The sequence below is a fragment of the Oncorhynchus mykiss genome, chromosome 28 (assembly GCF_013265735.2).
Source record: "Oncorhynchus mykiss isolate Arlee chromosome 28, USDA_OmykA_1.1, whole genome shotgun sequence".
Classification (NCBI taxonomy): Eukaryota; Metazoa; Chordata; class Actinopteri; order Salmoniformes; family Salmonidae; genus Oncorhynchus; species Oncorhynchus mykiss.
Window position 1 is genome coordinate 14913591 of NC_048592.1, and position 67401 is coordinate 14980991.

The following is a 67401-nucleotide window of genomic DNA, read 5'->3' on the forward strand; positions in this document are numbered from 1 at the left end:
GGTCTTTCATCTGATTCCTGTCTCTGAATACTTTCTTTTAATTACAATGGGTAAAGGCAGAGCGGTGTGGACTTGAAAAAAAAAGAAAGACATTAGGCACAGGAGGCAGAGCTGCAATAAAACGAAAAGCCAGAGACAGTAGACACCTACTGTCATGGTCTGTCTGGTGTCCATTGGAGACAGACTGTACGACTTTTCAGAGAGAAAGAGAGGGGTTGAAAACACTCCTGCAATGTGCTGAGACTAAAATAATGAGAGACAGCCAGTCAGCCATATTGTGACCTTTTGCCTGCACTCTATGATGTTACCAGTGTTTTCTCTGTCAAACACAGCAGCACTAATACACTTTTGGCCTCTCATCTCAAATGACAAAAAAGAGAAAGGTAAAAAAAAAACACACAAAAAACACCTACAACATTCTTACCATTTAAAACTCGGATAATCTGAGTGGTGTTTGTGAAAGGTCAGTCCATAGTCACATCTTGTTTAGTGAAACGTTATGCAGGTTATGCAGGTTATGCAGGTTATGCAGAGGAATGCCAGATCACAATGGCCAGATATCGAGAGCAGAAGCTGAGGCAGTGGTCGTTTTATTTGCTTGGAGTCCGCCACCACACTCCGCCGCACTGACACCACTGAGGGATTCTCCTAGAGTATGCTGAGATCTGGATGTGCTGAGAACTAGGAGACACAAACAGTGGAAAAGCATTATATTCAAACAGTAATTGCAGCTGTCAAAGACTACAATCGTACAAATGAAGGTGCAAGTTGGAACCAAATAAGGTTCTTGAGAACAACGCCATAGGGGAACCATTTTATGGCCTCTGAAGAACCATAAATGGGATGGTTCTTTGAAGAACCATACAAAAATCCCAAACCAGAAACCTAGTCGGCCCTCCAGGACCGGAATTGAATAGCCCTGCTGTAGGATTTTAAGCCTTATTTGCATATTTCCCAGGATGACTTTAGAGTGAATTTTAGAGTTACAGTATACCCCATGACTGTGCTTGCTAGTGACAGAGACATGGCTGTTGCATTCATTCATTTTTAGCCCTGTTGTCGTCACCATTAGATCCTAAGTGAATATGTTGTCATTAAAATTACATTATTTAAAACCATTAAATTCCTGTTGCGTATTTTGAGGGCCTAGTTTTACATTAATACTTTGGCCTGAAACTCATAGTAAACATGCCACATCAGACATGCAAGTCACATTATGTTGGCTTGCAAAGGAATGTGTAATTCCAATTGGAATCCAGCCAGTGGGGATATCCACAACCTGATTCAGAATGACTACTAGGGTTGAGAAGACTAAGATACACTACATGACCAAAAGTATGTAGACACCTGCTTGTCGAATGTCTCATTCCAAAATCATAGGCATTAAAATGGAGTTGGTACCCATTTTGCTGCTCTAACAGCCTCCACTCTTCTGGGAAGGCTTTTCACTAGATGTTGGAACATTGCTACAGGGACTTGCTTCCATTCAGCCATAAGAGCTTTAGTGAGGTCGGGCACGGATGTTATGCCATTAGGCCTGGCTTGCAGTCGGCATTCCAATTCTTCCCAAAGGTGTTCGATGGGGTTGAGGTCAGGGCTCTGTGCAGACAAATCAAGTTTTTCCACACCGATTTCGACAAACAATTTCTGTGTGGACCTCGCTTTGTGCGCTGCATTGTCATGATGAAACAGGAAAGGGCCTTCCCCAAACTGTTTCCACAAAGTTCGAAGCACAGGATCATCTAGATTGTCATTGTATGCTGTAGCGTTAAGATTTCCCTTCACTGGAACTAAGGGGCATAGCCGGAACCATGAAAACCAGCCCAAGACCACTATTCCTACTCCACCAAACTTGACAGTTGGCACTATGCATTGGGGCAGGTAGTGTTCTCCTGGCATCCGCTAAACCCAGATTCGTCCGTCGGTCTGCCAGAAGCGTGATTCATCACTCCAGAGAACACGTTTCCACTGCTCCAGTGTCCAAGCTTTACACCACTCCAGCCGACGCTTGGCATTGCGCATGCTGAACTTAGGCTTGTGTGCAGCTGCCTGGCCATTGAAACCCATATTCTTGAAGATTCTGACGAACAGTTCTTGTGCTGTGTTGCTTCCAGAGGCAGTTTGGTAGTGAGTGTTGCAACCGAGGACAGACAATTTTTATGCACTACGTGCTTCAGCACTTCGCGGCTGAAACGTTGTTGCGCCTAGACGCTTCACAATAACAGCACTTGCATTTTACCTGGACAGCTCATGCAGGGCTGAAATTTGACAAACTGACTTGTTGAAAAGGTGGCATCCTATGAAGGTGCAACACTGAAAGTCAATACAATCTTCAGTATGACCATTCTACTACCGATGCTTGTCTATGGAAATTGCATGGCCCTAGAGTTCTGTGGAGATGGAAAAATCTTCCAGAAGGAAAACCATCTCTGCAGCACTCCACCAATCAGGCCTTTATGGTAGAGTGGCCGGACAGAAGCCACTCCTCAGTAAAAGGCACATGACAGCCCGCTTGGAGTTTGCCAAAAGGCAACTAAAAACTCTCAGACCGTGAGAAACAAGATTCTCTGGTCTGATGAAACCAAGATTCAACTCTTTGGCCTGAATGCCAAGCGTCACATCTGGAGGAAACCTGGAAAAATGTTCTACGGTAAAGCATGGTGGTGGCAGCATCATGCTGTGAGGATGTTTTTCAGCGGCAGGGACTGGGACACTAGTCAGGATTGAGGGAAAGATGAACGGAGCAGGGTAGAGAGAACCTTCATGAAAACCTGCTCCAGAGCACTCAGGACCTCAGACTGGGGCGACGGTTCACCTTCCAACAGGACAACAACCTTAAGCATACAGCCAAGACAACGCAAGAGTGGCTTCGGGACAAGTCTCTGAATGTCCTTGAGTGACCCAGTCAGAGCCCGGACTTGAACCCAATCAAACAACTCTGGAGAGACCTGAAAATAGCTGTGTAGCAACGCTCACCATCCAACCTGACAGAGCTTGAGAGGATCTGCAGAGAAGAATGGGAGAAACTCCCCAAATACAGGTGTGCCAAGCTTGTAACGTCAGACCCAAGAAGATTCAATGCTGTAATTGCTGCCAAAGCTGCTTCGACAATGTGCTGTGTTAAAGGTCTGAATACTTATGTTAATGGGACATTTTTGTTTTTTATTTTTAGATTAGCAAACATTTCTATAAACCTGTTTTTGCTTTGTCATTTTAGGGTATTGTGTGTAGATTCATGAGGGAAAAAACGATTTAATATAATTTAGAATAAGGCTGTAAACTAACAAATTGTGGAAAAAGTCAAGGGGTCTGAATCCTTTCCGAAGGCACCGTATAGTGTAGGAGACTAAAACATCTAAACTGGAACAGCCATTTAATTAAAAGGTGCAATAATTTCAAATAACAGATTGGAATAGTTAAAAAAAATGTTATTTATATTTGAGCAGCATAAGATTAATTAATCAATTCATGTTTAAGCAAAAACATTGAATATAACCATTTTTTAAAAATCTGCCTGCAATAGAGCATACTTGAAAATATGATAATGATGGGCTTGGTTTTGGTTCAACTCTGGATATTAACATCAACACTTTTTTTTTATTTTTACATCAATTAGTGCTCATTTAACTCCTGAATCACCACTAGAAATGTTACACTGAAATTAAACACTAGTTAACACTGGCCATTTTGCCATTTGCTATGAAAGAGACACGTCTGCAGGCTTCCATACGTTTCAAGAACCATTAAGAATTCTAAAAGAACCGTAGATGCTACGTCGAGAACTCTTAACTTAACTCAAAGGTTTTTTTATTGGGCAAAAGTTCTCCAAGGAACCTTAAGAGCTAAGGAATAACTTGTTTTTCCATGTATGAAATAGCTAACTACAGGTGACATTAGGTTACCATGATTGGACAAATGACATTGACCGAAAGAAGGAAGCAATAACTCAGAGAGAGAGAGAGAGAGGGAGAGAGAGAGAGAGAGAGAGAAAAGAGAGAGAGAAAGAGAAAAAAAGAGAGAAAGAAAAAGAAAAAAGAGAAAGAGAGAAAGACAGAATTGAATGGATCTATTAACTCAAGTGTGGTGGGGGTGTTTTTCAATAGAAAACCCTGTACCTTTGTGTGCATATGAAACAGTTCTAGAAAGTCATCAGAAGTATTCCAACCAATTAACATCAACAGTGGTTAAAGAAAGGTAAGCCTACGTTGCTCAAGGACAGCGTATCCTATCTGCCACTTCCACTTGCCTTAGTACAGTAGTATAAGTATGACTTGTACTTTGTGAAGCGTTTACTGTATGTGGCGTTTATGAATACCACCATATCCATACCAGCTTTGCACATTCTTGCACTATTCTAAAACCAGCAGCAAACCAAACACCTTCTAATCCAACAGCATAGATAGAGAGGACAATACAGATTTTTCATAATGAGGTGCTGTTCTATATTCATGTGTATAATTGTCTATAGGGACTACTGAGGACATAATGTAACTGCTATGACTCATACAAACCAAGCACTAGCCCACTGCGAAAGAGAAAGGGGGGGGGGGAGAGAAAGAAAAGCTTCAAAAGGCTTGATGAAATGTAGCATCATCAAAGTGAGGATTCGTCCCCTGAGGAGGTTCATCCTCACTATCTCCACAGACATCATAAGTGCTCGGAGAGCTGCTGTCTGTAGGAAGTGACAAGCGTTGTCGGGTTAGGGGGGGGGGGGGGGGGGTTGATCTCAATCATTATCACACAGGTTTGTTCTGCCGCAGTATGACCGTCCAGAAGTCCAGGCAGTGAAGGCAGCGCTGTGTCTGTGTCTGTTTTTATCTGGTCCTCTCAGGAAGGAGGAGGAAGTGGTGACCACACCTAGAGACTAGTTATACCACTGTACCTGCCCTTCTCACTATGGTCAATGAGGTGAAATCAAAAGCCTGAGACAGGGGTGTCGAACATGTGGCCTGTTAGTCATGATGGCCTCAGGCCCACAATCTGATCCAATCTCCCCCACACAAGACATCCCAACACTAGCCTCAGATTAGTAGGAAAGAAAATGATTGGAGGGAAATGATTCACATAACAGATCATGTAAAGTTAATGCTGTTTAGGGAAATCAATTGCTACACTATGAGCATGTATCTACACAGGTGTCTAAGAGATTTGCCTTCACTTGGATTCAGATGGCCCCTTCAGCAAAATGAGATTGACACCCCTTCACCTAATAACAGAGACAATATGGAACTCAAGAATAGAATTATGGATGACTCAATGGACAACAGAAGGAGAGTCATTTGACAGCTCCCGATAGGCTATTGAAATTCTGTTGAGATTCCACGTGGAGTTCTCAGGCAGGGTAACACTTCTCCAGCTGAACTTCCTGTCAGAGCTGCCCTGTGAGACAACATCTTGCTTAGTTTCTATCTCAACCCCCTGCATGAGTAATGACAAGCCATTTGTCATCATATATATCCCATCATAAATGGTTAGGACCTGTGTCATGTCATATCTATATTAGCATTACATAGGCTTCACGACATTGCCGTTCAGCGGAGCATTTACCGGGGTGTTTGCATTCCTTTTGAAGGATTTATGTCTGAGCCACTTACTGTGCAATGTCCAGTCTTCATGCAAAAGGGGCCTCCAAGAGTATGTGAGCCTCTCTCCGAGAAGTTGATCATTTGGGTATGGAAACAGTTGAAGAGAGTGATGTAACAGTCAGTGTGGGTGGGGTATTGGAGGCAGACATTTAAAAAGGAGCTTACTGGGGCTGGAGCACTCACTCTGGCTTTCATTGTCTCTGCTTTGATCTGGCTCAGACGGCCATGTTGTATGCAGTACTATCCTCCCATAATCTTTGCTCCGTCTCCAAAATGTGGCAGTAGACTGCGTAGCTGAGACTGGGTCTCTCTGCATCTTTGCACTGCCTCTAATGTCAAGCTTGAATGTCCTCCTGTAAACTGTAACTATTTGGAGTTGGTTGTTCAGAGGAGAGTATGATTTCATTTCTTACCAATTGAAAGATATATTCTCCTCTCTCGGTAAAATAAACAAAACGCACTAGAGAAAGCAAGCATTTCGCTACACCCGCAATAACATCTGCGAAACATGTGTATGACCAATAAAATGTGGATTTGATTTGAAACAACATCACAAGTATCATCATCTTTTCCTTCTTTCATTCATTAGGCTACTTAACAACACTGCACATACCAACACAAATGTAATGCTTGGGTGACTTGAGGACAGTCAGTGGTGTCACAAAAAAAGGACTGTAGTATCCTTTTCATGTTCTGTAAGTACCAGGGAAGATTCTGAGCTGTATAACTCTGAAGCAGCACTTCAAAGGCAGATTGGCCATCTATCTCAAATGAGTTGCTTGTTCAACCGTCTGAGCACTCTGGAGCCATCCTCTGTTCTGAAAAGTAAATTAGCTCTATCTCTCTCATAATAGTCTGTGTAGGGGAAATTACAACCATTTATGTTGCAGACACTAGAGAGTCCAGCCATGCAGGGTTCATTCTATAGAAGCATAAAACAGCAGCACAGGCTTTCTCTCTGCAGCCAGACAGCCATAACCCACAATGGGACAAAGAGATCTGGTACAGTGAGTGAAACAAAATAGACACGAACCCTACTACACCTTATGGTTTTCAAATCAACATTCCCAGACAAATACAGACTAAGGGCACCCTGCTCTTCTGGGACAGAGTGCCCAGACCCGACCAGTCGAGAGGTGGCAGAGGGGGCACTAAACGGTAAATCTCCTGGATCAAATCCTTGACACTCAGGAGAGGAGAGAGTTACAAAGGTACAACTGTGTGGCGCTGGGGAAAAAAAATGGAAGAGCTGGAATAAACCTGGTAGAGCTGGAATAAACCTGGTAGAGCTGGAATAAACCTGGTAGAGCTGGAATAAACCTGGTAGAGCTGGGGAAAACCTGGTAGATCTGGGGAAAACCTGGTAGAGCTGGAAAAAACTGGTAGAGCTGGGAAAAAAACTGGTAGAGCTGGAGAAAACCTGGCAGAGCTGGAAAAAAACTGGTAGAGCTGGGGAAAACCTGGTAGAGCTGGGGAAAACCTGGTAGAGCTGGAAAAAAACTGGTGGAGCTGGGGAAAACCTGGTGGATCCCGGGAAAACCTGGTAGAGCTGGAGAAAACCTGGTAGAGCTGGGGAAAACCTGGTAGAGCTGGAAAAAACCTGGTAGAGCTGGAGAAAACCTGGTAGAGCTGGGGAAAACCTGGTAGAGCTGGAAATCCCTATAGACCTGGTAGAGCTGGGGAAAACCTGGTAGAGCTGGAAATCCCTATAGACCTGGTAGAGCTGGAAAAAACCTGGTAGAGCTGGAAAAAAACTGGTGTAACTAAGACATGAAGGCTGCTTGTCAGTTGCCTCTACTGTATAGCCAATCTATGTTGTGTTGCTCAACAGGACTCGATGACATTTTCAAACAAAATAATTAATGCTCTGCTCTTGGAAGAGAAATGGCTGCATCAAAGGAGAAAAGGCTGCATCTTTGCAATAGACTGTATCAAAAACATACACTGCCTTCGGAAAGAATCCAGACCCTTTGACTTTTTACACATTTTGCCTTACTCTAAAATGGATTAAATAAATGCAAATCATCAGCAAGGCACTGTACATAATACACTCGCCCCACGTATACAACACGTTGTTTGAGCTTGTCAGTGCCAAAAGTACATCGTCAGTGGAACGAAGGGGTCAGTGCTCAAGACTACACTGTTGACATGCTATTGGAATGTCTTCTGACGGCAGCACATGGCTTATATCACCTGCACATCATTAGACCATGAACTGTACTTTTCAGCACTCACTCAATGAGTGGCAAACAAAGCCAAGAACTATATCCCAATGAAATACCAGATCAGTCCTCAGCTGATGAGAACAGAAAGAGAAAAAGATCTTTCTTTGGCTCAGATTTTCTCTGTTTTAATTACATAAACAAATGTGTGATTGGGGCTTGCCTGCTGTTGTATTTCGGGCCCGGCACCAGCTGTTTGAGACAGGCAGACACAGCTGTATACATGTGTCTTTGCACACTAAATCAAATGTCCCCTTGTGCTCATCTGGAGTGAATTAGGATGGAGGGGGGGGGGGGGGCTCTGATATACAGGGGAGGAAATGGGTAATGTCCTGGAACCACATGCAACATCCTAATAGGAGCTAGTGATTGATAATAAAGAGATTGCCAGATCATCTCTCTCTGTCTCTCTCTCCCTCTCTGTGTGTCCTCAGTCCTCCCTCTCTCTTCTCCTATCCCTATAACCGTCTCATAACTTCTAAATTAGTCTCACTCTAACCACCTCACAGAACAGTGATAACTTTCCCATGATAAAAAACACAGGAGGATTTTATTTTCAACATGTGGTGACCCCACACATTGGCAAAGCACAAACACAGGTGTTTGGCCATAGACTACAGTACATGACCTGGCCGGCGTACCACCACCACAGTGAAATGAAAGGCAGGTAGGGAATGGACATCCCATGCAAGGGGAGTCTCTCCAATTCAATTCCTTTTTGGAGGTCAGTGAACATGTGCAAGATAAATAATGCAAAACTAAAACTATGGGACAGGGTTACTGTACATTAGTCATAACAGTGATGGGAAAATATGTGGCCTCTCATTCAATCATTTGAGAACATCAATCTGCATTCCCTTTGACCCTGCTTTGCAAAGAACATAAAACGGAAAGCAAGAAAGGCAATATGGAGAGCAGCTGGTTCTTTGGGATGAACATGACATGCTGTTTGTTGGTGAGAGGAATGGGAAAATAGAGGGAATGAAAGAGTGAAAACATACTCACTTTCACATTTAATATCCATGTGTCTTCACATTATTGCACACAGTCTGACTTTAAAATGCGTTCTCTTTGGATTAGAATGATCTAGCTGTACATGCATTTGGTGCAAGAATGACAATCTACTTCTTACTAGAACAAGTTAGTCAAACTCACTTAAATCGTTTCCTGCAAATTTGAGGCTGCTAAAAGTGGTCCTCAAGCAAAGGCTCAATGCTTACAAGTTAGTATACTATATAAGGCTTCATTTTCCGAAGTTGAATCAACAGTTTACTTCACAGAGTAATGCTTCCCCCTGCTGGATGTTGCATGTACTGTTAGGTCAATTTGAAACCATATATGGTATGTGCTTGAGAAAATCTAGGGTAAAAAGTCCATGTTATCTCAATAGGAAAAGATCAGGGTGTCTGTACTTTGAAGACCCTTTAACCAACCTCAAATACTTTGGACTTATAAACAGTGAGATATAGTCAATGTTTACATTATCACAGAATGGGAAATTAATTATTTATTTCTTAATTTCATCACATGAAGTTTGACTGTTAGAATTAATAAAAAATATGTGTAAGGAATCAGATATGAACATTATATACAAAATAAATATCAATGCAATTGTTGAAAGAGCTATATGGCTATTGTATTTGAACTATTGAGGTGAATTAAATCTACAGTATGTCACACATTTCCACTAGATGGAGGCCTAGTCTTACTTAAATATATATAAATATATTTTAAGAGCAGGAAGCTGTTCCTCCTCAAGCACATTAAACGTTTCTCTGTAGCTACAGCAGGCCTACTGTTCATCTACGTGGGCTACATAAGACCAGTTCTGGAGTGTGCTGTCCCTGCCAGGCCTCAAACCCTGACTGCTCAGCTGGAACATGTCCAGAAGAGAGCCTGCAGAATAATTCTGGACAGGTTATACACCTGCTACCAGGAAATCCTCGAAACCCTCGTAATCATGTCCTTGGAGAGCAGGATGGGCATCCTGCAACAGCCAAAAACGTAACACTCCCATGACACGCACAGGCTGTTATCAGAACTCTCCCATCCCATTCCACACTAAACTGATCAATGCTCGCTCCATATAGCCCAGAAGCCTTAGAAATGCCTCCCTAAGGACTCTAAAGATGTATTTTCTAAAGCTGTCATCCAAACCTTGTCGTTGTAATAATGTTGTTTTCTATATATTGCACATTTTAGCATTATATTAAGTGTTTTGTTGGTTTAGGATTTTACTATTTGATAATTATATGTGATCGATGTCATGACTGTAAATTGGTGTACAATTCAGTCTATAACTGCGAGAAACCAATAAAACCTACTACAGCTACTACTACTCTTGCTACTACTACATTTATGACCAAAGGGAAAGAATCACTCAATGACAGTCAGAGATGGGCTGATGAATTGCTCATAACTTCAGCTTTTTCAATGTTTATGTTCAAATCAAATTGTGGAAGGAGCTTGGAATATTGAAATATGAGGTGACAGCTGATCACAAAAAGTGATATATGAGTGACAAATAACAACTTGAATTCAAGGACTTCCCTCCCCATTATGACATTACACATTTGACTGCTCTAGAATGTTCAAATGGATCACTTTCTGCTCTGTGTTCTGTCTGTTATTCTGTCCGAATTTATTTGCAAATTATGGTGGAAAATAGGTATTTTGTCACCTACAAACAAGCAAGATTTCTGGCTCTCTCAGACCAGTAACTTCTTCTTTAAGAGGCTCCTCTGTCCTCCACTCGTTACCTGTATTAATGGCACCTGTTTGAACTTGTTATCAGTATAAAAGACGCCTGTCCACAACCTCAAACAGTCACACTCCAAACTCCACTATGGCCAAGACCAAAGAGCTGTCAAAGGACACCACAAACAAAATTGTAGACCTGCACCAGGCTGGGAAGACTGAATCTACAATAGGTAAGCAGCTTGGTTTGAAGAAATCAACTGTGGGAGCAATTAATCTCCCTCGATCTGGGGCTCCACGCAAGATCTCACCCCGTGGGGTCAAAATGATCACAAGAACGATGAGCAAAAATCCCAGAACCACACGGGGGGACCTAGTGAATGACCTGCAGAGAGCTGGGACCAAAGTAACAAAGCCTACCATCAGTAACACACTACGCTGCCAGGGACTCAAATCCTGCAGTGCCAGACGTGTCCCCCTGCTTAAGCCAGTACATGTCCAGGCCCGTCTGAAGTTTGCTAGAGAGCATTTGGATGATCCAGAAGAAGATTGGGAGAATGTCATTTGGTCAGATAAAACCAAAATATAACTTTTTGGTAAAAACTCAATTCATCGTGTTTGGAGGACAAAGAATGCTGAGTTGCATTCAAAGAACACCATACCTACTGTGAAGCATGGGGGTGGACACATCATGCCTTGGGGCTGTTTTTCTGCAAAGGGACCAGGACGACTGATTCGTGTAAAGGAAAGAATGAATGGGGCCATGTATCGTGAGATTTTGAGTGAAAACCTCCTTCCATCAGCAAGGGCATTGAAGATGAAACGTGGCTGGGTCTTTCAGCATGACAATGATCCCAAACACACCGCCCGGGCAACAAAGGAGTGGCTTCGTAAGAAGCATTTCAAGGTCCTGGAGTGGCCTAGCCAGTCTCTAGATCTCAACCCCATAGAAAATCTTTGGAGGGAGTTGAAAGTCTGTGTTGCCCAGAAACAGCCCCAAAACATCACTGCTCTAGAGGAGATCTGCATGGAGGAATGGGCCAAAATACCAGCAACAGTGTGTGAAAACCTTGTGAAGACGTTTGACCTCTGTCATTGCCAACAAAGGGTATATAACAAAGTATTGAGATAAACTTTTGTTATTGACCAAATACTTATTTTCCACCATAATTTGCAAATAAATTCATAAAAATCTACAATGTGATTTTCTGGATTTTTTTTTCTCAATTTGTCTGTCATAGTTGAAGTGTACCTATGATGAAAATTACAGGCCTCTCTCATCTTTTTAAGTAAGAGAACTTGCACAATTGGAGGCTGACTAAATACTTTTTTGCCCCACTGTATGTATAGTACAATATCAAAATGCGCCACAGCACAAATTCTGTTTTGTGTAAATGCATAAAATTTGGTGTCAACATCGTTCAAGTGTCTAGACAGGTCAAATTGAAATATTAAGATTGCAATGATCTATCATACTTACAGTGTCAATCAAAGTTGGGATTTTGAGAACATTTGAAAGAATCATTCAAATTACTTCACCATCCAGTACCAGTCAAAAGTTTGGACAGACCTATTCATTCAAGGGTTTTTCTTAATTGTTTACTATTTTCTACATTGTAGAATAATAGTGAAGACATCAAAACTATTATATAACACATATGGAATCATATCTAGTAACCCAAAAAGTGTTAAACAAATAAAATATAGCCACCCTTTGCCTTGATGACACACTCTTGGCATTCTCTCAACCAGCTTCACCTGGAATGCTTCACATATGCTGAGCACTTGTTGGCTGAATTTTCGTCACTCTGTGGTCCAACTCATCCCAAAACATCTCAATTGAGTTGAGGTCGGGTGATTGTGGAGGCTAGGTCATCTGATGCAGCACTCCATCACTCTCCTTCTTGGTCAAATAAGCCTTACAAAGCCTGGAACTGTGTTGGGTCATTGTCCTGTTGAAAAACAAATGATAGTCCCACTAAGCGCAAACGAGATGGTATGGCGTATCGCTGCAGAATGCTGTGGTAGCCATGCTGGTTAAGTGTGCCTTGAATTCTAAATAAATCACCAACAGTGTCACCAGCAAAGCACCCCCACACCATTACACCTCCTCCTCCATGCTTCACGGTGGGAACTACACATGCAGAGATTATCCGTTCACCTACTCTGCGTCTCACAAAGACCAAAAATCTCAAATTTGGACTCATCAGACCAAAGGACAGATTTTCACTGGTCTAATATCTTCACTATTATTCTAAAATGTAGAAAATAGTTCAAATAAAGAAAAACCCTTGAATGAGTATGTGTGTACAAACCTTTGACTGGTACCATATCTATTTTGAAATAAAGCTTATTAAAGAGCAGTGATACTATCAAGAGCGGTGTGCAGGTTTCTTCTTTTTTTTTCAGAATTAAATTGTTTAAAATGTATAGTATTGTTACCTATATGATCAACTCAATGTTGTTTGTGAAATACATCCCTTTCTGTATGGTACTATATTTAGTCTTTGGATGCATTTACACATTTAAATACATGTTCAAATGATCAGATCTTAATATTTGTTGGTATGCAGACCAAATTATATATAGACAATATCTAAAGAAATCCACACAGTCTCTCTCACACACTCCCATAGAGTATATGCAGTATAATCAAATCCATTGCAAGTCAATGGAGACTGAAGAGTGAGTTAATTTGCAACATTTTTACTCTTTCTCAGATCTTTATCATGTTCAGATCTTAATACTTTTTGTTATATAGAATGTCTTGCCAATACAGTGAATATTTTCTGTACATGCAAAAATGACCTTACTGAAGAGCTCAGTGACTTTCAAAGTGGCACCGTCATAGGATGCCACCTTTCCAACTGGTCAGTTCGTCAAATTTCTGCCCTGCTAGAGCTGCCCTGTCAACTGTAAGTGCTGTTATTTTCAAGTGACATTAATTAGGAGCCACAACGGCTCACCCGCAAAATGGCAGGCCACACAAGCACACAGAACGGGACCGCCAAGTGAAAATCGTCTGTCCTCGGTTGCAACACTCACTACCGAGTTCTAAGCTGCCTCTGGAAGCAACGTCAGCACAAGAACTGTTCATTGGGAGCTTCATGAAATGGGTTTCCATGGCCCGAGCAGCCGCACACAAGCCTAAAATCACAATGTGCAATGTCAAGCATTGGCTGAAGTGATGTAAAGCTTGTCTCCATTGGAATCTGTAGCAGTGAAAATGCATTCTCTGGAGTGATGAATCACGCTTCACCATCTGGCAATCCGACAGACGGATCTGGGTTTGGTAGATGCCAGGAGATAGCTACCTGCCCCAATGCATAGTGCCAACTGTAAAGTTTGGTGGAGGAGGAATAATGGTCTGGGGCTGTTTTTCATGGTTCGGGCTAGGCCCTTTAGTTCCAGTGAAGGGATATCTTAACGCTATAGCATACAATGACATTTTAGGCAATGCTGTGCTTCCAACTTTGTGGCAACAGTTTGGGGAAGGCCCTTTCCTGTTTTAGCATGACAATGCCCATGTGCACCAAGCAAGGTCCATACAGAAATGGTTTGTTGAGATTGGTGTGGAAGAATTTGGCTGGCCTGCACAGAGCCCTGACCTCAACCCCATCGAACACCTTTGGGATTAATTGGAATGCTGACTGTGAGCCAGGCCTAATTGCCCAACATCAGTGGGCGACCTCACTAAGGCATTTTTTTTAACCTTTATTTAACTAGACAAGTCAGATAAAAACAAATTCTTATTTACAATGACGGCCTATCCTTGCCAAACCTGGACGACGCTGGGCCAATTGTGCGCCGCCCTATTGGACTCCCAATCACGGCCGGATTTGATACGGCCTGGATTCGAACCAGGGACTGTAGTGAATGAATGGAAGCAAGTCCCTGCAGCAATGTTCCAACATCTAGGGGCAAGCCTTCCCAGAAGAGTGGAGGCTGTTATATGAACAAAGGGGGGGACCAATTCCATAATATTGCCCATGATTTTGGAATGAGATGTTCGACGAGTAGGTGTCCACATACTTTTGCCCATGTATTGTAGTTACCACAACTATTTAGCTAAAGGGTTAGCTGTATTTGATCATATGGTGGTCCTTGCTATATGAGCCACGTAACCAAAGGTAATTTAATAATTTAGAAAAGTTACAATTCCCACCAAGTGGGTGGTTAAACCCTTATTATCAGAGCAATGTTGAAGGTGATGTTGAAGTCAGACCAGGGTACTGCAGGCTGCCATTAGCAACTTAATTATCGTTATAACGTCTTCTGTGGGAGATTTCTTTTATAATTAGTTCACGGACTTACATCTGGTGTATGTTTGTATTTACACGAAGATTGACCAAGAAGATTGAGAATGCAATTTTTACATTCACTATAATGGGGGATCCTGTTTCGTGCAAACGATGCCTGCAGTACCGCGTCGGCCTTGAATTTCTGTGGCTTCAGTGAGAGGGGGCAGTCGTTCTCCCCTGGACCAACTCACAAGCCTCTAATTTAAGCCTTTAGTAAAGGCGGAAGCAGATTGAGTGCGATATCCCATCTCTTCACATATAGAAAGTCTTTGACCAAGCAATCAACAGTGAACGCTTGGGTGGGGGTGGGGGGGGGGAAGTGTGAGAGCAGTGACCGCTAGCTGCATGTCAGCGAGATATAGAAGAGCCAGGAAGGGGAGTATCTAAAGAAGGGGGGTGGTGAACAGGGATTTGGGCTCCTTCTTTCATATTTGGCTGTAACGTTATCAATTGAATTTCTCTATATTGTTCCAAATTAACGATTTTGCCTACAAGGGGAACGCCACTCAACAACAGCTGTAGCTAGCTACCGCCATCTCCCGCAGTCTGAGCGATCGCCGTGTCTTCCATAAGATGGGAAACGCTGCTACGGCCAAGAAAGGCAACGAGCTGGAGAGCGGTGAGTTGGGGCGGTCGTGTAGCATTATCTTTACTAGCTAAAGTTAGCTAACTACCCAGTTAGTATGCGAACATTGTCACGTTTGACTTTTTTTTTTAAATGGACAACATCGGGAGGGCGCACACGCAAATGTATCCCTGATGTTGTAAACATTTCCATGAATTACACCCTCGCCCCTATATTTGGCTATCGACGATCATTTATAGTAAATGGTTTGTGCATTAATCCCAGCTAGATCACCAGTACAAGGGATGCGTAACTAAATAGTTACAACCTGGTCCAGAGGCCTAGCTAACCATTAACATTAGCTAGCTAGCGGGTTGTTTTAGCACTTTCGCTATGATGTTGTCTACCTAGCTAACGTCAGTGAGAGCTAGCTGTATATCAGCGTTAGTGAGCCACCGCCAGGCCCGTGAGACATCACCAAGCCAGAGTAATGTTCAATGCCAGCTACGGTACTGTAGCATTGCAAAGTCTAGACTATCTGACGTGTGTTGGTCTCATAGCCTATGAGGCCTGTTGTTTTGACATTGCGTTTGTAGATTCGAGTTGTTTTAGCTAGCTAATTTGTAATCTTACAAGTGTGATAGATCGTTAGCAACCAGAAGTTCACTCTACTCCTAAACTATTTACAATTGTCATGTTAGATTAATCACACCTAAGGATAAGTTGTTTAAGTATGGGGTTTCAATTATCAGACTGCCTCCACATCAGTCTTGAGGCGCTGTATGTGTATATATATATATATATATATATATCTATCTCACACACACACAGCTTTCCCTCTACAGTACTCTCTAGCGCTCCTCTAAACAGTGACCAAATATGGTGAAGAAATGACAAATGCCCACTTGCCATTCATAAAACCAGGCCCGTAATGCAACCTTCCCAAGTGATTTATCTCACAAGTCATTTTGGTTTAGAGTCTGTTTAATCTTAGTGATGTGCAGTTCTACATGCACACACATACAGCACAGTTTGTCATTGACTGGGACAGCTTGTCACCAGACCTTCGTAAGAGGATAAGGGGAATTACAAGCTTTGACGCAACTAGCCCTGGGAGTGTATTAATTTGCAGTGGTACACTTTGACATATGTATGCTGATAATCAATGCACTGCATGACTTGATACATTTTGAAATGTTTCCCCATGAAGTCCTATACAGTCAGGAATATTGACGCATTGGTTTGTGTCCAGATCTGAATGTGTGTGAACTGCTTGCAAACTAATCTTACTCAAGTTAGTCTGGGAAATGCCACTGGCTTGTGAGTGTGCATATATGCTGTTCCATCTACTTCACTTTTGATAAAAATATACGGACAAATTTGAACATTTATGGTAGGTAGTAATGTATCTAGGTCATTTAAAAGCTTTGTCACTTTACAATGCTGTTAATCTGTTCATATGACATTTACTGAAGTGTTGGAAGAGACCAGGCAGAGGCACAGGAACCTGGTCAGCCACAGGTATCTTTCCAGTTTCAGGAAGCAAGCGGTGTTCTTTGATCTGATCAGTGAAACCAAAAGCCTGTGCTGTGCTGTCTGTTTTCCTGTCTGTTTTGACATAACATGAGCCCCAGTCTCTCAACCTTCTGGTGTTAAACCTGTCTAAGCCACAGTGCCCTCAACTGCTGCTGCTACAGATTTGTCTGCCCTGTTGCTGTTTACAGGTCTGGCAACCTGGTTCCTGATAATAGCTCTTTGTTTGGCTCTCAGTTTGACAGGGAGGTAGGGAGGTAGGCTAATTCTGACACTGAATTCTGAGCCTTGTTTCACTGTTCCATATCAACCTTCCATGTTGTTAAACATGTTAGGCACATTTAAAAAAATAAAAAAATAAAAAACCAACCATGTTCTAAAAATATGAACTTAGTGGTGCTCATCTCTAAAAACTGTACTGAGGTGAACATTGTTCTACTGTACAATGGACACCTAGCTTATGTCTTTTAAAAGTGATCACATTCAGTACAGTTAACCATAACCAGCTCTGATTATGTAAACATTTACATTAGCTAGGTGGTCATACAGTGCATTCGGAAAGTATTGAGACCCCTTGACTTTTTCCACATTTTGTTACGTTACAGCCTTATTCTAAAATGTATTAAACAAATAAAAAAATCCTCAATTCAAACACACCTCATAATGACAAAGTTAAAACAGGTATATTAAAAATAAAAAAAACATATCTTATTTACACAAGTATTCAGACCCATTGCTATGAGACTTGAAATTGAGCTCAGGTGCATCCAGTTTCCATTGGTCATCCTTGAGATGTTTCTACAACTTGATTGGAGTCCACCTGTGGAAAATTCAATTGATTGGACATTATTTGGAAAAGCGCACACCTGTCTATATAGGGTTCCACAGTTGACAGTGCATGTCAGAGCAAAAACCAAGCCATGAGGTCGAAGGAATTGTCCGTAGAGCTCAGAGACAGGATTATGTCGAGCCACAGATCTGGGGAAGGGTACCAAAAGTTTTTCAGCGGAAGTGACTGGGAGACAAGTCAGGATCGAGGGAATGATGTACAGAGAGGTCCTTGATGAAAACCTGCTCCAGAGCGCTCAGGACCTCCGACTGGGGTGGCAAACGTTCACCTTCCAACAGGACAAAGACGCTAAGCACACAGCCAAGACAACTCAGGAGTGGCTTTGGGACAAGTCTCTGGAGAGACCTGAAAATAGCTGTGCAGCAACGCTCCCCATCCAATCTGACAGAGCTTGAGAGGAACTGCAGAGAAGAATGGGGGAAACTCCCCGGGTACAGGTGTGCCAAGAAGACTTGAGGCTGTAACCGTTGCCAAAGGTGCTTCAACAATGTACTGAGTAAAGGGTCTGAATACTTATGTAAATGTGTTAATTTTTTTAATATATATTTTATCATATACAGCATAGTCTACTTGTCAGGCCAGGGTAATGTGGGATTTTTAGTGGTTCAACACACTGTAGCCTATATAAAGAACTGCACGATTATTGAAGCCTTTTTCTGTTTGCTACATCTTTGTATTTGTACATAATTTGCCATCCTAGTCATGTCTGTTTAAACTTTCTTACCCACAGGAGTCATTAACAAACATTGTAATTAGTCATCTTGTGTTTTTCTTTGCCAAACTGAATTCCAGAAGAAGAATGACAACTCTTTCTCTCTCTGTAATAGTGTCTTTTTCTTTCCTTCGTTGTCATCTTCTATTGTTCTTCACTGCATGTGGTCCATGTTTGTTGATCTGATATACTTGTTAGATTTATGCATTCTCTTTCTCTTTTTCTTCCACATCATCCCTTCCACATTGTTCCTGCAAATCCTTGGGTGATCTATAGAGACATTTGGTATGCCCATTCTTCCACTAGATTCCCAAAATGACAGAAGTCCGAAACCTTGCACGCGTTGATTCTATTGTAAATGAACCCAAGCTTGGCTTGTAGTAGTGGTTCAGTATATGCTTCCATCTAGGTTCTGCCAAAACCATTACCTAAACCTCTGTGTTTTTGTCATCTGCATTCTGTCATTCTGGATATCTCATGTCTGCTGTGTTCTTCCATGTGTTTTGGTTTGTCCTTGTTCGTCAAAAACAATTCTGAAAATAATACTCTGTGTTAAAGCCTTCCCATGAACAGTATTGGGCCCTAATGCACAGTCGGTGCAGAAAGAAAGTGATGCACAAGAGTTCTGCATGCTTCGAGAGAGCCCAGCCTCTTCACCTGTCTTAGTGAATCCGTACATCCCCCTATCTTATTTAAAGAAAAAATACAAATGGAGCTCTTGGCATCACTTCTTACTTAGACTGCCCGTCTTGGTTGGTGTGTTTTTTTTAATGTATCACTAGAAAAAAACGTTTTGATGTTGTCCCCCCCCCCCCCCCCCCCCCTTCTCCGTACATGCATTTTGTTAATGTAAAATGCAGATAGGAGTTTGGTTAGTTAGACCTTACCAGTCTTTGTCTCCATTGAATTCCATTTCATACTGATTTTGTTACAGTTGATACCCGGTCACTGTTCAAGAATTTCCACATAAGATTCCATTAAGATTTCCTTTGTACTTTGTTGCCCACTCCGTGCAAATCAAATCCCAGGTCAATAAATAGGAATGCATCATGGGTTGACAGACAATTCCTTCCTGTTAGCTAATTGTGCCTGTGTATATCTTTCTTCCATACAGTGAAAGAGTTCCTAGCCAAAGCCAAAGAAGACTTCTTACGGAAATGGGAATGTCCACCACAGGTGAGATGTTTTCAATGCTCTTAAGGTTGGAACTACAAATCCAGGGTTTGGGGACTCTCATTTTATTCTTTCTGTGATTCCTCACATCCTATCTCTTTGCCTTCTTCCCAACCGAATTGGTGAGAAGGTCCAAAGTCCTTCACCAATGTGTATAGAAAAGGAGACGTGGATGTGGGGAATATTTAAGTTGAACTGAGTAAAACCTGGGACTGCTGCTGTGGTATGTCCATTAGGTAATCCACACCCTGTGTTTTGTGTGACCCCATTCTAGAGCACGACGGGCCTAGATGACTTTGACAGGCTAAAGACCCTGGGTACAGGCTCGTTTGGAAGAGTCATGCTGGTCAAACATAAAGGAACAGAGCAGTTCTTCGCCATGAAAATACTGGACAAGCAAAAGGTTGGTTCCCAGTGGAAAACAGCTGGCCTTTCCAAGGACGTGTAGCCCATGTATGAGCTGACAAGGCAATGTATCGCCTTGCTATGGGAAGAGGATGAAGAGATGCTATTTTAGGGCATCAAACGGGGCAACAAGTGCAAAGCCTTGGTCGAGTGGGTATCACTCCAGGCAGCAAGCACATGCATGCCTCCCTTACTCTCATCCCAGCTGTTTGTACCCGTCTAAATAAAGCATCAAAAATACAGTAAAGATAATGTGCAATTCCACTCTCCAATAAAATAATATCAAACAAAAAATGGGGCAAGAATTAAATAACACTGTAGATCAGTCGTATTCAAACTTTTCCAGCGGGACCCCATTTCTTTCCGCCAGAATTTCTGGGGAACCCATTTTTTTCCGCCAGAAGTTCTGGGGAACCCATTTTTTTCCAAATGTAATGACACGACCTTAAAAATCGGTACATTTAAGATTTTTACATCATTACACTTTCATCTCTTATCAAAATTAAAGAAAACAAATACAATTTTTATTGAGTAAATTTATTTATTTTAATTATCTTTCTCAAATGTATGTTGTGACTTGTTCCATACAATAACATGTACTCAAATATTTGTAATTTTTTTATTGTGCAAACTCCACTGCAAGGTTGCGACCCCAACTTTGAATACCACTGCTGTAGATGTTATCTGGTGGCATAACATAAGTATGATTGTGTAATTTTAGTACCGGCCGGCCGGCAGTAATGTCTGCCAGTGGTTCCTCATCACATGCACGGACGGATATGATCGGACCTGTTAGTGTCTGGATTATAATACCTTAGTCTCTTTCCAACCTCTCCCTCAATGTGAGCAAGACAAAGGAGCTGATCGTGGACTACAGGTAAATGAGGGCTGAACATTGACGGGGCTGTAGTGGAGCGGGTCGAGAGTTGGAGCGGGTCGAGAGTTTCAAGCTCCTTGGTGTCCACATCACCCACAAACTATCCTGGTCCAAACATACAAAGACAGTCGTGAAGAGGGCATGACAACACCTTTTCCCCCTCAGGAGACTGAAAAGATTTGGCATGGGTCCCCAGATCATCAAAGTTCTACGGCTGCACCATCGAGAGCATCCTGACCGGTTGCATCACCGCCTGGTATGGCAACTGGTTGGCATCCGACCGCAAGGCGTTACAGAGGCTATTGCGTATGGCCCAGTACATCACTAGGGCCAAGCTTCCTGCCACTCAGGACCTATATACTAGGCGGTGTCAGAGGAAGGGACAAAAAATTGTCAAGCCCCCCTCCCCTTTGTTTTTACACTGCTGCTGCTCGCTGTTTATATATGCATAGTCACTTTACCCCTATGTACAAATTACCTCGACTAACCTGTACCCCCACACGTTGACTCGCTACCGGTACCCCCTGTATATAGCCTCGTTATTGTAACGTATTTTTATTTAGCAAATATTTTCATTACTCTTTTTTTTAACTGCATTGTTGGTTAAGGGCTTGTAAGTAAGCATTTCTACAGCTGTTGTATTTGGCGCAAGTGACAAAAATGTGATTACTGGAATGCAATCTAAAAGCTGTCCTAGCCACACAAGCCTCATGATCTCGCGAGCTAACATAAATGGTCTGCTACCGTAATTACGAGACTAAAGCTGTCCTGCCCCCCCCCCCCCCCCCCCCAAAAAAAAACCTCTACAACCTTGTCATGCCATCATTAAACTGTAATTGAACTGTCGGTCAAGACTGTCTGATGATCACTTCTTTGTCTGGTAGGTGGTGAAACTCAAGCAAATAGAACACACGTTAAATGAGAAGAGAATATTGCAGGCCGTGTCTTTTCCCTTCCTCGTCAGACTTGATTATGCCTTCAAGGTACAGTTCATTTTTTTTTTCCCCCTTCTGCATACAGTGTTTTTAATCTGGACATTGAGATCAGAGGCTATGAATCAAGCGTCTCAAACTAGGAGTGCTGATTTAGGGCTGGTTTCTCCTTTTGATCATAATGAATTTGATTTAAATGGGGGCGGGGGGGGGGCTGATCCCAGCACTATGAGACACTTCATACATATGGCCTTTTTATTATTCAGTTTCCTCAGTATCTGACTGGATTTGTTTATGTCGGTCTGTGTCCCTCCACAGGACAACTCCAATTTGTACATGGTGATGGAGTATGTTCCAGGAGGAGAGATGTTTTCACATCTAAGACGAATCGGAAGGTTCAGGTGAGCGTCTGTCTGAACGTTCTGCTCGTCAATACAATATCTGGTTGATTATAAGTTGTTTATTGATTTTCCATTTGTTGATTGAAAATTATTTTGGGAAACTTTTTTTTTTATACCTACATTCATCTATGTATTATTTTTTTTTGGACAGTGAATTTACAACATTTTAATTTGGCTTTGTTCTCCAGAATTGGATTTCAGATCAAAAGTTCTGAGGTGACAGTACAGAATGTCCCCTTTCATTTGAGGGTATTTTCCCAATTTAGACTTGAATGCACTTTATGTATCTAGTCTCTCCATTTTGAAGGTTGTTGGAAGTGTTTAGAAAATTCAGTTTTAAAAGTTTAAAAGTTGAGTATTTGGTCCCATATTCCCAGCACGCAATGACTACATCACGACTACGTCACGTGAATCAACAATGTTGTTGGATGGCGTTTTCAGTTTGTTTTGGTTGTTTCAGATTATTTTGTACCCAACAGAAATGAATTATAAATAACGTGTTATTTTGGAGTTACGTTAATTTTAAATAAGGCTGAAACGCAATGATTATCCGTAATCATGGTAGCATCCACAGTATTGTAGAAGTGTTCAGAAACATATTCTATTCTTATTTACAATTAAAATGACTCCAAAATGACACTACGTTATTTCTCATTCATTTCTATTGAGAAAGGGAAAGGGGATACCAGTTGTACAACTGAATGTAGTCAACATAAATGTGTCTTCCGCATTTAACCCAACTCCTCTGAGTCAGAGAGGTGCCGGTAGCTTCGATCCAGCAATCTTTTGGTTACCGGCCCAACACTCCTACCCACCAGGCTACCTACCACACGACACAATCCTGCAAATGCATCCAACAAGTTTGTAGAGTCACAACCTTGACGTAGTCATTGCATGCTGGGAATATGGGACCAAATAGTCAACTTTCGTACCTTTTTTTGTAACTTTTGTACCAACAGAATACACTACAACAGAAATCCAAATACTTATGACGCCTTCAAATGGGGGGGACAAGATACAGTGCATTAAATGTTTTCGCTTCACTGTCCAAATAAATACAGAGGGGGGGTATGTGTATTTATTTTAAATTCAGTGCTCATATAGCTGGTAGTTAATTACAACTCCAATTACATTTTTGTGCTTACTATGTGATCAGTTAAACAGATTCTCCTACTTTTCCTTCACAGTGAACCCCACGCACGGTTTTACGCGGCCCAGATAGTACTGACATTTGAGTACCTCCATTCACTAGACCTTATCTACAGAGATCTGAAGCCTGAGAACCTTCTAATCGATCAGCATGGCTACATCCAGGTATGCGTGACCAATGCTTCAAGTGGATCATTTTCATTGTACAGCACCAGGGTTCTTATTTTAGAGCCAATGTTGCATAAAGGATGCCGGTAGGCCTACTGACAGGGATGCAAACCTGTCTCTTTTCGGGAGATATTCACCGTTTTGATTTCAAAATAGCCCATCCAAGTGAATCGTGTAGATCCGAAGAGAAAAAGGGGAAGGGGTCTGTGTCTCATATTGAAATCATTGACTGAGAACAGGAAGTTAAAGGTATTGAACTCATAATTCCTGAAAATAATGCATCAGTGATGTGTATTTCCTGCAACGTCCTGAAGTTGTAAAACTTCTGTGTGTGTTGTGTAGCCAGTTAGTATGCGGAAACATTTCTAAAGGTTTTCCCCCAAAAAACCTTCCCAATTAAATGTTGTCTGCAAAGTAGGCTTACCTGGTATGATAACTTTGTACCAATCAGGTTCACATGAAACACCGCTACAGAAACACTGCTACTAGCCAAACACAATAGGCTCTTGCTGGTGCACAATTGAATTAAAGGGCAACTACACTCTCCCACATAGATTAATAAATTTTTTGACATCAAATGTGGTCTCCTAACTGTGTTTTTAAAGCATTGTTGTGGACTTAGAACATAACATTTAGTTGGTTTTCTATCAGTAAAAGGGGTTGATTTTGACAGAATTCTGAAACCTGGAAAAGCTAAACCAAGAACAGAATTTGGCAAGTAAAACAGATTTTAGATAGCTATCTGGGGAGGCAGATTATCATTATCTGTCATGATCAACCTTAAACTAGACCAAAGAGCCCAACTCCCCCCTACCCCAGGACACAATTTTGTCTGTCTATTGTGGTTTGTAAAGTTAGGAGTGTTGCGATTATTCAAATGTGTATTTATTACTTGTTATTATCTGAAAATAAGCCAATTTTCTTGCTCCTCACACAGATTTTTCATGTATCCAAGTGAATTTTTGTGTTACCATTTTGGGCCCTCGCCAGTTTGCATCCTTGTTCTCAAGCAGTAGAACATTTGAGGTGCCAGTACTGTGTACCGGTGAGCACCGGCCCAACTGGAGCACTGTGCGTGACACATCACTGCCTATGGCGTACACTGCAATGTCAAATCAAATGTATTTCTAAAGCCCTTCTTACATCAGCTGATATCTCAAAGTGCTGTACAGAAATGATGGGTTATGTCTTCTCTGCTAAGTTGCTTTACCGACTGTACGTGTTCTTGGTGGTCAGGTGACAGACTTTGGATTTGCCAAGAGGGTAAAAGGCAGAACCTGGACGTTGTGTGGAACTCCAGAGTACCTGGCGCCCGAGATCATCCTCAGCAAGGTGAGAGTCCTGTCTGACTCTCACTCACTCTCACTCACTCACTCACTCACTCACTCTCACACACACAGTGCATTAAATTACTACATTTGAAGACATGGAACATTAGTTTGTTGCCATGAATTTAGATTACATATGTGTATGTGAACTACATTTGTCATTGTGCTGTGTGTAGGGCTACAACAAAGCAGTGGACTGGTGGGCCCTGGGGGTCCTTATATATGAGATGGCTGCTGGATACCCTCCCTTCTTCGCTGACCAGCCTATTCAGATCTATGAGAAGATTGTGTCTGGAAAGGTATGGACAAGTCCATTTTTACACTAAGCATGTCTGAAATGGCCTACCTATTTAACCTCTAGTTTTAACACATTTTGAACACCTGTCATGTTCTCATGGAGTAAGTTTAACTCAGTAGGTTTTAACTGCCCAATGAATGCTTGGCTTGCTTTTGGCTTAGCCTCTTCTGTCTTTAATCACTTACTATACAGTTCCAACTAGGAGCAAATTGACATTTCTCAATACATTACCATTTAGACAAATCTCTGTGTCCCCCCCTGTAGGTCCGCTTCCCATCCCACTTCAGCTCTGACCTGAAGGACCTGCTGAGGAACCTGCTGCAGGTGGACCTGACCAAACGCTATGGCAACCTGAAGAACGGCGTCAACGACATCAAAGGACACAAGTGGTTCGCTACAACGGACTGGATTGCCATCTACGAGAGGAAGGTACATACAAGGCGGTGTCGGAGGATGAGGACAATCAATGCGAACTTGAATTGCTCTTTATAGCACCTAACTTTTATGAAACACATTGGCCAAATTCTTACCTACTAATTACTAACACGACATACTGTGTATTAATCATACTACATACTATTTCAGCAACAAATATCAACATTACTACTCAGCCATACTGAAAGGCGTAATCTACATGCACAATCTCTCTTGTTCCACGCCATTCGTACATTTCTGCAGAGCATGTCCCCTATTCTGATTATTAGCTGTTGTCATACAGACGTGGGTCTGAAAAGACTTACTCTCTTCCTCAGTAGTGTGCAGTGAATTCTAAATGAAACGCTGAAATGAGTATGACATCCTGGGATTTAAAGTATACTATGTTTTTAAAATGTCACATTCTATAAAACTTTATTTTTTTGCATCACCAAAAATCCTAACACAAGTACAGGTATTCAGACAAGGCCTCTGTATTTTATTAGTTTCCAGTAGTGCTTTTCCTGTGTATTATCATCTTACAACAACAGTCTTTATATGGTGTCATAATGTTTTCTATTTGCCTTACTAGAATGACTTCATAATGCATTTTGCTGACAGGACGTATTGCCTAGGCATCTGGAAATTCTTGCAGTATTAGAATCTCATTGAAGTACTAGCTTGGTCTCCTCTTAAGGCACACTCTAACTCCGCTCCTGGTTATCCTGCTCTCTGTGTTGTCAGGTGGAAGCCCCGTTCATACCAAAGTGTCGAGGCGCTGGCGACACGAGCAACTTCGACGACTACGAGGAGGAGGAGATCCGCGTTTCCGTAACGGAAAAATGCGCAAAGGAGTTTTCCGAGTTTTAGGACGTGCACACGTGGATATATCAGGGCTAAAACACACATGAAAAATAAGGGGATCTTTGCACTCTTCTAAAGACTTGGGGTTGGAGCAGAGACCATTGTTCAACTATTACTACGTAGTTCCTTCATTCCACAAGGCTGAATGAGGTCGCCATGATCCTTGGGTGCCAATGATAACACCTTCACTGTCACACATACCTGCGTATTAAAGCAGACACACCACTTTTTTTTTTTAATCCCCTCTACCCACTCTGTTTTTGAACTTTGAAGCAGTTGTTGTCTTGGATGTTGTGCTCCCCTTTACAGATGTGATATTTTTCGATTTAGGAGGAAAACCAGAGAGGGTAACTATACAAGAGAGGCCAATTTCATATAAGTCCACACAGTGTAACTTCAAACCGACTTGTCTGTGGCAGTATCACACATGGTTGTGTGGTTTTGTAGGGCAGTGCCTCCAGTCGTCAACAGTTTCGATTTTATGGTCTGTTACAAATCTGATGCTTTTCAATAGAAAATGATTCTCACCTTCTACTAGGACCATGTTTTGGCCAGCTTTCAGAAATAGTATTTGTCCTTTTTGTATATTTTGTCACGAAGACGCATTAAACACCATTGAGTGCTAAGAGCATGACCAAAATACAACTAATTGGGTGACCGAGGAAGAGAAGTCCCTTTCTTTGCCTTTGTCTGTAGAACCCTTTAGACCAATTCCAACGGCCCCACAAAGCGTCCATTCTCTGGCCCATTGGTATTCTAGCCCAGTAATGGGGAAGTCATTGCAGGGAATGGCGAACCCAACTACAAACAGAAAATAACAAAACAGTGGTCAGAAAAATTCTAGAAAATGTTGAATTTGTATTCTCCTTTTTATTTAACATTTTAATACATGGTTTTTTGTTCCGTAAGATTTCAGGTCCGCTCATAAAAAAGGACACTTTTAAATGAATTTGTGGAGCTGCGGAGCTCCTGATGCGCTAAAGTGAAATCAAGTCCTTTTGAGGTGCGCTCTTTAAATTGATCAGTTCAGTGTGTATTGTGTTGTGGCTTTTGCCTCAACATTGTTAGTAAAACCAGTATACACTTCATAACAATATATTGATGCTAAGCAGTCTTGCAAACTCCTCAAAAGAAATTGCAAAACACCATTTTTCCCCATGTTTTTCCCTATTGCTGTTCTTGACTTCCCTCCTTTCCTTGTTTGTTTCATTCTTATGACAGAATGTAGTGTTGCAACTTATAGGTATGCATAGTTTGAAATGCTTGATTAAGGTACATTTAGTTTTTTTCTCACAGACATACACTGGCAAAAAAACAAACAAGACTGCTCCTTGACCTTTGTATCACATATAATCCAGTCATTGTTCAGCTCATTACATAAGTATATGCATTGTTTCATATGTTTTTATTTATACACATTAGAGATGCTAATACATTTTATTTTTTAAAGTGTCAACGTTTGGAAAGTTCTTTTTTGTGATCTTGTAAATAACGGCATACTGCTCTAGGAGTGTTCATGTGTGGGCCTTATATTTGTCAAACTATATAAAGCAGGATAACATCTGAGAGACCAGGCTTCATCACACATCATGACTGAAATGTTCATGTACTTGTTAAAAAAAAATGGATCACTTTCGCATATGTCATAGGTTTTGTTTGGCATGTCCACTTCTCTCAGTTAAATCATTTCATCATTTCCCAGTCAAATGAGATGGCTTTGGCATTACAACAGCAATCATTTCAATGAGTTTGGCTGTAATTGAAGTCATTCAGGAAATTCCATCAATATTTGACTGTTTACAATTCACAAATGATTACATTTCCTGAAGAAAATGTGTTTTTCTTCGCTGTCTTAAAATATTTGTATGGCAGTGGAAGATGTGTTAAATGTGGAATCCAAGCTCTTAAGAAGCTGAAGCGGTTCAATATAGTAAGAATAGGTCTGATTTACTAGTAGACTGCTATATATGAAAAAAATGGCAGTTTGCCTCCAAAATGAAATGTGCCTAAAACTCGTCAGGGATGTGATATCCTACTCCTGACACCAATGTAGTTTAATCAGGAGTTACCCTGAACGGACCTTAAACCCTCTTCCCTGTGACTCATTCCAAAATCATTATGTCAAAAGTCTTAAATGGGTGGTTCACTTTTATTTTGTACCAAATCTATGTTTTTATGTAAATGTAATGTTATAAGTGTCCAGACATTTTTTTCCTTTAGATTTCACTTGCTTTTGTGAAACTTACCGCACCAGCAATATACTTCCTCATTGCTCCTTCTGCTTTAGTATGGGAGCCATTAGCCCTCCACCATGACTCTCAGTTCTATTACATTAGTCAATTTATTGAACAAAGGCGTCTTCTGTACGGGGGAGTTTAATTAACGCTCAGTCTGAACATTAACACGCATCGCTTGCGGTACATTTTTTGTTAGCATAATACTTATCTTTCATATCAGCGAGGGGGGGAAAAAAACATTTGATACACACCTTTTAATAGGGTTAGTGTTCCCACACGGCCATATCCATGTTACAGCGCGTGTTTACGGATGACAGAGGGACCACCTGTGCTAATCAGCTATCTAGCATGTTTTCGAACACCTGTACGTAACGGAAGGCCGCCAGAAACGTATTGTCACTGAGGAAAAACACTGCTGCAACTGTGATAAAGCAGGGTAAAACAGTGTAGAGTTAGTGTATATTTAGCGTTTGTAAAATTGTTTTTATGTGATATGAAAGTAAAAGGCTTTACGTTTCTAGAACCGCATTGCAACTGAGGATCTACTCACGTTTGTATGGAGTATTTGGCTGTTTTGGCTGCCATTGCCAGTCTACCTCTGATATAAGGTCCTTGAACCTTAAGTATTAACGTACGGTAACTTTAGGCTCCTTAAAAGCTTTTACTGCGGCGGGCTAAATCAGGGTCACAGTGTTTCTTGGTCTTAAACAAATCTACTTTGAAACAAAACTCTATACGTCACACACATGGTTATGGGCTTAAAAAAAGGAGACTGGTACCATATCAGATACAGAGTTCAAACGTATTCCAATTTGAGTTTGCATCCAAATATGACACTATATACAGCACATACGAATTATAACAAACACAATTTTCTGTAAAAAAAAAATGTACATGATGTTTATTAATTATGAAAAATAATAACATTACACCCATGAGGACACTGGGTATTTTGACTGCAGGAAAGAGCTACAAGTACATATTCGGCTAGAGGGCCATGGATAAACACAAAGACACACAAAAAAATTACTTTTGTAAATAGCAATGCTCTCTGTACAGTGATGCAGGTCTATAGAGGTTGTACACATGAAATGGTGTATTACTTTATCCACAACCTTATTCCATTTTGTTGGACTCAAGCGATACTTATGAGTGGTTGGAGCATATCTCTGGGGCCGCAGAGCCGTAGGAGCGTGTATTAATCCTGCTGTTTGTCTCATTACAACCAGCACTAGTAGGTCAAACGAACGACTGAAATGAACGAGTCACTCAGAAAAACGAAAAATCGAGTCAGTGAAAAGATTCGTTCGCGAACTGTACATCACTATTTCGGTTGCCTAAAGCCACCGTATCTACTCCAGTGGGCGTGTGGGTAATGTAGTGTATAACACACGTGCGTAGTTTTTTTTTTTTAATCGCCAGTTCGTTCAAACGTTGAAATATGGCAGGCCTGGAGTTATTGTCGGATCAAGGATATCGTCTTGATGGAAGAAAAGCTGCTGAACTGCGGAAAGTACAAGCTCGTATGGGTGTATTTGCCCAAGCTGACGGGTCTGCGTACATAGAACAGGGAAATACCAAAGCGCTGGCAGTTGTGTATGGTCCTCATGAAGTAAGTTTCTTGCTAAAATAACGTGTTAGCAAGATACCTTGTTAGCTAACGTTTCATAGATAACACGCTAGCTAACATACAACTGAGATTAATTAGCTATGGAAATTGCTTCAGCTCGGCTAGCATTTCAGATCAGTTTGTTTATCCAACTTGTAATTTTTCCAACATAGCTAACGTTAATGTGTTCAGCCCCCTGGTTCTAGTCTAGAGAGCTAAACTAGCCACCCTGCACACTTCCACCTGTGCCTCGGGTCCAGACCTCTTAGTAGATGTGGTAGTATACATAGGGAGACTACACTTTCCCACCTATGGCCCAAGATAACGTGAGGATGTATTACTGCTGCCACCAATGCAGTGATTGAGAAGGAACAGTTGGCGCAATACTTGAAGAATCAGTGAGACTGCAGTTAGGGGTTTCTAGAGGAGCGCATTTAAAATCAAATGAACTCTGTTCTCCAGGTGCGAGGTTCCCGCAGCAAGACCCTCCATGACCGTGCTGTCATCAACTGCCAATACAGCATGGCTACCTTCAGTACAGCTGAAAGGAAGAGAAGACCCCACGGGGACCGCAAGTCCACAGAGATGAGCCTTCACCTCAAGCAGACTTTCGAGGCAGCAGTGTTGACTAATCTGTACCCACGCTCTCAAATAGACATTTATGTCAAGGTACCACACTATTTCAGATATGAATTAACTATAACATGGGTTGTGGTGGAGTCTGATGCTATTCATAAAATGGTGAAATTAAAGTGGTTGTATATCCTGTCTTTGGGATTTGGAACCAATTAAGTTTTGTTTAGTTAGTTTCATGTTCTCAGGTATAGAGATTTCTTCATCAATTTGAACCCTGAAACATGGGGTTTAATTAAAAAAACAACCTAACTTGAATTGAAACATTTCACACTCCCTCTTCCCTCTCAGATCTTGCAGTCAGATGGAGGAAACTACAGCGCGTGTGTGAACGCCGCTACTCTGGCAGTAGTCGATGCGGGCATCCCCATGCGTGACTATGTGTGCGCCTGCACTGCAGGCTTTGTGGATGAGACCCCATTGGCAGACCTGTGCCATGCTGAAGAGAGTGGAGGGGGCACATCACTGGCCCTGGCATTGTTGCCTCGTGGCGGGCACATTGCCCTGCTACAGATGGACGCCCGACTCCACCAGGACCACCTAGAGACACTGATGGAGGCTGCAATGACGGCCTGTAAGGGCGTCAGCAAAGTGTTGGACGAGGTGGTGAGGCAGCATCTACAGGAGGTGTCTGCGCTGACTGGAGAGTGATGTAGCTTGGACTTTGGGGTAGATTGGTCTGCGTGAAAGGCAGGGGAGGTAAGGGAGCAGATGGAGTGTTTTTGTTTTTTTATTGTACAATCGTGTTATGCTTTTGTATGAAATGCTTTATTAAAAAATTAAATCTAAACCCATTGATGTCTTCTGTCTGTGTTTTGAATGATCCATAAACTTGACTGAGATTGGTTGACAGAGAGCCATAGATACGGGTCTACATCAGATAAATCAATCAGCAAAAATACAACTAATGATTTGTAGCATCACCTGATGCTGTTTTTTGTTTTTTTTGTTAAGGTCATCTTCCAAACCATCAGGGAGAGCCAATCATAAATGGCAATACTGTGATCTATATTTATGTATACTGAACAAAATAAACGTAACATGTAAAGTGTGTTTTTTGCTAAAGCGAGAGTTGAGTTGGTCCGTCACACAATAGTCCAGTAAGAAACGAGGAAAAACATGTTGCGTAGTATGGCCTATCTGCACCTGTCATCTTGGGTGTTACCCTTACTGTGGCCCTAGAGGTAGGCTCTGGTTTACAACTACACATTTGTAAAGGTATTAAGACGCATTGTCTGGTTGAAAATAAACACAGTTTCGGTATTTGCGCGTTCAACGTAGCTGGTTCTATGACGCCAGCTAACACGTCTTCCCAATCAATATTGGGTTAGCAGGTACGTTAGCTAGCTAGTTTAACGATGTTGAGCGCTAAAGCTAACGCAACATTATTGAATATTATTATGTGAGTCTTAGTTTCCTAGGGTCCAGCTGAGCCAGTGTGAGTGGTACAAGGCAACAATATGGGACTGCTGTCTGACCCAAACCAAAGGCGAGCCCTGACCAACCTTCTCACCTGTTTCAATGCACCAATTTGGTGAGTCCTTGTAGAATCCTGAGGGAGAATCCGTTGGGGAATGGAATGGAACTGGGCATCCTCTTGATGTACCCAATCCACTTTGTAGGGTATCATTTAAATTGTTCCCCTATAAAAGTAGGGTGAGTCAGCCTGATAAGCCTTCTTCCTATAGCATATCACTAGTGTAAGGAAAAAAGATCTGCCCTTCCTATCACTAACCCCAATTTTGACATTCAGTCCTTAATTTACCTATCACAATTCCAGCTGTAAGAATGATATAATCCCCCTGTCCTCTCCCATAATATTCCTTCTGCATTTCTCTCCTCTCTTCTTTGTAGTGGGATGCCAGTGGATTGGCTGGTGTATACAATGCAGTCTCAAGGGCTGGAAGTGTTTACTCAGAGCTTCACCTGCAAACTTCCCTTCCCCGATGAAAACAAAGATATGAGAGATATGCGAGTGTGTGCTAAGACAAAGATGTCTAAACATGCATTTAATTTGATCCCAGTGCGCACACACTTTCACACAGACGCATTCTTTCCTCTCAGGCTTTAATTTCTTCTCTTTCTCTCACTCATCCTTTTCTCTGTTTGTCTGTCAGTCTCGGTCAGATGGTGCATGGCACTAACATTTATGGGATCCTGCGGGCCCCCAGAGCCCCTCATACTGATGCCCTGGTGCTGGGCGCCCCCTGTGGTGAGGGAAACAACGACAACCAGTACTTCAGGAGTAAGCATACTACTTACACAGACCATTGGAGAAGCACCACACAAGCATACACTCCTACCTCCTTTCTTTAATGAATCAGTCAATGATTCGGTCTCTTCTCAGGTCAGATCCACTGGGCTAAGGATACCTTTCTGGTGAATGAACATGACCTGATCGGCATGCAGGCCTGGCTCGAGGGATACCACCACACCAACACCAATGGTCAGTACCTGCATCTCTGTAATGATGTAACCCTGTAATGCACCAGTCGTAGAGACACCATTATGGACTCTGTATGTATTCTAAATGTCTCTGTACCATCAACCCCAAACCTGCCACCACTGTGCCTCGCTCTGGGTCCCCCAGGTGGTGACTGGTCTCTGCTGCAGGGGAGAGGTGGCTCCATCCAGGAAGCACTGTCTTTGGAGCAGAGCAGTGACATCATCACCAGTCTGCACCTGGTTCTGGAGGGGCTCAATGGCCAGCTGCCAAACCTGGACCGGGCCAACCTTTTCTAAGCCTTCTGCCAGAAGATAGTGTACCTGTGTACCATCCAGGGCAAGGTAAGGAGGAAGTCCAAATGCCAGCAGTTACTTCAGTGAGTAATTTATTTGATATACTTGCAGAGGTACTTTGATTTAAAAAAAAGTCTAATAATAGCACACCACAAACATTTCAGCTTGTCCCTTCCTCTGTATTTGTGTCAGGTAAGGACGAGCCAGTAGTAACACGTTTAATTATCCGACTGCCCAGCTACAGAGGAATGACTGGGACAGTACGTTGGGCTACATCCACGCGGCCCAGACCATGATGGTGTTGAAGCAGGCCAGCGGGCGGCCCTGGGGGAACCACGGCCCATTCCTTAGATACCATATAGAGACTGCTACCGTCAGGGGCATCAACACCTTCAGACAGTACAAGACCGACACCACCACCATCGGCAGGTCAGCTACTGACGTCCAAGCTTCAATTCAGATGATCAGAAAACATTTAACATTTTTGTATTTTCTATGGGGACATTTTCACTCTTTAAAATTCTATGCAAATAAACCTGTGTGTCCCCCTCATCCTCAGGCTCCTGAAGGGGATATACCGGAAGCTGAACAACCTCCTGGAGCATCTGCACCAGTCCTACTTCTCATGCCCTCACTCTCTCGCTTTGCCTCCAGTGGTTATTACATGCCCGCCTTCGGCCAGCTGGCTGTCATCATGCTGCTGCATGTGTCTATCGACCTCTGGGACCTTGGGGATTCTAGTTTTATTGAATCATTATTTAACCAGGTAGTCCAATTGATGTCAGATTACCTTTTTCCAAAGGGAGACTTGGACAAGAGGGGAGGATGGTTGGAATTGGCCAAGAGGGGAGGATGGGTTGGAATACTTTCTCCCCTGTCCTCCAGCCCAGGGATCCTGTCTATACTGACTCCAGTAGTGATCAGTCATATGACAGGGGTAGCTCTGTACACCCTCCCCATCCTCTCTCAGCAGATGGCTGTGCAACACTTCCCTGTGTCCGAGACTGAAATTGTGGTCCTCACTGCTATTGTCATCTACACAGCTTATTGTTTTTTGGCACATTCATTTATTTTCCTTTGCAATTTGTATACAGCCACGAAGTGCTGGCGCAAAGGCTTACTCTGATTTGATTGAGGAACAGCAAGCTTGACTGGTTTATAAATGGTGTGGAACTGACTGAATAAAGGTGATCTCATATCCTTTACATTCATAAATCATACAATGTAGTTATGTCTATGATATCACATTGGGACAAGTAAACTAAAGTTCTCATTTGTATTTTTGATATGAAGTCCATCAGGACTTGCTAGACAGTGATGTTAAAGTGATTGACTCATCAGTTGCACACTGGTAGACTTTTTGGCTGTTATCTGCAGGAACAATAGGTAGGCTAGTGGAGCGACACTCTCACACTGGTCCAAAATATGATAAAAGAAAATGGATTGAATTGTTGTAAAAGCTAATGATACTTCTATGGTATTTTCAAAGATATTGATACAGGTCTACTGATTTAGTCAACATGTTGACAATGGAGTAGTTAACTGCTGCTTTCTGTGTATCAAAGCCCATGATTAATACTTCCTTCATTCTTCAATCATACCTGTAGTGCAGATAGCTAAGAAAATGCCTCTTTAAAAGGAAGCTTGAAGCCTGTTGAAGTCAGCAGACTTACAAGATTCTTAAATTAATCTGTGGGTCAGATGTTAAAGTATTTTTTTTTTTTTTAATAAATGACATACTGCAATTCACAGAGTTGCAAACACGAATTTAACACGAATTTGTCGTTTTCTCTTCTCTTAACATGTATGGACCCAGAACTTAATTGTGCATCTATTCTGTTTATTTGAGAGACCTATTTTTCCATTTGTAAAAGTGCTCATCACACAATTTGTTTGATCTTAAATTGAACCTTTAATAAAAAAAATAACTATTTGGGCTATTTACTTCCATTTCTGTTTTAATTTGAAGAACAAACATTGTGGCAACATATCTTGCAGTAAAATACTTTAATCTCAAGAGAAGACAGGTTAAATGTTAAAAAATGTTTAATGTTCCCTTACTTTGAAAATACTCCTGATCATATAGGCCTAGACAATATCCCCAAAAACAAACAATACACTGAAAAGTATTCAATAATTTCGCTGTGTGGCTGGCTACTCTTTCTATGTCTGGCTACTCAATGTGCTTGTTGAAAAAAAACTGCACAACCTGCATAGCTATCTTATCTCACACGCTAAAAATATGCATCTATGCCAGGTTTTCCCCAATTATCACACACACCTTGAAGTTACTGTGGCTGCAGTAAATTATTTAATTTCACCATGTCCCTTTTTGTAACTCCAGCCTCAGTAACACCTTGTTCTAACATGAGTATTGTGATATGATCTAATCACTATCTGATCAAGGTTTGTTGCATCCAGGGGTGAAAGTAGATTTCATTTCTTACTGGTGCGGGACTCCCTGTGTGCACACATTTTTTAATAGCCTAGGTGTAATCATAGAATGAAATATAGAAGGGCTTTCTGAGTGGCGCAGCGGTTACTAAACAACTAGATGTGTAACCTAATCACATGTAGTCTGAATTTATGCGTCCACTGCTGTCTGGACGCGTCTCGTTATCGGCCACTAATCTCTGCCTAAACCGATCCGGCAAAATAAATAGTGGGGGTACGCCTTACCAGTAAAAGTTGAGCGTATTACTAATTAACACAATGCCAAAAAAACAATACCGTTATTTAACATTACCACGTGTCAGCCGCATGCTAAATGGGTGAGATATGTTCCAAATTGCGTTGAGGTTCGACGGATAACACTTACATTTTCATTTCACCCTTCTACACATTGTATTAAAATGGATCCCTTATCCCTCCATTGTGTCTGAATTTTCATCAGATTAGCTGGTGCCTCCCTGTATGCACATTTTAAATATATTGTTTAAAAATAAAATGAATTTCTTTATCTTAAGTCAGTATTGTGCTATCTGTCAAGGATTTTAGTGGCTGGTATAATGATTATTTCAATGGTTTGACCATCCAGATCGGTTTACACTTTATTGATAATGTTAGCACCAAGTATAAACAGGGCTTTTGTCTACTCTCTCCCTCTAGGCAAGGACAGGTCACAGAGCAGGGCTGGAGGATGCTGAAGCTGGTAGCTCTACTATACCTGGCCGTTTTACTGGGCTGCACTGCCCTAATCAACTTCTCCCTGGGCTTCATCGTGGCTCTGTCCCTGGTGCCCATCACTGCCTTCATCACACCACACACGCCCAAGTAATACTCTCACCCACAAGTTTCTCCCTGTGCTTCTCAGTATGTGTCTTCTCATTGATGTTGCACTCTAGTTGAATGTCTAAGGGCTTGATTCAATCCGTAGCTCTGTAGATCAGCGTTGTAGCGCTATTGAAATTGAAAGGTTATTTTCCGATTGGGCCGACATATGCAGTGTTTACCCGTGAACTCAGTCTCCGTGAACATTGCCTTTGCATTTATATTGCGCTGTAGTGCAGGTCTTCTGTGCTACGGATTGAATCGAGCCCTAAGGGAACAATGCAGTGTTAGTTCCACTGTTCCTTGAGTGCGAGGATATTGTGTACATGTAATGTTTCACTCCCTCCTTCACTGTCGACAGTCATGGTGCTCCACTGTTAAGTTTCCCTACCAGAGTTCTGTAGTATTGTCTTTACCCTCTCTCCGTCTGCAGCCAACATGGTGCTGCTGAGCCCGGCTGCACTCTGCTCTACTGCGTCTCCCTGCAAGACGGTTGGATGCTCTTTCTGTCCGTCATCTCATAGAGCATTCTGGACCACGCCCTCTACGACTCATTGGTCTATCTGCTCCTGGCTCTACCCCTGCTGGCTGCTGCTCTGGAACATCCTCTTCTGGAAGTAACAGGGGGAAGACTGGTCCCAGACCTGTCTTTATGGGAACTCCACCTATCCTGAAGTATGAAATGGGTTCTAGACCTGCATTTATGGAATGAACTGAGGTGTGCTCAGGTCTGACCTTTCACCAAGGATTAAGACTGACTGACATGCCCCGGAGTGGTTAAGTGCATTAGGTTGGGCTTGTGTGGCAGAATTACAACTATAAGGTTGTATTGGGTTCAGGCTTGTGTGCATGGGATTGTTTTGGTTTATCATACCCAAATATATACCTGCAACTGTTTTGGATGTTTCTTGCTTATGTTAGTGAATATTCTGCTAGTTGATCAAACTGAACAACAGTACCACTGACATTGGAAGGGACAAAAGAGAATGTTAAGGAGGCAGCACCATCCGACTGCCAACCTCATGGTAAATAAAGCCCTCCAGAAAACATCCATAATTGCATCTACTGTATGAACTAAGAATTGTCTTTACTTTCAAATGTTTAGAAAAAAAAGTATTTGAACTCATTTATAAATGCTCAAATAAAAACTTAATTCAAACTTGATTAACTTACGTTTATTCAGTTAACACCATTTTATACAGTCATGTTTCTGACAAAACAAAACATTCACTATCACAGTCCGGACAGAAACTTATTGGAAAGTAGGTGAAACGCATTACACATCAACATTAACATTGCCAAACATTCTGTTAAACACTAAATACAATGTTATAAAAATAAAAGCACTTTAAAACCCTGTCACTTCCACAGCCTCCTAGCAAGCAATTCCTCTCCTATAAAACAATATGGCACCAACCAATGACAGACAAGACCTGGGCCTGTATTCACACTGAGGGTGCCTGATTAAGCTGAACCATGAACAGGCAAAAGCGGTGAGAGAGAAGCGCCAATCTCAAATCAAACAGCAATCTGCGCCGCTCGGTCATGTTGTCAACAAGGCATCCTGATGCATCGTTCAGAAACATCTTTTACATAAAATACCAGTTTGAATTTAACTCGTTTTCATTGTCAGTGTTTTTTATCCACGCAATCATGTTTGCATGTGAAAACACAGAAGCCTACTCATTAACCCACCTGCTTAACCTACATCATGGTTGCTTTGAGCTGACTTCACTGTCAAAAGCAGGGCACCTGGCTCACGCTTGGTTCCAACACGAACGCAATCAACTCTTACCTGGTTCACCGGGGGCATTAATCAAATCCCCTCATTGTCTCAGAGTAGGAGTGCTGATCTAGGATCAGGTCCCCCATGTTGATTTAATTATGATCTAATCTGATTAGGGCTCACCCTAATCAGGCTCACCCCATTTAGTCAACTGGTCGATTGTTTGGGCGACCAAGATTTTAGTCGAGCAGTCAAATGTATTTTTTATGGCAAACAAGACCTGTCTGATTCGCGCCTGTCTCAATGTACAGATCCATTGGAGGCCGCGAGGATGGCACACCCGTATCACCAGTAGTACATTTACCGTTAATTTATTTATGGTAGTTTCTGTGAATGCATTCATTATTATTAGTCTTTTACTGTTCTCATTGTCAAAGTGGACACTGTTTGCAGAGCGCACAACCTATGCTACACTTGTGAGAAACAAGTTTTGGTTTATTTCATTCCATTTTTTAGTTGTCAATTTACTCAGTCTTTTTGTTTGGAGCACTCAATGTTGAGTAAAGACATGCACCTGATTACGCATAGAAGTCGACCAAGGCTACCTGTCAGCGCCATTAAAAGCAGCAGACAAGCTCAGTGAAAATATTTGATTTTATTAAAACACATAGGGTGTGTCTATATATGGATTTTTTTTCTTTTTTTACCAATCGATTGGTTAAAAGAACAGACTACTTTCGGTCAACCAATATTTTTTGGGGGGGTTGGGACAGCCAGCACTCCTACTCTGAGACTGTTTGAATACAGGCCCTGGTTTTAAAAACAGCTTTTTTCAGCTTTCAAAGTATAAACTTTCACAGTTGGCCAACTTCAAATATATATAATATTATCTCATCTGAGATATATCAGGTAGAGGGATGAGAGAAGCACCACCCACCCCTCTAAAATAAATATTGGACTAGTCCCCCCCCCCCCCCCCATCCCTTATGTAAAATAAATAAATGGTAAAGTCTGCCACAAGGCAAAGGATGCTGACTCATGTCCACAGAGTCAAAAGCCAGCTCATTGACTATACAGGTAGTTCCTTTTGTGAGCCTCAGCAAGTGGAGTTCCATGTCTGTGCTGCAGCGTCCAGAGGTTTGTCATCATAGTATGTCAGTAGTGGTGGTGGGTTTGTAGCTCTAAGTTGGTGTGTGAGTGATCAGTCTTCCAGGTTATTGTATAGGTTACGGTTGAGGCAGTTAACTGCTCAATGCACTGATCTGCTCCTCTCTTCTTCCTTTCTCCTTTATCACACATATGAGAATAAAGAAAATACTGTAGTTTACTAAAGGGAGAATAAACAGTGATGTGTGCCATCTGTCTGTAGGCATGCCATAGATACAGTACCTGTTGTATGCGGCTGTGCTTGCGTGAGTCAGGTCTGGCTGTACTGCAGATCTCACAGCCTGGTCGGGTAGGCTTGTTGATGAAGGTGCAGGAGGGACACGCCCATTCGGTCTGCAGATCAGAAGGACAGAGAGGATGTGTGTGAGAGTAGGAACTTTCTATTAGTGTATCACAACCAGTGAAATTCAGCGGTATACCAGCTACATGGAACTATCAAGTAAAGGAAGAGTAGGCGCTCAACTCGATCATCTTGCGTAAAAACCGTCAATCACAAATTTAAACATCGGGGTTGACCTGTGTTTTACTGGCTTTGATGGGCTTATCAGGTTTATCTTTAAGATGCAGCGTCTCCAGGTTGAGGGCGTCTCGGATCTCGCTCGTACCCAACCTCTCGGCCCCACTTCCGGTGCTCCCTACAGCCAAGCACAACAATGAAAAAGGAGTTCAGTCATGCGTGAGCATGTGCGCAAGTGCATGCCAAGAGGTAAACTTACCCTGGGTGTTGTGGCTAAGCCTGGAGGGCAGGGTGCTGTAGCCCCTCCAGTCCTGGGAAAGAGGCCCGTTGCTGGTAGGCGGAGGTGGGGTGAGGTGGGCACCCTCCTGGTCCTGCTGGAATAGCTGGCGGGTGAGGCGGGCATGGCGGGCTGAGACCAAGTAAAGGTAGGCCGTATCCCCATCCCTCTGGACCCCATACGAGGCCAGGGACCTAGGCTCTGTGCACAGGCATTGTCCAATCACCCAGCGCTGCACGCGAGGGTGAAAGCCATACTCCAAAAACACCTGAGAGAGAGCAATGACAGAGGAGAGAAAGATTTGTGGACAGTTTCATTTGCCGGATGTAGCCCAAGTACTCTAGCAAACAGAGACAGAAATGTATCTGACCTGCTGCTTGAGTGCTGCGACAGTCATGTGGGGAAATACTTTCACTGTGACGCAACAGGAAGAGGAGATGTCTTCCACTGCCACAGACAAACTGCAAGAGACATGAAACTTCATTAGCACAAATGATCCATGTTCTTTTGGACTACTCCCAAGCTACTGCCTGTTATTTCTCACCTTATCTCTCCTTCGGCGTAACTCTTCTCAGACAGTTGGATAGTGAGCACTGCCTTCTGACGAGCTAGAGCAGACGCGTGCTGAGCAGCACCCTGGCTGTCACCTGCCTCGATCGCCCGGGCAAGCTCCAAGCACAGCTCCTCTTCAGAGAGAGAACAGGTTCACTCGCACACAGAAAAATGTACCCTGTGTAGTCTTGCAAATGTGGTAGAAAGAGAGAGTGGGGGAATCGTGTGGTGAGGGTACTCACCAGTGAGTGGTAAGGAGGCTGTGCTGCGCTGTTCTAGAGCTGCTGCTTCGTGCTGCTGTCGGTCATCCATAGGATGTGGGGAACTATTTACAGCAACTGCAGTGAGGGAGAGAGTGGTCAATTGTGCTAGCCATAGTATGGTATACTAGGAAGACACTCTTCTAATACACAATGGCATGAATGCATCTAAGCAAGCAGACAAGAGGAAAAAGACTGCCATGCCCTCTGACCTCTGTGTGCCTCTCTTAGTGATGACATCACCACAGTGGCCCACTGCTCAGCCTCCAGGTCACAGCGGAAGTTGAAGCGGATACAGTCATGGGGGGGCGTGGCCAAGCGCATCTCGTGAAGGCATGGGGACTTGACCTCATACTGCACAGAGCGCAGGTCAAACTCAGCAATGAACTGGGAGAAAGAAATGAAGAGAATAATTTGCTTAGATCTCTTATCTTTGTGGACTTCGTGGATATGGACCTACTTCATCTTAGAGGGACAAACTGTAACCCCAGTGGCAATGTGCTAACTTTGATGTTTAGTTGTTTACATGCTGGAATAATCTTCCATAAAGAAAATCTTGTCTTCCCTTGTACAGACAAACACAAGGACAGATAAGTAAACTGTAATCATCACAAGACATCGGTTCCCACCAATGGGATTACTGTAGTATCTGATTAAACAAGATTCCAATTCAGTGACTACTGTATTTTCTGTAAAAAGATATTGCTCCAACAAACAAACAAACGTGTGCAATTTCTCATGTCAACGCATGAAATGTATTGCATGGCATTACATCAGGGGTCGAGATACAGTAGATCTAGACGTTACAGAGCAGTGTATCTTACCACACTACGGCCGCTTCCGCTAATGTCCCTCAGTGCTAGCCGAAACTCTCCAGCTTTGCTGGGGTCCATGCTAAGTTGAAGACGGAGAGCCTCATCGCCAGCTCCAGGGAGGCAAAGCGGTCGAATACCCGAATGGCAAACCGACACCCGTACCGACATCAAAACTGTATTGCAGTTAGCCAGCGCGGGCCCGCCATGTACAGACTGGGACGGGGCTGGTACAGTCGGTTTACCCCAACCGCCAGAACTCAGTGCCATATCCCACAAGCACAAAAACAGTTGGAACCTCCAAAGCACAACGGTAGTTATGTCGGTATCGCTAGTTGTATCAGTCTTGTTTTTTAACAGCCTACATGTTAGTAAAGTGATAGCGTTTCATTGCAGATATCTATCTGGCTTGTATCTATCCTAGCTACGATAGCGAAACGAAACGGCCCCTCCAAAAAAAATATCAAAACAGGAAGTAGCTTGGTTCGTTCTTTATTTACCTCCGATGGAAACCGGTCTTAATAAACATGGTCCGAGATCGAGATGGAAAAAAACAACATATTTTGCACACCGTGTTAATTAATGCAACGTTAATGAATGCTGTATTCGGTATTATAATAATATTTTCAATGACAAATAAGTATATTATTGATAATGAGGAGGAAAACAATCAATTATACTTAAAGTGAGTCTAATACAATAATAACGCGTTCACTAGCGATATTGAGTCGTGTCATCTTACCGTCCAAATGGAATCTATGCAACTGGCTATACACAAGATGGACCACAGCCTGCCGTTTCCAACGGGAACAAATTAGTCATAGTGGGCAGAACAAACAATGGCATTTAAAAAAAGTTTTGCCAAGTTGTAAAGTCTACAAAACTTAGTCCACTCTGTTCATAACATATTCTAGTTTTGAGAACAGAACTGTATTGAGATCAAATGTTTCATCGATGACAACATTTGGGGAATGTCGGCCAAAATCCATCTCGTTCCATCTTCTCCCACTGCTGGCCAGTGGGCTTCCACTCACAACCATATTTGGTAGTGAGGGGAACGCCAAGTGGATGCTTCACATTTATACATCCGGTGAAATATCTGTCTCATTGTTCCATCTGTGCTCATATCCCCCATGGACTGGTTTGTACATAAAATATTCTCCATTCATGCTGCAAAGTGGAGTTCTGCTACCCGACATTAAACTTCACGTTAGGGGTGGGTAAGGCCTGTTTTTAATCCATAACTAAGGTACGGGCAGGGCTCGGGTATCACTAAATTGATCACTAACATTTTGAAGCTGAGCCATTTGCTCATGCTCTGCTGCGCAATACAGTCATATCTGACTACGATCTGAACCAGAATATGGCTTTACAGGATACATGGAATATGGCGATTCTCCTTAAGCCCAGGAAGCAACCGTTCAACTTGCCATTCACCAGCTTTTCAAGCTTAAAGGGGAATTTCACCCTTGCTCTGCCACGGCATATAGTCATTACTATATTAAAAACATGACATTTTTATCTTAAACATTATCCAAACCGCAAGCTAGAACTAGCACATTTTCATTTCACTGGTAGAATCGTGAAGTTTTGACTTCCTGTACATTCGTCTGCTCATAATGAACCACAAAGTCCGGCATTAATAGCAAATGCAAATACTGCCCACTAAGGTAGATGGGGCATGCTCACAAACTTGGACAATGGCATTGTGTACTTCAAACGAACAACATCCAGCAATCTCAGAACTTCTGTGGGACCACAGAGCACCTTTCAGACCGTGTAATCAATTTAATAATCAGGTTATCTGGAGTCATTCCACACAACCTGCTGAAAAATACCCCAAAGCGGCTGCATTTTGGGTACAAAAGCATGAGGGAGCAGGCACACTGCGATTATGGAGCACAAGATTGTGGGACAGAAACCAGCAGGGGACACTGAAAGGTGTAAAATCAAGACTCCAACAGTAATGACAGCACCACATTCTTCTCTCTGCAGATTCTCAAAACACAATAAAAAGACATGTCTACAAAAAGCCCCTGCAAAGGGCTACTATTGACAAGAATGATCTGTCTAAGTCAATGGGCTGGGGGAGGTTTAAAGACAGTACTTTTAACTGAGGCAAGTTTTTTGGGGGTTGTGCTTAGACCAGCATTTCCCAAACTTGGGTACCCCAAGGGATGCACGTTTTGGTTTTTGCCCTAGCACTACACAGCTGATTCAAATAATGAACTCTTCATCAAGCTTTGGTTATTTGAATCAGCTAGGGCATAAAACCAAAATGTGGACCCCTTGGGGTCCCCAGGACTGAGTTTGAGAAACGCTGGGTTAGACAGTAAATGTTGGCTTAGACAGTAAATGTGTTGTTGTATATGAGAGCGATTGAGGTGCCATTTATCCTCAATCTAACAGACACGACAATTCATACTGTGTAAGAACTGCACTCCTAAGACTTTTCACACCTTCAGCCACCCAGCCCATTCACTTTGTTGACTGATCTTTCCTCTCAAAAGCCGCTCCCAATGTCCTTGTCCCTGAACAATACGCTAGCCAATCCCATTTGGTTGACAGCTTACCAACAAAGACGTGTTGCCCTACGTCCCTTCCACAAAATGTGTAAAATACTAACACCACAACCATTTCTTTCCAGGAGACATGCAGTACCAGCAAATCTTCTGCAAGAGGTCCAAAAAAGTTGGTGGTTAAGAAGACCTACACCGCATTCGGTAGAGTGTTATCCAGCTGGCCGTTCACCGCAGACAGGACAAGACCATTCGCCATAAGCACAAAGAGTCTCAGCTTCCCCAGCCCACCATGCCAAACATCATTGCCAGTGTACCGAAGCCGGATAAAGGACTATCGCTGCGTTTACACAAGCAGCCAAATTCTGATATTTTTTTGTGACTAATTGGTATTTTGACCAATTAGATCGGTTCTGAAAAATATCTGATGTGATTAAGACCAATTAGTGGGAAAAAGATCAGAATTAGGCTGCCTGTGTAAACAAAGCCAGTATTGCTCAGCATAAGACCGTGTAGAACCACCATCAAATAAATATGGTATTTTCTATCAATCTTCGAAATTTGTCTGTCTTTATAGATTCACAGAATATATTTCTTTAACCTGTACAGTGCTCTGGAGTATCAAACAAATGTTAGACATTATGATATCTGAATAATGTTTATTTGTCCAAATGTAAAATACAGGGGAGTGTACACTATTTAATGCTAACTCTAGAGAACTGGGTATTTAACAAAGAATGTTATATGGTAAATGAAACATACATTTGTTGTATGAACAGTGTAATACACTTCACTGTGTCTCATGTATTGAGACACACAAGTGCAGAGAACTGTAGCTACAGATTGTTACAACAGATAATGTCATTTACCAATATCTTGTCTATTTCAAGTCTTCTCTCATTGGTCGAGACCGGTGGGTGTCCACCCCAAAGTGCTGTGTCATGATTTAAACATTTTTTCTAGGCAAGTCAGTTAAGAACAAATTCTTATTTATAATGACGGCCTACCCCAGACAACACTGGGCCAATTGTGTGCCGCCCTATGGGACTCCCACTCACAGCTGGTTGTGATACAGCCTGGAATCGAACTAGGGTCTGTAATGGCACCTCTAGCGCTGAGATGCAGTGCCTCAGACTGCTGCGCCACTCGGTGCCCCCATGATGACAGATACCTGTCTCGATCAATGAGAGAAGACTTGAAAGAACAAGATGACATTGTACACATTGTTGGATTACTTAAACGGAGCAGTAAAATAAAGGTTAAATAAAACCTTTTTTTTTATTAAATGGAGCAAAAAGAGTAATGTAGCATTTTCCAAATTCAAACTGACCCCCTGCAACTGGACACGGACATTTTATGTTTACCCGAATCGAGGACGAAGATGGCATCGCCAAGGTTGGTAGAACATTCTCTGTGCTACAGCAAACAGTATTTATCCTGTAATTTCGAGGAATGGATACCAACATTTTTGGTTAAATCACATTATCTGGTGTAACAATCTGTAGCTAAGAGAGCTGTTGGTCATGAACAAAATTACTATTCACAAAGAAACATACAGTATGATCAGGGAATACGTGTAAAGCTGTGGGAGGAGTGTTGTTATGATCAAACTGCCATTCAGCTCCTCATTAGTCATCTGCTTGAAGTCCAGCATAAAGTCTCATCCCTAGAGAGGGATTCAGTTCACGGGATACGGTTCTGCTGCAATGAGACACAGGCAAAGTCATTCTGTTTGTGTCTAGAATCCACCCCAGGAAGAAGCCAGGCACCACGGTATTGTCTAATACAAACAAATTAAATAAATGACTCTGTTGTAGTTTGAACAACAGTTGAACTGTGCCAACATAAAAGTCATAGAGACTACATTTACAACAATATTTCGCCTTAATAGAAATAAATATGGCATAACCTTCAACTTTTGCACAGTGACCAGAACATGTCTGCCTAGGTGCATAGGTAGGCAGACAGTATTCTACCTACAGACATGTCTATCAGGCATGCTAAGGCAAATATTTTTTATAGTAAAACCAACTTCAGTTTGATCAATTGTTGTATTATTGTTAATCCTCACTGTTTGCTAGTAAATCTAGCTTGCTAGATATACAATATGTGTTATTTAATCTGTTTGGCAGTGGTGGAAAAAGTACCCAATTGTCATACTTGAGTAAAAGTAAAGATACCTTGATAGAAAATGACTCAAATAAAAGTGAAAGTCAACCAGGTAACTACTACTTAAATAAAAGTTGATTTTAAATATACTTAAGTATAAAAGTAAAAGTATAAGTCATTTTAAATGTCTTATATTAAGCAAATCAGATGGCACAGTTCTTATTTTGTATTTATTTATAGATAGCCAGGGGCACACTCCAACACGCAGACATAACTTACAAATGAAGCATTTGTGTTTAGTGTGTCCATCAGATCAGAGGCAATAGGGTAGACCTGGGATGTTTTCTTGATAGGTGCGTGAATTGGACCATTTTCCTGTCCTGCTAAGCATTCAAAATGTAACGAGTACTTTTGGGTGTCAAGGAAAGTGTGTGGAGTAAGAAGTACATATTATTTTTTAGGAATGTAGAGTGAAGTAAATAATAAATAATAAAACAAATGTATTTGTTTTATTATTTATTTTATTTATTTTTTACTTCACTACATTCCTAAATAAATATATATATATACATACATACATACATTCAGTTGAAGTCGGAAGTTTACATACACCTTACCCAAATACATTTAAACTCAGTTTTTCATAATTACCGACATTTAATCCTAGTAAAAATTCCCTGTCTTAGGTCAGTTAGGATCACCACTTTATTTTAAGAATGTGAAATGTCAGAATAATAGTAGAGAGAATTATTTATTTCATCTTTTATTTCTTTCATCACAATCCCAGTGGGTCAGAAGTTTACATACACTCAATTAGTATTTGGTAGCATTGCCTTTCAATTGTTTAACTTGGGTCAAATGTTTCAGGTAGCCTTCCACAAGCTTCCCACAACAAGTTGGGTGAATTTTGGCCAATTCCTCCTGACAGAGCTGATGTGATTGGGTCAGGTTTTTAGGCCACCTTGCTCGCACATGCTTTATCAGTTCTGCCCACACATTTTCTATAGGATTGAGGTCAGGGCTTTGTGATGGCCACTCCAATACCTTGACTTTGTTGTCCTTATTAAGCCATTTTGCCACAACTTTGGAAGTATGCTTGGGGTCATTGTCCATTTGGAAGACCCATTTGCGACCAAGCTTTAACTTCCTGACTGATGTCTTGAGATGTTGCTTCAATATATCCACATACTTTTCCTTGCTCATGATGTCATCTATTTTGTGAAGTGCACCAGTCCCTCCTGCAGCAAAACACCCCCACAACATGATGCTGCCACCCCCGTGCTTCACGGTGGTACCTTCAGGTGTTTGGAAATTGCTCCCAAGGATGAACCAGACTTGTGGAGGTCTACAATTTTTTTCTGAGGTCTTGGCTGATTTCTTTTGATTTTCCCATGATTTCAAGGAAAGAGACACTGAGTTTGAAGGTAGCTCTTGAAATACATCCACATGTACACTTCCAATTGACTAAAAATAATGTCAATTATCAGAAACTTCTAAAGCCATTACATCATTTTCTGGAATTTTCCAAGCTGTTTAAAGGCACAGTACACTTCTGACCCACTGGAATTGTGATACAGGGAATTATGAGTGAAATAATCTGTCTGTAAACAATTGTTGTAAAAATGACTTGTGTCATGCACAAAGTAGATGTCCTAACAGACTTGCCAAAACTAGTTTGTTATCAAGAAATTTGCGGAGTGGTTGAAAAACGAGTTAATGACTCCAACCTAAGTGTATGTAAACTTCCGACTTCAACTGTGTTTATTTTATTAAACCTTTATTTAACTAGGCAACTCAGTTAAAGAGAAAAATCCTATTTACAACGATGGCCTATGAAAAGGCAAAAGGCCTCCTGCGGGGACGGGGTCCGGGAATAAAAATGAAAATAAACGTAACAAAAATATAGGACAAAACACACATCACGACAAGAGAGACAAAACAACACTACATAAAGAGAGACCTAAGACCACATAGCATAGCAGCAACACATGACAACACAGCATGGTAGCAACACAACATGGCAGCAGCATAACATGATAGCAGCACAAAACAGGGTACAAACAGTATTTGACACAGACAACAGCACAAAGGGCAAGAAGGTAGAGACAACAATACATCACGCAAAGCACCCACAACTGTCACTAAGAGTGTCTATGATTTAGTCTTTGAAGGAAGAGATTGAGATAAAACTGTCCAGTTTGAGTGTTTCTTGCAGCTCGTTCCAGTCGCTAGCTGCAGCGAAGTGAAAAGATAAGAGAACCAGGGGTGTGTGTGCTTTGGGGACCTTTAACAGAATGTGACTGGCAGAACAGGTGTTATGTGGAGGATGAGGACTGAAGTAGTCATCTCAGATAGGGGGGAGTGAGGCCTAAGGTTTTTTTTTAATAAAGAATCATCAACCAGTGGGTCTTGTGACGGGTATACAGAGATAACCAGTTAACAGAGGAGTATAGAGTGCAGTGATGTGTCCTATGAGCATTGGTGGCAAATCTGATGGCCGAATGGTAAAGAACATCTAGCCATTCGAGAGCACTCTTACCTGCCGATCTATAAATGATGTCTCCGTAATCTAGCATGGGTAGGATGGTCATCTGAATCAGGGTTAGTTTGGCAGCTGGGGTGAAAGAGGAGCGATTATGATAGAGGAAACGAAGTCTAGATTTATCTTTAGCCTGCAGCTTTGATATGCACTGAGAGAAGGACAGTGTACCATCTAGCCATACTCCCAAGTACATGTATGAATGCCTTAAGCTCTAAACCCTCAGAGATAGTAATCACACCTGTGGGGAGAGGGGACTTCTTCTTACCAAACCACATGACCTTTGCTTTGGAGGTGTTCAGAACAAGTTTAAGGGCAGAGAAGGCTTGTTGGACACAAAGAAAGCTTAGAGTGTTTAACACAAAATCCGGGGAGGGGCCAGATGAGTGTAAGACTGTATCATCTGCATATAAATGGATGAGAGAGCTTTCTACTGCCCGAGCTATGTTGTTGATGTAAATTGGGAAGAGCGTGGGGCCTAGGATCAAGCCTTGGAGTACACCCTTGGTGACAGTGGCTGAGACAGCAGATGTTCTGACTTCATACACTGCACTCTTTGAGAGAGGTGTACATATACAGTTGAAGTCGGAAGTTTACATACACTTAGGTTTGAGTCATTAAAACTTGTTTTTCAACCACTCCACCAATTTCTTGTTAACAAACTATAGTTTTGGCAAGTCGGTTAGGACATCTACTTTGTGCATGACAAGTAGTTTTTCCAACAATTGTTTACAGACAGATTATTTCACTTCTAATTCACTGTATCACAATTCCAGTGGGTCAGAAGTTTACATACACTAAGTTTTATCAAAGTTTTTAAACCCAAAGGCGCAACATTGCTAGACTTCTGGGAACGCTTGCGAAATGGACCAAGCAGACCAGACCAGGGTTTGGGGTTTGAGAAGTCAATGAGAGAAGTAAAAAATTCTTCCTTTTAGTTGTACATTTTCTCAAAATCTAAAGGCACAACCTAGATTCGAGCCAATGTCTTAAGTAGTTGAACATGTTATTACGCCAACCGCATGAATGTGACAAACTGACACGTTTTCATTTTTTTCTAAAACAACTTTATTTGGAAGTGGCGCCTTTGATTTGATGGCCTGCACATGCACAGTACTAAGCGAGACGACTATTAGACCCAATGACGTGTTTCTGGGCATGAGCTTAGCTTGCCAGCGTAGCCATGACATCGCCTACAAGTGTGATCAGGGTTATGTTGCACTATATTAGATCTCTCCAATATGGTATCCTTCCACTCGGCACGATACGTTCCGAGTAAGAATTTCAGATTAGTCTCGTGTACCGGGTAGTGCTGCGGCCAGCCTCCGTTAATCAGCTGCCGCCGTACCACTCCTACCTCTTATTTTTCTTGTTTCATTCCAGAGAGGATTCGCTTGGTAAGAGCTCTATGTTAGAGTGCATAAGCACAACTATTCAATAGCTTGGAGCAGCTAGCGAGCCTCTCCATCTGGCTGCTCTGCTGTCGCCCCACTTGGTTTGGCTTGTGCCATCTCGTTTGGGTTTTGTCCTTGTTGTGACAGTATTCCAACCTGGGCGATACTTGGTTTGGTAGACCAGTATTGCGGCACTGAGGGTTTGTCCTAGTTGTCTATGTCTTGTTTATCTACCAGAACCCTCCCAATTAGCCTTCGGGTTCATGGACCGCGCCTACCTTCGCAAGATCGGGAGTCTGTGTATGTTTTGCTCTGGTGGGCTTGCAGCTCTCCCCGGAGAGTGATTCACATGTCGTTAGGCGTGCCACTCTTATCTCACACAGGATACAGCCATCTTACTTAGACTCTTGCGTGTTCCACGGTGAACGAGCTATGCAGTAGCTCGTTTAACGAGAGTAGATCACTGCAGGACTAAGCACACTCCTTACATCCTGCCAACACCCCCACGTATAGTAGAATAAGCTACAAACGTGGCGTGAGTTACAGCCGACCCACACGTATAAGCTAGGATTGCGCTAAACGTGTGTGAGTTTGTGTTCTCTGCCCCTCCCCCATGGTCAGGCAGTTCACACCCCATTCATGTCTCCTTTCTTTCAGATATTGTATGAGACTAAGGCTGGTACTGTCGGTCGGTAGTATTTGAACTATTACAGTATTGCACAGTGTATACTATAGAAGCATAGTAATATTACATAGTGGAGCCCCAAGGTATCTGCATCCATTAGGTGAATAGTGGAGCAAGATTGAAGTGTGCTTCTGTTGCGACAACCAGACCAGGCCACGGACTCTCCTAATGGATGCAGATACCTTGGGGCCAGATCACTATCCAGTAATGGATGACATGGTGGCTGCCGTTATCCTCCCTGACAAGAAGATCGTTTGCAAGGTGCCTCGACTCAAACCAGGACCTGAAAGAGTAAGCGATGAATGGCTGCAAAGTACTTTCGGGACCCTCTCCATTATGGTGAGCCTCGTAAATGCGCCTTTAATGCTGCAATCCTGTCTCGGCCCTACTGATCACTTGCCTCCCAGGGGCTGGTGGGAAGCTTCTTAAATGGGCTACAGAGGTCTCAGGGCTGCTCACTATGCTCCAGACGGACATGGCACGTGTCAACGGAAAGGCTTTGGCTTCAGTGGGGACTTCACGCCACCATCTCTGGCTGACACAGTCTAAACTGCCACCGCCAGTTCAGAAAATATTCTTGGTGCTCCCCTTCACACCAGATTCCACCTTTTGGCCAGGGGTTGACAACATCATACAGCAGACTACAAAACTGCACAAAGACAGAGAGACTTTGCAGGAGTCCTCAGCAACTGTGCGCCTTACCGTCGCTCCTCAGAGGAACTGGAAAACAGGGCAGAATGTCTCGAGGGCGCTCCAGCAACGTATTGGTGCCCCTCCTCCCCCACCAAGACAGCAGGGGAAGAGAAATGGGAACCAGCATTTTACACCTGACAGCACAAGTACAGGCATCGTGACCACCCTTACAAGCAGCAGCACGTGGCTTAGAAGGATGTCCTCCTGAGGTGCTGGCGGTCATCTTTGGCCGTCTCTCCCAGGCCCAAAGGACAAACTGTGAGAGGCAGGTGGATTCTCCCTGGGTACTGGACACACTCCTGGGGGGATACAAATTCCAGTTCCGATGCTGACCACCACCCTAATTGGGCATCTGGGTCACCTCGTGGCAGATGAGGTGAGGAAGGAGGTGAGGAAGGAGGTGCTCCGGTTGAATAAGGACATAATCAGGAAGGTAGAATGCTAGAATGGCTAAGTAGGTTCTACTCTACGTATTTCATGGTTGCGAAAAAGGACTGCAGCTTCTGGCCGATCCTGGACCTGTGAGGCCTCAACAAATGTTTAAAGGAGGTCCAGTTGAAGATGCTCTCGCCAGCATGGGTGTTGCAAGCAATCTCAAGCGGCCAACATTTCACCATGCTCAACCTGAAGGATGCGTACTTCATTATTCCTGTTCATTGAGATCACCTCGCACTCCATTTCGTAAATCTGATCACAATTCTATTCTCCTGATTCCTGCTTACAAGCACAAATTAAAGCAGGAAGCACCAGTGACCCACTCTATAAAAAGGTGGTCAGATGAAGCACATGCTAAACTATAGGACTGTTTTGCTATCACAGACTGGAACATGTTCCGGGATTCTTCCGATGGAATTGAGGAGTACACCACATCAGTCACTGGCTTTATCAATGAGTGCATCGAGGACCTCATTTCCACAGTTACCGTACGTACATACCCCAACCAGAAGCCATGGATTACAGGCAACATTCACACTGAGTTAAAGGGTAGAGCTGCCTCTTTCAAGGTGTGCGGGACTCTAACCTGGAAGCTTATAAGAAATCCTGCTATGCCCTTCGACAAACCATCAAACAGGCAAAACATCAATACAGGGCTAAGATTGAATCGTATTACACCGGCTCCGACGCTCATCTTACGTGGCAGGGCTTGCAAACTATTACAGACTACAAAAGGGAAGCACAGATGCGAGCTGCCCAGTGACACAAGCCAACCAGACAAGCTAAATCACTTCTATGCTCGCTTCGAGGCAAGCAACCCTGAGGCATGCATGAGAGCATCAGCTGTTCCGGACAACTGTGTGATCACGCTCTCCGTAGCTGACGTGAGTAAGACCTTTAAACAGGTCAACATTCACAAGGCCACGGGGCCAGATGGATTACCAGGACGTGTGCTCCGGGTATGTGCTGACCAACTGGCAGGTGTCCTCACTGACATTTCATGTCCCTGATTGAGACTGTAATACCAACATGTTTCAAGCAGACCACCATAGTCCCTGTGCCCAAAAACACGAAGGCAACCTGCCTAAAAGACTACAGACCCGTAGCACTCACATCCATACCATGAAGTGCTTTGAAAGGCTGGTAATGGCTCACATCAACACCATTATCCCAGAAACACAAGACCCACTCTAATTTGCATACTGCCCAAACAGATCCACAGATGATGCAATCTCTATTGCCATCTGGCGCCCTTTGGGCTATGACTTCACTACAGATCCAGCAAAGAAAGAAACAAAAATACAGAAACCTGGACTTTTCCACCAGACTGTGCCCTTAGGGCAGGATGTCACTGTCTCAAATTTCCTGCAGTAACTGACCTTATACTGTTTTACTTATTTATAGACCTGAAATGGTTATGTGTTGGTCTCCATTCACTACTATAGTTTCTAATGCCACTCAGGAACCATAAAGTTGTACTGATGTTGTGGTAATTGAATTGTACCTCTCTGTGATGTCACAGTCGATTAGCAGCAATAGGGCGAGGGGGTGGGCTGCTGAGGAGTCTCTGATGAACATGTTACCGTTGGACTCAATTGCACCGAAGAAGAACTGCTCCTCTCCCCTGGAACAAGACCGGAATGGGTACACACACACACACACACACACACACACACACACACAGAGAACGCATAGAATACAGGGATGGTTAATCGGTTCCCTGACGAAAATGCATTTGACCAGCCATGCTTATCGTTCAATAGGTTAATTAGCTTTTCATTGCTTCAGACCTGGAGAGAGAGTTCTTGCTCGCAACCACCGGCAAAGGTCCAAAGTGGAAACCAACAACAGTGGTCACACAAAAGGGCTCTTTGTCCTTCACATTTCACAGAGCAGAGAACATCATCTGGAAGAGACACTTGGATCAACTGTTGCCAGGAACCGACCTCAGAGATTACTCTTTTCAAATGACAAACCAAGATCAGCTACTGGAGACCTACCATGACTATGAGCCATCACCTGAACATTCACTGCAGCAACCTACACATTTGGAAAGTGCTACAGACTCACCTGAACCAGCCAGAGTGTCTACTCAGGGTACTGTTGCACCCCAGTGTGGGCATACACCATCACCAATCAGACTCAGAGACAATGTGACTGTAGACTCACCTGTACAACGTCATTACCCTTCAAGAGAAAGACGACCCCCTGAAAGGTTGACTATTTCGTTCAGACTAACCTCCGACATTGGGGCAGAATACACCCCAGGGTTAAGTTTGGGAACTCAGGTAGTCTACCGTCTTTCCCTAGCTCAGTAAAGGTTATTCTGAAAACGTCCTTTATTTACATTAAGAGAAAAAAGGAAAATAATATGCAAAACAGTGAATATTTACTTTTACTTTACTTTTTTTTCTTCATCAAAAGTAAAGGGGGAGGAATATGTTGTATTGATATTCTAGTTTGTCCCTTTAGGGCACCTGTAGTACCCCCCCCCTGCTTACGTACATTGGAATGCTTGGAATGTTTTGTCCTGTGAAACGCATTAAACAATGCCTCCATTAGTTTTTACTCCCGTCTCTGCAGCACGCCACCAATCAGAACTTTATGTTACTCTTTGGGCTGTATGCCAAGCGACACATCTGGAGGAAAGGGATGTTTTTCAGTGGCAGGGACTGTGAGAATAGTCAGGATCGAGGGAAAGATGAACGGAGCAAAGTACAGAAAGATCCTTGATGAAAACCTGATTCAGATCGGTCAGGACCTCAGACTGGGGGCGAAGGTTCACCTTCCAATAGGACAACGACCCTAAGCACACAGCCAAGACAAAAGCAGGACTGGCTTCGGGACAAGTCTGAACATCTCTGGAGAGACCTGAAAATGGCTGTGCAGCGACTCTCCCCATCCAGCCTGACAGAGTTTCTGTAAAACTGGGGGAAAACTCCCCAAATACAGGTGTGCCAAGCTGGTAGTGTCATAACCAAGAAGACTCGAGGCTGTAATCACTGCCAAAGGTGCTTCAACAAAGTACAGGGTCTGAATACTCATGTAAATGTCATATTTCAGTGCAAAAAAAACTGTAAGCTGTTTTTGCTTTGTCTTTATGTGGTATTGTGTGTAGATTGATGAGGATTTTTTAAAATTCCATTTTAGAACAAGGCTGTAACTTAACAAAATATGGAAAAAGTCAAGGGGTCTGAATACTTTCCGAATGCACTGTTTAACATGACTTTGTCAGATATTGAGTCAAAAGGACTGACAGTGACTCCTCTGTTTCACCACGCTCCCCACCGGGTCTGCGACACAGCAGACACACCAGAAATCATCACATCACCAGAAATCTTCAACTTCCATTGCTCCACCTCCACACTTAACTCTAACCCAGAAATCACTCCTTTCAATAGTGCCATGTCTCGCACTTCCGTAGTGACAACACAAAATAACGAATGACAGTGCATACACTGACACCTTCTGTCGTGGAGCGATAAGGTACCACTCCACAATTATTGCTACTGTAGGGTGATTTTTTTTTTAGCATGTTGACATTTATTGTCATGAGTCTTGACTCCCGCTTAAGTCAGCTGCAAAATGTTCTATGTAGTAAAAAAGTATGGGAAAAAATGGTCTAAGGTTAGGCGTGGGCATTAGGATTAGCAGTGTGGTTAAGTTTAGATTTCAAATCAGATTGTATGACTTTGTGGCTGTGCCAGCTAGTGACCATTCTGCAGAGCTGTCTCCATGGCAAAAAAACCCCGTTAACCTGCCATTTTTTAGATGAAAAAAAGGTACTTTTAAAGTACAGTTTGTATTCATTAACTGAATGGATTTATTTGACCAGACAAGTTCCTCCAGAAGACCCCTCTATAACTACTACTTGTGCACAATAGTTCATGATTAATGAATAATACATCACAATTGTCTTTAAATCCATAAATGCCTATATGCTATTATTATAATAGTTAGAAAATTACAGTAGGACGTCAATCGTTTTTCAATGCCACCTGTCACAAACTGATCAGCAGGTGGAGAGTGGGTGGTCTGATCCCAGGCAGGTCTAGTGATAAGAGGTTGTCCTGGGTATATAATGGTCTGTGAGCTCATACAGCATGACCTTGGCTTGGGGTGAAGGAGAATTGAGAAGTTATGGAACTGGCATTTGTTTTGGTGCTAGCATGTGAGTGTGCATTAGAATGATCTTTTTCAATTGTTTTTTCTAAAAGCTATGACAGAAAAGTGGGGAAAAAAGGGTCACTGAAATGATAGAATCCTAGGTGGTTTACAAAACATGGATTGTAGCTCATTAAATAGGGCATATGTGGATTTTCTCACTACCCGTAATGAACCTGAGCGGACGCCATTTTGTGATGCTGTTTTTTGAGAGACCACTTACACTGCCAGTCATTATCTCTGCATGTATCCATTAGTCTCAGGTTGTGGCAGGGTTGTGAACGGGGAAGAAGCTCAGCCCTACAGCTGGTCATGGCAGGTAAGACTGGGAATTACAGTATGAATAAGAGTACAGCGTAATGGTAAGCTTACATTGATTGCGTTGTTAATGAGTTATTACAAATAGTTTACAATAAAAAGTGTCATACTGTAAATAGACAAATTGTTGTAACACACGGTTTTGGAGACATACGTAGACACACAGTATTTTAGCATAATTTCACAAATGTCCCCAGTCATGAACTAATTATACCACATATTTTGACCTACAAGTCCCTTTATATGACCTGAATTGCTGATTAGGGACCAATATGCCATGCAACTGGCTGTATGATTCTATCAAATATAGCTAGTATCATAATAGGCATCCAATAAGTAAATAGGGCTGGGGTATGACAGAAACAAACACCTTTATATATAGTCTATCCTGCTGCTCTATGAAACCCTGCCAAAAACTGCTCCCATAATGTTCCCTTACATACTCCTTAGCCATCCCCAAACTAGGGCATAACACGATATAACATGATACTCTTTCTGCCCTGCCAGCATGTGGCACTGTAAGACCAAATGCTGCACTCGTCAGTGGAGTAAAACACTCTTTCACCTGTAGCCTAGTCGCCCAAGGCCTGTTTGTGCTGTATAGAGAACTAAGGCTGTTGGGAGCTGGCTATACAGCACAAACAGATCTGGGCCGACCAGGTTACTTCACCTGTATTGCTGCATATTTTTCACCCGTGTTCTTCCCTCTGATCAGATCCAGGTTCCACACATGCAGAGTGGTCGTGGCAGAGCATGACAAAAATGATGAGTCAGTATGAGCTGCCACAGGCCAAAGTAAGTGTTCCCTGGGATGATACTAAATATATAAATATGCTAGATCATGTTTGTTGAGTCAATTTGGTAAAGTATAACTAAAGTAGTTCTTGACCAACTTGGCTTGTGTCAGCAAAAGTGAGACGTTCTCCATTTCCCCTTGCCTTTTTAAAAGCACATCCTCATCTTATACATTTACATTAATGTGGTTGCTACCATGATTACGGATAATCCTGAATGAATCGTGAATAATGATGAGTGAGAAAGTTAGACGCACAAATATCATACCCCCAAGACATGCTTACTTCTCACCAGTTGTAACAGCTGTTGGAAGGAGAGGACCAAGATGCAGCGTGGTACGTGTTCATGATTTTATTTAAACTGAACACTGAAATAACAAAAATAACAACGAGAAAGAACGAAACAGTTCTGCCTGGTGCAGACACAAAATCAACTACCCACAAAACACAGGTAGGAAAAGGCTACCTAAGTATGATTCTCAATCAGAGACAACGATAGACAGCTGCCTCTGATTGAGAACCATACCCAGCCAAACACACAGAAATAGAAAACACAGAACACAAAGACATAGAATGCCCACCCCAACTCACACCCTGACCAAACCAAAATAGACACATAAAAAGGATCTCTAAGGTCAGGGCGTGACAGCGCCCCCCCCCCCCCCCCCCTATTGGGGAGGGCCTGGGTGGGCATCTATCCGCAGTGGCGGCTCTGGTGCGGGATGTGGACCCCACTCCACCTTAAGCTTGGCCCACTTAGATGGCGCCTCTGGAGCGAGGACCCTCGCCGCCGACCCCGGACAGGAGGGCGACTCTGGCAGCCCCGGACAGGAGGGCGACTCTGGCAGCCCCGGACAGGAGGGCGACTCTGGCAGCCCCGGACAGGAGGGCGACTCTGGCAGCCCCGGACAGGAGGGCGACTCTGGCAGCCCCGGACAGGAGGGCGACTCTGGCAGCCCCGGACAGGAGGGCGACTCTGGCAGCCCCGGACAGGAGGGCGACTCTGGCAGCCCCGGACAGGAGGGCGACTCTGGCAGCCCCGGACAGGAGGGCGACTCTGGCAGCCCCGGACAGGAGGGCGACTCTGGCAGCCCCGGACAGGAGGGCGACTCTGGCAGCCCCGGACAGGAGGGCGACTCTGGCAGCCCCGGACAGGAGGGCGACTCTGGCAGCCCCGGACAGGACTCACCAGGCTGGGGAGACATACAGGCACGCGCCGCCTTGGCAAGGCACCGGACACACTGGGCCATGGAGGCGCACTGGCGGTCTCGATCCACCCGTTCTGGCTGGATGCCAGCTTCCACCCGGCAAATGCGGAACGCTGACACCGAGCACACCGGCCTGTGAATGCTCGGCCGAGACACAGTGCGCATCACCCCATAGCACGGGGCCTGACAAGTGACCTGCTCGCCCCGGATAAGCACGGGGATGTGCTCAGGTCTCCAACCTGACTTCCCTCATACCACTGGTTCCTTTCTCCTGCTGCCTCCACTCTCCTGGCTGCCTCCACCTGTTCCCATGGGAGGCAATCCCTTCCAGCCAGGATCTCCTCCCATGTGTAGGATTCATTGCCGTCCAGAATGTCCTCCCATGTCCAGTCCTCTCTTCCATGCTGCTTGGTCCTTTGGTGGTGGGTAGTTCTGTAACGGCTGCTGGAAGGAGAGGACCAAGATGCAGCGTGGTAAGTGTTCATGATTTTATTTAAACTGAACACTGAACTAACAACGAGAACGACCGAAACAGTTCTGTCTGATGCAGACACAAAAACAGAAAACAACTACCCACAAAACACAGGTGGGAAAAGGCTACCTAAGTATGGTTCTCAATCAGAGACAACGATAGACAGCTGCCTCTGATTGTGAACCACACCTCGGGCCAAACACACAGAAATAGAAAACATAGACCACAAAAACATAGAATGCACACCCCAACTCACACACTGACCTTAGAGATCCTTTTTTTTTCTCTATTTTGGTTTGGTCAGGGCGTGACACCATTACATTAACAGGGGAGGTTAGCATTATGTCAAAGTATTAATGCCTCTGTAACTTTCTCACTCATCATTATTCACGATTCAATAAGTACTATCCATAATCATGGTAGCATCCACATTAATGTAGAAGTGTTTAGAAACATATTCTATTCTTATTTACAATAAAAGTGACTCCTAAATCACAATACATTATTTACCATTTATTTCTATTGGGCATAAAATAATCCGAAACAACCAAACCAAACAGCAAATGCATCCAACAAACGTGTAGTCACAAGCTTGATGTAGTCATTGCATGCTACGTATGAATATGGACCAAATACTTAACTTTTGACTACTTTAATACACATATACTTTTTTCTCTTAAAATGGTGGGAATATGTACAAAAAGTGCAGTAATTTCTACATGGTCACCAATATGTATAAAAATACCCTCAAATTAAAGCTGACAGTCTGCACTTTAACAACATAGTCATTTGTATCATGTCAAATCCAAAGTGCTGGAGTACAGAGCCAAAACAACAACAAAACATGTCCCTGTCCCAATACTTTTGGAGCTCATGGGGTCTCATGGGGTCTAACAATTCAAAATCAAATAGCAAAATTATTCTATGGACAGATCATTCTATATCCTTGGACAGATCATTGTCAAGGTGGCATGTCATCACCATTTTTTTTGTGACACCAAACCCCCTAGGCCAATTCCCGACGTCATCACACACATATCCGTTTCATTAGTCAAGCTGAGGGGAAATTTCATCACCCCTGGTAAAGCCCCATAGAGATGCAGGGTACAGTAAATCTCTGCCCTGCCCCCTGACTGACCAACAGCTGAATCTCATTAAAGGGCCAGTGGAAGGAATGTTAATGTCTTTTAGTTTTATGTTTCTCCCTGGCGTAGTGGACCTTGTTTGAAATAGTATTCCTTTTCTTTGAAAGCAGCGCATTATTGGAGTTTTCCTGGCGCAATGAAGCCGATGGAATAGTTCTAAAAATACAAACTCTACCGGCTGTCAAAGTATCTGAGAGAAAACAATTACTGTTTGAACCCAGGTTTGTTCCCTTGTGATCCATGTGAGGGGGGTGTGTGTTGCCAAGCTGTCCCTACTGTTTTCCATCCATCCCCCTTCAATCCACACCCATTCTTCATCCATCTGAAACACAGAGATAGCCTGTACTCATTGTGACATGAGGCCTAAATTGTCCAGAGCTTCACTGGCGGCTTTCCAAGGCAAAGAGCAATAAACAGAGGTTACTGGCTAACTGTAGAGGGCTTAGAAACAAATGTAGGTTAGTGTTTATTGGGCTGAATCTTGTCCTGGAGGCAAAGCTATTTCTACTAGATCTGCCAGGGGCAAAGTCAAAATTGGAGTAATATCGGGAAAAATCTATGAAAACAAAAATTCACTTTTTCTTCTTAATTTAAGGTTAGGGTTAGGCATAAGGTTAGCATTGCGGTTAAGGTTAGGTTTAAAATAAATCAGATTGTATGTCTTTGTTGCTATGTCAGCTAATGACTACCCTGCAGAGCTGCCTTCGGCACATGAGTCATCCCAATAAATGCCAAACTGCGAAACAAATCCAGACAAAAGCTTGGTTGACCAAAGTCGCTTGTTTTTAGTATCATATTTTAAAAAATAGCTTCATTTAAATATCCTTCACACTAACAACACTTAATAGAGCAGTATCCGATTGTGTTCAGCCATGTTTTTGTCATGACAAAACATTAAATACACTACATTTACCATTAGGGCTATAGATGGTAAAAACATCCTTCCTGCATTGTCTTGCAAGTTGTGAGATAAAAGTCGAGCTGCTGCAGAGCTGGGTCTAGGCTACGTTTGTGTTCCTGTTGTTAAGCTAAGATATTTAAATACTTTCTGGGGCGCCTTCCGAGGAAAGTCTAGCTCTTTTAACTCCATAGGCTAACTTAAGATCTGGATTCTTTTGAGGACCTCAGTCAGTACCCCAGCACCCCCAGCCTAATGAACCCACCGTTGTGATGACGTTCTAGCCTAGTCCCTGGTCTGTTTTTCCTGCCTTATGTTATGGTGTGACAATGACCATATAAGTTGGCAAGACAACACAAAACAGCTCTGGGACCAGGCTAGCAGGGTTGGGGTCCATTTCAATTCGAGTCAGTTCAGAAAGTAAGCCAAATTACAACTTCAATTTCAAAGCATTAAAGATAATTGGAATTTCAATGTACAGGGATGCGAAACCATTCTTCCATGAGAAATTCCATAATTTGGTGTTTTGCTGATTCTGGTGGAAAACGCTGTATCAATTGCCGCTCCAGAATCTCCCATAAGTGTTCAATTGGGTTGAGATCTGGTGACTGAGACACACACGCACACACACGCACACACCCTTTAAACCCCCTTTGAGACCTCTCTTTCAAAGACACTGAGATCTCTCCTTATGGCCATGGTAGACAAAATGATGGGCAATTGGGCATTGTTATACTATACATGAGCCTAAGTATGATGGGATGTTAATTGCTTAATTAACTCAGGAACCACACCTGTGTGGAAGCACCCACTTTCAAAATACTTTGTATCTCTCATTTACTCAAGTGTTTCCTTTATTTTGTCAGTTACCTGTACTTCCTGAATTCACTGGAATGTCATTGGAATTGACCCCAGCCCTGCAGGCAAGTGAGGGTCTATCCCCTGCCTCCAGTCGGCCCCATGCCGTGACAAAATCCCATTATGAGACAGCCGTCCTCTAATCTGGACCAACGCGGCTCATTTGTCACTCAGGGTGCCCCTCTCTCCCATCTGTCCAAGATGGATGACTCCCCCGCCTCACCAACCCTCCATATCCAAGCCCAAATCATAAGGCATTAGTGTGTTGACACAGCTATTTTGGATAGGGCTTCAAAATAGGGGGTGGAGGCATTTTGTAATATCCGCCAGGCCATGGAGGATGATGGATGTCAGGGGCTCTGATAATAAACTCCCATGCCAGCTGGAAAACACTTGTCATGGTGCATGGCAGACAGGGGCATCCCTCTGTCATCAGGATTCCCTCCAAAACTCAATGATCCTTTCTTGTTGTATGCCTTGTTTGTAGTGTTGGATTGACTCACTAAGTGAAATCATGACAGGGTGTTATGCACTGAGAACTAAAATACTAGGAATATTGAGAACAGACACTCGGAATGGTCATCCGACCCCATATCCATCCTCAACTGAGGTTGACAGAAAAAGTAAAGCTGAGAACCAGATCTTAAAAGGATCAAGTCCCCTCACGTTCCCTTTTCAGACACTAATGCATATAATATAAGTGTAATGGCGGGTACCATATACTATAGCCTATGACCACTAGTGATGGGGGGAAAAAAATCGGTCCAGTTACATATCACAATATTATTGTCATGCCCTGACCTTAAAGAGACGTTTAATTTATCTATTTGGTTAGGTCAGGGTGTGATGTGGGTTGGGCATTCTATGTTTTGTTTTCTATGTTTCTTTATTTCTATGTTTTGGCCGGGTATGGTTCTCAATCAGGGACAGCTGTCTATCGTTGTCTCTGATTGGGAATCATACTTAGGTAGCCCTTTTTTTTCCCTCCTTTCAGTATGGGTAGTTGACTTTTGTTAGTGGCACAATAGCCCTGTGAGCTTCACGGTTGTTTCTTTGTTTGTTGTTTTGTTGGTGACATTTAAAATAAAAGGAAAATGTACGCTCACCACTTTGTCACTTCGACGGCCGTGACAATTATTCTTGTTGATATTGTATCAATACCTTAATTCCAAGTATCAATTTGTAAAAAAATATTTTATATACAGTACCAATCAAAAGTTTGGACACACCTAGTCATTCAAGGGTTTTTCTTTATTTTCACTATTTTCTACATTGTAGAGTAATAGTGAAGACATCAAAATGATAAAATAACACATATGGAATCATGTAACCAAAAAATTATTAAACAAATCAAAATACATGTTATATTTGAGACTCTTCAAAGTCGCCACCCTTTGCCTTGACAGCTTTGCACACTCTTGGCATTCTCTCAACCAGCTTCATGAGTTAGTCACCTGGAATGCATTTCAATTAACAAGTGTGCCTTGTTAAAAGTTAATTTGTGAAATTTCTTTCCTTCTTAATGCTTTTGAGCCAATCAGTTGTGTTGTGACAAGAAATGGGTGGTATACAGAAGATAGCCCTATTTGGTAAAAGACCAAGTCCATATTATGGCAACAACAGCTCAAATAAGCAAAGAGAAATGACAGTATATCATCATTTGAAGACATGAAGGTCAGTCATTTCAAGAACTTTGAAAGTTTCTTCAAGTGCTTTCACAACAGCCTCTCATGAGGACCGCCACAGGAAAGGAAGACCCAGAGTTACCTCTGCTGCAGAAGATAAGTTCATTAGAGTTACCAGCCTCAGAAATTGCAGCCCAAATAAATGCTTCACAGAGTTCAAGTAACAGACACATCTCAACATCAACTGTTCAGAGGAGACTGCGTGAATCAGGCCTTCATGGTCGAATTGCAGAAAAGAAACCGGTGGTATGGTGAATGTGCTGTTGGGTCCACAGAAGTAACTTTCCTTTGCTCTGATTCTAAGAGAGTCAGTCAGATCCAGCCAAGGAACACAGTGCATTCTAGCATGTACAGTGGGGGTGGCAGGTAGCATTGTCGTTAGAGCGCTGGGCCAGTAACCGAAAGGTTGCTAGATTGAATCCCCGAGCTGACAAGGTAAAAATCTGTTGTTCTGCCCCTGAACAAGGCAGTTGTTCATTGGCTGTCATTTTAAATAAGAATTTGTTCGTAACTGACTTGCCTAGTTAAAAAAAAACACTATTAAAGGACACCAATAATAAGAAGAGACCTGCTTGGGCCAAGAAACTCAAGTAATGGACATTAGAATGGTGGAAATCTGTCCTTTGGTCTGAGACATGAGATTTTTGGTTTCAACCGCTGTGTCTTTGTGAGATGCAGATTAGGTGAACGGATGATCTTCGCATATGTGGTGGAGGTGTGATGGTGTGGGGGTGCTTTGCTGGTGACACTGTCTGTGATTTATTTAGAATTCAAGGCCCACCGCATTCTGCAGCGATTCGCCATCCTATCGGAATTGCGCCAAGCGGGACTATAGTTAGTTTTTCAACAGGACATTAACCCAACACACCCCCAGGCTGTGTGAAGGCAATTTGACCAAGAAGGAGAGTGATGGAGTGCTGCATCAGATGACCTGGCCTCCACAATCACCCGACCTCAAACCAATTGAGATGGTTTTGGATGAGTTGGACCGCAGAGTGAAGGAAAAGCAGCCAACAAGTGCTCAGCATATGTGGGAACTCCTTCAAGACTGTTGGAAAAGCATTCCAGGTGAAGCTGGTTGAGAGAATTCAAAGAGTGTGCACATCCGTCATCATGGCAAAGGGTGGCTACTTTTAAGAATCTAACAACTAAAATATATTTTGATTTGTTTAAAACTTTTTTGTTACTACATGATTCCATATGTGTTATTTCATAGTTTTGCCATCTTCACTATTATTCTACAATGTAGAAAATAGTAAAAATAAAGAAAAACCTTTGAATGAGTATGTGTGTCCAAACTTTTGACTGGTACTGTATATATATATATATATATGTATACATATCATTAATATTTTTGGTAGGTAGTGTTAGCTTGCGCTAGTCGGCTGTACCTGCACCAAAACTCTGGTATTTTCATCCTATAGCCTTTTCTCCATCTTCTTTTTCAATAGTGAGCCAGCAAAATGTTTTCAGCACTTTTATTCCATGACGGATCAAAAAAATGTTGTCTTGCGCTCTCGTCTCTCTGCAGCAGACATATAGTGAGCAATATGTTTGGAACATCAAATCGCAATAAAATCGCAGTATCGAATCCCAATACGTACAGTACTGTATAAAATTGTGAGAATCGCAATACATATCATACCTAAGTATCATAATAAGATTGTGAGATCCCTGGCAATTCCCAGCCCTAATGACCACTCCAAAGAATCTACTAATTTCCTAAGTGTCTGACTAAAATATTCTGGTTATTCATTGATTCCAGGAAGACGACAGTGACAACAATCAGCCCATGCTTCCAAAGCACCAATAAAGGGCAGTTGGCACCATAGCGCCTAGCAGGCTGACACCACATTGACATCACTGATACAGTCACTGTGTGAGGACTTGAACCTAATTAGCGCCAGCCGCTTGGCCTGGCCTGATTCAGCTAATGCATGGTATATTGAAAGAGGATACTGTACATGCTAGAACGCACTGTGTTCCTTGGCTGGATCTGACTGCATCTCTTAGAATCAGAGCAAAGAGAAAGTTACTTCTCTGGACACAACAGCACATTCACCATACCACCATAGACCTCTGAAACACAACTAAACTATTCACAGGTTTATTCTGCTATCCATTCCCATGGGCTGAGAGACAGACTGCTTGGGTCATTCTTTCTGGGCAGCTGCTGTGAAGGCAACCAGACAGGATGTCGCCACATCATTTGACAACATCATGACAACATAATTTGTTATCTAAATGTCTGTGTCATTCCAGTTCAGGAGCAGTGCAGAAGTACAACATAAAACGTCCACGTCCACTGACTGCAGATGAATCAATAGAATACAATGTATTCTAATGTTATGGTTGAACCATTGTGGAGCATCAAGATCATCAGTGTGCTGGAACTTCAATTTAGTGTACAGTTGTTTTCTATGTACCTGGATAATAATATAGCTATGCGACTAGTTATACTTTTTTTTCTATTGAATCATTTAGCTCACCTGCTTTACGTAGACATAGAGGATGTCGGACCTCTGAAGGTCCTCCTTCACGTGCTCCTCCTAAGGCCTGATGTCCCAAGGAGGGTCTCTGCCTGGTGCTGATTGGCCAGGACGGGCTGCACCCACCTGGGAATGGACAGCTAACTGGAGCCTGTTGAGCCCCCCCCGGGCGTCGCCGTCACACAGGAAGGCTATGATGTCCAGAGCCTTCTGCTCAATATAGACCTTTGGCTTACAGAACATGAAAACAGTAACAGATTAAATTATAGTCCCCAAATCCAGAACAAATTCAAGAAAGCAGTACAGTATTATATATGGCCAATATTGCATGGAACTCCCTTCCATCTCATATTGCTCAAATGAACAGCAGACCTGGTTTTAAAGATAAAGCAACATCACAGCACAAGGCCTCTCCCCTATTTGACCGAGATACAGTACCTTTAAAGGGGCACTTAAGGATTTTGGCAATGATGCCCTTTATCTACATCCCCATAGTCAGATGAACTTGTGGAACTGCTAGCATGCTAGGAGATACTTACTGTATAGACTTCCAGTCATTACCCTAATGGTAGTTAGTATTGGCTCGTGAAACTACCTCTAATTTCCTTCATACTGGACACAGAGACATAGAAATGTTATCCACAAGTCCATCTGACTCTGGAGAAGTAGATAAAGGGAAAAGTAGTTGCCAAAATCCCAAAGTATCCCTTTAAAGGCAAATTAGTCAACTATGCAAATTTCAAAGCCATTTAAGGTCTTTTCTGTCATCCAAAGGTATTCTCT

General features: G+C 42.6%; 3 protein-coding genes, 1 long non-coding RNA gene and 1 pseudogene across 9 annotated transcripts; 4 read left to right on the forward strand and 1 right to left on the reverse strand.

The window, feature by feature from the left end:
* The first annotated feature begins 15100 nt into the window (after positions 1-15100).
* On the forward strand, positions 15101-28040 carry LOC110508616 (cAMP-dependent protein kinase catalytic subunit beta). Of its 3 annotated transcripts, XM_036966368.1 has the most exons (11): positions 15111-15424; positions 18742-18750; positions 19580-19641; positions 19913-20041; positions 21805-21903; positions 22171-22253; positions 23441-23567; positions 24807-24902; positions 25075-25197; positions 25461-25625; positions 26355-28040. In XM_036966368.1, exons 1-11 carry the CDS (start codon positions 15379-15381, stop codon positions 26478-26480), a joined length of 1065 nt encoding a protein of 354 aa, XP_036822263.1. In that variant the 5' UTR covers positions 15111-15378; the 3' UTR covers positions 26481-28040. The 3 variants fall into 3 exon arrangements, with proteins under 3 accessions (XP_036822264.1, XP_036822265.1, XP_036822263.1); XM_036966369.1 differs by lacking the exon at positions 18742-18750 and having other exon boundaries at positions 15101-15424; XM_036966370.1 differs by lacking the exon at positions 21805-21903 and having other exon boundaries at positions 15110-15424.
* Positions 28041-29918: 1878 nt separating this feature from the next.
* Positions 29919-31747, forward strand: exosc4 (exosome component 4). The gene is made up of 3 exons (XM_021589270.2): positions 29919-30323; positions 30783-30989; positions 31245-31747. The coding sequence occupies exons 1-3, from the start codon at positions 30153-30155 to the stop codon at positions 31602-31604; spliced, it is 738 nt and encodes a 245-aa protein (XP_021444945.1). The 5' UTR covers positions 29919-30152; the 3' UTR covers positions 31605-31747.
* Positions 31748-32413: 666 nt separating this feature from the next.
* On the forward strand, positions 32414-35462 carry LOC110508615 (annotated as a pseudogene).
* Positions 35463-38122: 2660 nt separating this feature from the next.
* LOC110508618 (ranBP-type and C3HC4-type zinc finger-containing protein 1) lies at positions 38123-58166 on the reverse strand. 4 transcript variants are annotated; one of them, XM_036966367.1, is made up of 9 exons: positions 58149-58166; positions 41614-41788; positions 41384-41479; positions 41134-41275; positions 40960-41050; positions 40572-40857; positions 40372-40490; positions 40078-40188; positions 38123-39974 (listed from the first exon to the last, which is right to left on the reverse strand). In XM_036966367.1, the coding sequence occupies exons 2-9, from the start codon at positions 41723-41725 to the stop codon at positions 39930-39932; spliced, it is 1002 nt and encodes a 333-aa protein (XP_036822262.1). In that variant the 5' UTR covers positions 41726-41788; positions 58149-58166; the 3' UTR covers positions 38123-39929. The 4 variants fall into 4 exon arrangements, with proteins under 4 accessions (XP_036822262.1, XP_036822261.1, XP_021444946.1 ...); XM_036966366.1 differs by lacking the exon at positions 58149-58166 and adding an exon at positions 42956-43151; XM_021589271.2 differs by lacking the exon at positions 58149-58166 and adding an exon at positions 42226-42896.
* On the forward strand, positions 43292-45283 carry LOC110508619. Its single transcript, XR_002471336.2, has 2 exons — positions 43292-43429; positions 44861-45283. It is a non-coding gene; the product is annotated as an uncharacterized LOC110508619 (long non-coding RNA).
* Positions 58167-67401: the final 9235 nt, after the last annotated feature.

Bases quoted from the DNA above. Each gene is read 5' to 3' on its own strand.
- LOC110508618 (XM_021589271.2), bottom strand. From the start codon at position 42,483: ATGGCACTGAGTTCTGGCGGTTGGGGTAAACCGACTGTACCAGCCCCG. The intron at 41,789-42,225 runs GTAAGATACACT...TCTTTCTCCCAG, and splicing joins GCGGAAGCGGCCGTAGTGTG to TTCATTGCTGAGTTTGACCT. The intron at 40,858-40,959 runs GTCAGATACATT...GCTCTCTCTCAG, and splicing joins TCGCAGCACTCAAGCAGCAG to GTGTTTTTGGAGTATGGCTT.
- LOC110508616 (XM_036966368.1), top strand. From the start codon at position 15,379: ATGGGAAACGCTGCTACGGCCAAGAAAGGCAACGAGCTGGAGAGCG. The intron at 23,568-24,806 runs GTATGCGTGACC...CTTGGTGGTCAG, and splicing joins ATCAGCATGGCTACATCCAG to GTGACAGACTTTGGATTTGC. The intron at 25,626-26,354 runs GTACATACAAGG...CTGTGTTGTCAG, and splicing joins TTGCCATCTACGAGAGGAAG to GTGGAAGCCCCGTTCATACC.
- exosc4 (XM_021589270.2), top strand. From the start codon at position 30,153: ATGGCAGGCCTGGAGTTATTGTCGGATCAAGGATATCGTCTTGATGGA. The intron at 30,324-30,782 runs GTAAGTTTCTTG...TCTGTTCTCCAG, and splicing joins TTGTGTATGGTCCTCATGAA to GTGCGAGGTTCCCGCAGCAA. The intron at 30,990-31,244 runs GTACCACACTAT...CTTCCCTCTCAG, and splicing joins AAATAGACATTTATGTCAAG to ATCTTGCAGTCAGATGGAGG.